The 71,457-nt window shown below is 45.1% G+C and overlaps 3 protein-coding genes and 2 pseudogenes across 3 annotated transcripts in view; 2 read left to right on the top strand and 3 right to left on the bottom strand.

Moving 5' to 3' along the window:
* Positions 1 to 15,698, bottom strand: part of LOC145348209 (zinc-binding protein A33-like) — a 16,760-nt gene extending 1,062 nt beyond the window's left edge. The window contains exons 1-6 of the mRNA XM_080196419.1: positions 15,291 to 15,698; positions 15,107 to 15,202; positions 14,780 to 15,013; positions 14,507 to 14,596; positions 14,210 to 14,232; positions 12,980 to 13,095 (exon numbers count right to left, since the gene is read on the bottom strand). Of these exons, the coding sequence (XP_080052545.1) occupies positions 12,980 to 13,095; positions 14,210 to 14,232; positions 14,507 to 14,596; positions 14,780 to 15,013; positions 15,107 to 15,202; positions 15,291 to 15,698 (967 nt within the window). The remainder of the gene's footprint in view (positions 1 to 12,979; positions 13,096 to 14,209; positions 14,233 to 14,506; positions 14,597 to 14,779; positions 15,014 to 15,106; positions 15,203 to 15,290) is intronic.
* Positions 15,699 to 24,126: 8,428 nt separating this feature from the next.
* Positions 24,127 to 24,293, top strand: LOC145348795 (U2 spliceosomal RNA; annotated as a pseudogene).
* A 1,400-nt stretch (positions 24,294 to 25,693) lies between these two features.
* On the bottom strand, positions 25,694 to 42,327 carry LOC145348212 (zinc-binding protein A33-like). Its single transcript, XM_080196421.1, has 6 exons — positions 41,917 to 42,327; positions 41,733 to 41,828; positions 41,409 to 41,639; positions 40,841 to 40,863; positions 39,625 to 39,740; positions 25,694 to 26,244 (listed from the first exon to the last, which is right to left on the bottom strand). Exons 1-6 carry the CDS (start codon positions 42,325 to 42,327, stop codon positions 25,694 to 25,696), a joined length of 1,428 nt encoding a protein of 475 aa, XP_080052547.1.
* Positions 42,328 to 50,111: 7,784 nt separating this feature from the next.
* Positions 50,112 to 50,278, top strand: LOC145348793 (U2 spliceosomal RNA; annotated as a pseudogene).
* A 1,400-nt stretch (positions 50,279 to 51,678) lies between these two features.
* Positions 51,679 to 68,785, bottom strand: LOC145348208 (zinc-binding protein A33-like). Its single transcript, XM_080196418.1, has 7 exons — positions 68,315 to 68,785; positions 68,131 to 68,226; positions 67,804 to 68,037; positions 67,531 to 67,620; positions 67,234 to 67,256; positions 65,999 to 66,114; positions 51,679 to 52,229 (listed from the first exon to the last, which is right to left on the bottom strand). Exons 1-7 carry the CDS (start codon positions 68,783 to 68,785, stop codon positions 51,679 to 51,681), a joined length of 1,581 nt encoding a protein of 526 aa, XP_080052544.1.
* Between the last annotated feature and the right edge of the window lie 2,672 nt (positions 68,786 to 71,457).

Below are 71,457 nucleotides of genomic sequence, written 5' to 3'. Positions count from 1 at the left end.
CCTTCCGTGTAAAGACAGGATGGGAAATAAAGCAGGAGGGGCAGGGAAGAATGTGAGAGAGAGGGAAAGGGGAGAGAGTCTGAAGAGAAGAGAGTGAGGGGGAGAAGTATAGCAGAATGATGAGGGAAGGGGATAGGAGGTGAGGTGGAGAGAGAGTATGTGTCGATGGGGGAGAATAGGAAGGTGCTGAGAGTGAGTGGGTGAGGAGCAGGGCCAGGGAGCAGGAGGGACAAATGAGTGGCTGGCAGGAAGATGGGATGATTGTGGGAAATGGGAGAGACATTGCGGGACAGATTGATTTCCAAGTTAATTAGTATCACAAGTAGGCTTACATTAACACTGTAATGAAGTTAGTGTGAAAATTCCCTAGTCACCACACTTCAGTGCCTGTTCGGGTACACTGAGGGAGAATTTAGCATCGCGAACCAGCATGTTTTTCGAACTGTGGAAGGAAATCCACGCAGACGTGAGGGAGAACGTGTGGATTCTGCACAGACGTGACCCAAACCAGGAATCGAAAGCGGCTCCCTGGCTCTGTGGGGCAGCAATGTGAACCACTGAGCCACCATGCCACACAAAGTAGGAAGAAGAGAGGAATTAAAGAGGGAGAGACAAAGGAAGAATGGGAGGTGAGTGAGAGAGGGAGAAAGGGGAGGGAGAGAATGTAGGTAGAAAGAAGTTTGTGGGGAGAAGTGGGGAGTATGTGAGCAGAGGAGCGCATAAGTGACAGGGAGTGGAAGGAGAGAGAGATAGCAGGGTTGGGGAAGGAGAATTTGAGAAAGGGAAGACAGGCTGTGAGAAGGAGAGTGGGGGGGTGGGGGTGACGGTCAAGGTTGAGGAGAGAGGGAGAGGGGACAGAGGTAGAGGAGAGAAAGCTGGAGACAGCGGCTGGGAGGTGATATCTCTGTGAAACATTGTGTAAATGTCACTGTACAGATTGTTCACAATCCGAGTCTGTAAGATATCACACAAAACCTCAATTCCAAGAACAAAAGAATTCAGAACAGGAGTAGGCCATTCGGCCCCTCGCGCCTGTTCTGAACAAGATCATGACTGATCTGATTGAATATTGACAGTGATCCGGCCTCTGCTGCTCACTGGGGTAGAGAATTCCAACACAAATGACCCTCTGATAGAAAACAAAATCTCATTTCTGTATTAAATGCGAGATTGCTAATTTTCAAAACGTGCACTATACAAGACGCCATCACAAGGGAAACATCCACTCGGCATCAATCCTGTCGAGTCCCCTCAGTGTCTTCTACGTTTCAATAAGATCACCTCTCATTCTCCTAAACTCCAATGGATATAGGCCAAATCTGCTCAGGCTTTCATGATAATATAACTGCCTTCATCCCAGGAATCAGTCTCTAATTCAATGGTCATTTCTTATATTATGTATATTAATAATTTGCATAAGGGAAGTGAATGTACTGCTGCTAAATTTGAGATGACACAACAATAGGTGGGAAGGCAAGTGCTGACGATGACAGGGTCTACAGAGGGATAAAAAAAATTAGGTGTGTGGGTGAAAGCTTGGCAGATGAAAAATAATGCAGGAAAATGTGAAGTTATGCAGATTGGTGGGAAGAATAAAGGAGCTGGATATTATTTAAATAGGGAAAGACTGCAGAAAGCTGCAGCACAGAGGGATTTGGGATCCTTGTGCATAAATCACAAAAAAGCTGGCATGCAAGCTCAGCAAGTGTTAGGGAAGACAAATGGAATATTGACCTTAATTGAAAAGGGAATGGAGTATGAAAATAGGGAGGTCTTGCTAGAACTGTACAAGTGACTAGTTCGGCCGCACCTGGAATACTGTTTTCATCCCCTGAACTCAGAAAAGACGTGCCACCATTAAAAGCAGTCCAGAGAAAGTTAATTTGATTGATTCCAAATATGGCAGGATATTTTTAACAATCAAGGCTAAGTAAGTTGGGCCTGTACTCATTGGAGTTAAGAAGAATGAGAGGTGACCTTATTGATACATACAGGATTCTCAGGGGGCTTGACAGCTTGGATGCTGATAGTTTGTTTCGCCTTGTGGGAGAGTCCACGACCAAAGGGCATATTCTCAGAGCAAAGGCTTATCCATTTCAGACAGAGATGAGGAGGAATTTCTTCTCTCAGAGGTAGTGAATTCTTGGAACTCTTCACCGCAGAGAGGTGTAAAGACTGGAACATGTCTTATGGGGCTGAGAGAGACAGATTTTTAATCAGTAATGGAATCAGGGTTATGGAAATAAGGTGGGAAAATGGAGTTGGAGGATTATCACATCAGACCAGTCCTGATCTCATTGAATGGCAAAGCAGACTCAATGAGCCAAATGGCTTACCTTTGTCTTATGATCTCATGATCTTACGGAAGGAGATCAAAATATTGCACATTACTCCAAATGCAGCCTCACTAAGTCCCTGTATGCTTGCAGGCACAATTTTTTAAATGTGATTGCCCTGACAAGAAACACTAACATTCCATTTATATTCCTAATTACTTGCTGTAAATGCAGACTAAGGTTTTGTGATTTTTACACTAGGACACCCAGGTCCCTCTCTACACTAAAGTTCTGAGTTTCTCAGTGCGATATCAGACCAGACCCCAAATTTGTTACAATATTGGATGAGGCTCCATATTCGGTTGTGTTCAGAATGGGAACAATCAACGTTTTTTTTGGTGCACAGAACAACTTTGAAATCCCAGTTGCTGAAGAAGGGTATAAAGCGATGAGATTCAATAATTTGAAAGAAATACAATAATTTTTGAGACAGCGTCAGGTTGGCAATGCTGCCTCACAGCTCCAGAGACATGGGTTCAATTCCAACCTTGGGTCACTGTCTGTGTTGAGGTTTGCACGTTCTCCCTGTGTCTGCATGGGTTGCCTCCAGGTGCTCCCGTTTCCTCCCCACATCAATGATGTGTGGATTAGGTGGATTGGCAATGTTAAATTGCCCCTTTAATTTTTGTGTGTGAGTGTGTGCCCTGTGGTGGATTGGTGTCTTAACACCCTGTGCCTGTCGGCATTGTCTCTGACTCGCCAGGACCCTGAATTAGAGTAAGTGGGGAAGTGAGGAATAATTTTTTCTATGAAAGAGTCAACAAAGCAAACAGTTAATACTATATATCTTATACATGAATAATGAATGAGGTAACCATGAATTAAAAGGAAATCCTAATTACTCACTAAGAGGATAAAGCCATAAGATTCCATAATTTGAAAGAAACACAACGCACAGTGGTGCATTGGTTCGGCTGCTACCCCACAGCTCCAGGCACTGGTCTCACACACACCTCAAACCTCATGTTAGATGACATGACCGAGGCAGAACACACAGACTTTCTCAATAATCTGTCCAAATGTCAATGATCACCATTCATTAAAAACCTTCCATAAATAATGGAGGATCAGGTGACTGGCATTAATGAGGAACAACAAGATGCTTTTATGCTTATAAGAATAGTAGAAATAGAGAAATGAATGAGATTTGAAGTAGATAAATTTCCCCAGACTTGGTGATCTCTTTCTCAGATGCTGAAAGTCATGACTGTCAAGAAAGTTGATGCATTGGTGGCTATCTTTCAAAATTCTACAGACCCTGCAATTGTTCCTGCAGATTGGAAGGTGCAAATGTAACTCCGATGTTTAAGAAAGAAGGGAGAGAGAATATGGAGAATGAAAAACTTGTTAGCCTGACATTAGTCCGAAGGAAAATGCTAGGATCTGTAACAAATGATGTAATAACTGAACACTGAGAAAATAATGGTGAACTTGGGCACAGTCTGGATTTCTGAAAAAGAATCAGTTTAACAAACTGCATAGGAACAGGCCCTTTGGCCTTCCAATCCTGCACCGACCATGCTGCCCAACTTAACTAAAACCCTCTACCCTTTTGGGGACCATATCCCTCTGTTCCCTCCTATTCATGTACTTGTCAAGACACCCCTTAAAGTCACTACGGTATCCGCTTCCACTACCTTCCCTGGCAACCCAGTTCCAGGGACCCACTCTCTGAGTAAAAAATTTGTCCAGATCAATTTCCATCTGCCATCTCTCCGCCCAAGTCACCAACTGCTGTGTCCCCTGATGGTCCTCATCGCTATCCACAAATCCACCAACCTTTTCGTCATCCGCAATCTTAGTAATCAATCCAGTTACATTTTCCTCTAAATCATTCATATATATTACAAACAGCAAAGATCCCAGTACTGATCCCGAAGGATCACCACTTGTCACAGCCCTCCATTCAGAAACACACCCTTTCATTCACCCCTTTGCAGCAGGCGACGGTGCAGAGGGACCTCGGGGTCCTTGTGCATGAGTTGCAAAAACCCAGCTTGCAGGTGCAGCAGGTGGTCAGGAAGGCGAATGGGATGCTGGCCTTCATAGCGAGGGGGATTGAATATAAAAGTAGGGAGGTCTTGCTGCGGCTGTATAGGGCATTGGTGAGGCCGCAGCTGGAGTACTGTGTGCAGTTTTGGGCGCCGCACCTGCGCAAGGATATTTTGGCCCTGGAGGGAGTGCAGAGGAGGTTTACTAGGCTGATACCGGAGTTGAGGGGATTGAGCTATGAGGAGAGGCTGAATAAACTAGGCTTGTGCTCGTTAGAGTTTAGAAGAATGAGGGGAGATCTCATTGAGACGTATAAGATGATGAATGGGATGGATAGGATAGAGGTGGAGAGACTCTTCCCGCTCAAAAAAGACAGTAGGACTAGGGGGCACAGCCTCAAGATAAAGGGGAGGCGGTTTAGAACGGAGTTGAGGAGGAACTTCTTCACTCAAAGGGTGGTGAATCTCTGGAATTCTCTGCCCGTTGAAGTGGTGGAGGCTGCCTCGCTAAATATTTTTAAGAAGCGGGTTGATGGGTTCTTGATAAGAGAGGGGATTAAGGGTTATGGGGAGAGGGCGGGAAAGTGGAACTGAGCCACGACAGATCAGCCATGATCTTATTGAATGGCGGGGCAGGCTCGAAGGGCTAGATGGCCTACTCCTGCTCTTATTTCTTATGTTCTTATGTTCTTATTCCTACGCTCTGTCTTCTTTGACTTTATCCACTTTGCTAGTTCACCTCTGATCCCATGCAACTTTAGCTTCTGCACCAGTCTGTCATGAGGGACCTTGTCAAAGGCCTTACTGACGTCCATGTAGACAACATCCACTGCCCTAGTCTCATCAGTCATCTTTGTCACCTCCTCGAAAAACTCGATCAAGTTCGTGAGACACGACCTCCTCTTCACAAAACCATGTTGGCTCTCACTAATATGTCCACTTATTTCCAAGAGGGAATATATCCTGTCTCGAAGAATCTTCTCCAATAATTTCCCTACTACTGAAGTAAGGCTCATCGGATTGGAATTACCTGGATTATTCTTGCTACCCTTCTTAAACGTAGGAACAACATTAGGTGTTCTCCAATCCTCTGGGGCCTTCTCTGTAGCTAGTGAGGATGCAAAGATTTCTCTCAAGGCCCCAGAAATTTCCTCCCTAGCCTCTCTCAGTATTCTGGGCTATATGCCATGAGGCCCTGGGGATATGGAGGGCATTAGATATGACGAGAGGTTGGAGAAGCTTGTTTTGTTCTCACTGGAACAATGGAGGTTGAGGGGCGAATTGATAGATTATGAGGGGCATAGACAGAGTTGACATTCAGAAGCTTTCTCCCAAGGTGGAAGAGTCAATTACTAGTGAGCATAAGTTTAAGTTGCGAGGGACAACGTTTATAGGAGATGTACGAGGTAAGTTTTTTTACACAGAGGGTGATACGTGTCTGGGACTCTCTGCTGAGAGAGGTGGAAGGAGATACGATAGTGGCTTTTAAGGGGAGTCTTGACAAATACATGAATAGGGTGGGAATGGAGGGATATGGTTCCCGTAAGGGCAGGGGGTTTTCGTTCAGTTGGACAGCATGGTCGATGCAGGTTTGGAAGGCCTATGGGCGTGTTCCTGTGCTGTAATTTTCTTTGTTCTTTGATATGTTGACCTTCATCGTGAGAGGATTTGAGTATTGGAATGGGGATGTTTTGCTGCAATTATATAGCACATTGGTGAGGCCACACCTGGACTACTGTGTGCAGTTTTGACCTCCTTATCTGAGGAAGGATGTCCTTGCTATAGAGGGAATACAGCGAAGGATTACCAGGCTGATTTCTTGGGTGGCAGGTCTGTCACATGAGGACAGACTAAGTCGGTTAGGATTATAGTCACTGCAGTTTAGAAGGGTGAAAGGGGATCTCATAGAAACTTTAAAATTCTAACAGAGTTAGACAGGATAGATTCGTAAAGAATGTTCCAAATCGTGGAGGAGTCTGGAATGAGGGGTCATAGTTTGAGGATAAGGGGTAAACCTTTTAGAACTGAGGTGAGGAGAAATTTCTTCACCCAGAGGATGGTGAATCTGTGGAATTCACAATAACTGAATGTAGTTGAGGCCAAAATGTTGTGTGATTTTGAAAATAAATTAGATATAGTTCTTGGGGCTAATGGATCAAGAGATATGGGGAGAAGGGGGGATCAGGATATTGAATCTGATGATCCACCATGATCAAATTAAAAAGCAGAGCATGTTTGAAGGGCCAAATGGCCAACTCCTGCTTCTAGATTGTATGTTAACGAGAGAACTATCTGGAGTGGCAGTTATCTGTCAACCACCTGAAATCAGTTCGTTCATGAGTGTTAATCAGTGCAGCAGGAAGTAAAACTAGCAAGCGACTCAGCAGACGGTCTATAAATAAGACACACCTTTGAAAATGCATGGCCAGTAATAGGTGCATGAGACAGGTGACTGCGCTGGACTGGGATGGAGACTGAATGAGGGGCGAATCAGGTTCATGTGGGAATGAAATGCACAGGGGAAAGAAATGTGGTTATCATTGGAATTATTCTAAGTTAATTAAGTGAGTAATTTAATTAAATTTAAGTAGATAACATGAGGAACAATGCAAGATAGGTGTTATGTTGCAGTTGAGGAATGTGTGATTTTGGATGTCCAGGTAATCCATGACTAACACACCTACAGAAAGTGTAAGCAGCTGGAGGACTTCCAGATCAGAATTAGTGAGTTAGAGGCTGAACTGCAGACACTGCACAATGAAAGGGAATGGGAGAAATCCCTGGATAATTTGATCTGGAATATGGTCACATCTCTTAGAATAGGGTCATTTGTTTTGGTCAGCAGTGAGTGACAAGAAGATGTGATCGAGAGCGAGACAAGGAAAGGGACTGAGCAGACAGTAATGGAGGAACCTCAGACTTCGCAGTTGTTGAAAAGAGTTGAGGTGCTTATAATCTGTGTGGATGAAAACAAAGGCTGAAAAGTGAGTGAGCAGTCTAACCATGGCACTATGATACAGGAAGCCTATCAAGTGGAGGATAACAAACAGGAATGTGGTTGCAGTCGCGGACAATATAGTGTGGGACACAGATACTGATCTCTGCAGCAAAAGCGAGAGCCCAGACAACTCAGTTGCTTGATCGTACCAGAGTTCTGAGCTGGAGAGGAATTTTCACTAAGTGGGAGGATCCAGTTGGCATGGACTATTTAGGTAACATAACATAAGAAATAGGAGCAGGAGTAGGCCATCCAGCCCTTCGAGCCTGCCCCGCCATTCAATAAGATCATGGCTGATCTGTCGTGGCTCAGTTCCACTTTCCCGCCCTCTCCCCATAACCCTTAATCCCCTCTCTTATCAAGAACCCATCAACCCGCTTCTTAAACATATTTAGCGAGGCAGCCTCCACCACTTCAACGGGCAGAGAGTTCCAGAGATTCACCACCCTTTGAGTGAAGAAGTTCCTCCTCAACTCTGTTCTAAACCGCCTCCCCCTTATCTTGAGGCTGTGCCCCCTAGTCCTACTGTCTTTTTTGAGCGGGAAGAGTCTCTCCACCTCTATCCTATCCATCCCATTCATCATCTTATACGTCTCAATGAGATCTCCCCTCATTCTTCTAAAGACATAGACAGGACAAGCAAAGAAGATTGTCCTGGTCCACTCCTCTAATGGTCAATCAGGGTGATATTGTGGGCTGGGACACTGAGGTTGGAGGGAAATGGTCACACAAGCAGGGGTATTTGGGATGTCTGTAAAGGGCTTAGTCACCATGAGATGCTCAGTACAAATTAAGGAGCAGAACCTCAAAGGTAATAATCTCTGGATCATTACCTGAGCTAGATGTAAACTGGCAGAGGGAAAATGAGATGGCAAAGATGAATGTTCAAAGGCTGGTGTCTGTCATGGGCATTGGCACCAGTATTGGGGATAGTGGGTTGTTTTGATTTGATTTATTATTGTCACATTTATACTGTGAAAAATATTGCTTCTTGCAGGCTATACAGATGAAAAGTACTATTCATAGAGTACATATGAGAGAAGGAAAGTATAGGATGCCGAATATAGTGTTACAGTTACAGATGGGGTGAAGAGAAAGCCAACTTAATATATGATAACACCAATCAAAAGTCTGATGGCAGCAAGGAAGAAGCTGTTCTTGAGTTGGTTTGTACGTGAGGGGGATTGAATATAAAAGTAGGGAGGTCTTGCTGCAGCTGTATAGGGCATTGGTGAGGCCGCAGCTGGAGTACTGTGTGCAGTTTTGGGCGCCGCACCTGCGCAAGGATATTTTGGCCTTGGAGGGAGTGCAGAGGAGGTTTACTAGGCTGATACCGGAGTTGAGGGGGTTGAGCTATGAGGAGAGGCTGAATAAACTAGGCTTGTACTCGTTAGAGTTTAGAAGAATGAGGGGAGATCTCATTGAGACATATAAGATGATGAATGGGATGGATAGGATAGAGGTGGAGAGACTCTTCCCGCTCAAAAAAGACAGTAGGACTAGGGGGCACAGCCTCAAGATAAAGGGGGGGCGGTTTAGAACGGAGTTGAGGAGGAACTTCTTCACTCAAAGGGTGGTGAATCTCTGGAATTCTCTGCCCGTTGAAGTGGTGGAGGCTGCCTCGCTAAATATTTTTAAGAAGCGGGTTGATGGGTTTTTGATAAGAGAGGGGATTAAGGGTTATGGGGAGAGGGCGGGAAAGTGGAACTGAGCCACGACAGATCAGCCATGATCTTATTGAATGGCGGGGCAGGCTCGAAGGGCCAGATGGCCTACTCCTGCTCCTATTTCTTATGTTCTTATGTTCTTATGTATTCTCAGACTTTTGTATATTTTTCCCGACAGATACAAGAAGTAGGAAGAGAATATGTCCAGGGTGCACAGGGTACTTGATTATGTTGGCTGCTTTCCCTGAGGCAGCGGGAAGTGTAGATGGAGTCAATGGATGGGGGATTGGTTTGCATGATGGATTAGGCTACAACTTGGTAGTTTGTTGCCGTTTTGGTCAAAGCAGGAGCCATATCAATGCTTTCTATGGTGCATCTGTAAAAGTTGGTGAGAGTCATGGTGGTCATGCTAAATTTCCTAAGCCTCCTGAGAAAGTACAGGCACTGTTGATCTTTCTTAACTATCGTATTGGCATGGAGGGACCAGGACAGGCTATTAGTGATCTGAACACCTTGAAATCTGAAGCTCTCGACCATTTCCACTTCCTCCCTGTTCTTGTAGCCAGGAGCATGTCCTCCAATACATTTCCTGAAGTTGATGACTCTCGCTCACTTTACGACATTGAGGGAGATTGTCGTCACACCATTTTGCCAGATTCTCTATCTCTTTCCTGTAGCCCATCTCATCATTGTTTGAGATTTGACCCACTACGGTTGTATCATCAGCAAATTTGAATATTGGGCTGGAGGGGAATTTGGCCACGTGGTCATAGGTGTTTGAGGAGTATCGTCAGGGACTGAGGAAATAGCCTTGTGGAGCACTGGAGTTGAGGATGATCACAGAGGAGATGTTGTCACCTGTCCTTACTGAATTGCAGTCTGTAGAAAAGAAATCTAGGATCCAGTTGCAAAAGGAGGAGCCAAGCCAAAGGCCAGGGAATTTCAAGATGAGTTTTGTAGGAATAATGGTGTTGAAGGCTGAGCTGTAGTCAATAAATAGGAGTCTGACATAGGTGTTCTTGTTAACGAGGTGATCCAGGTTTGAGTGTCGGGTCGGGGAAATGGCGTCTGCTGTGGACCTTTTGCGGTGATATGCCAACTGTCGTGGATCCAGTCAATCTGGGAGGCTGGAATTGATTCGTGCCATGACTAACCTTTCAAAGCATTTCATAATGGTGGATGTTAGAACCACCGGACGGTAGTCAAGTTAAAGTTTATTTATTAGTCACAAGTAAGGCTTACATTAACACTGCAATGTAGTTTCTGTGAAATTCCCCTAGTCGCCACAGTCTGGCCCCTGTTCCAGTCAATGCACCTAACCAGCATGTCTTTCAGAATGTGGGAGGAAACCGGAGCACCTGGAGGAAACCCAAGCTAACACATGGAGAACGTGCAAACTACACACAGACAGTGACCCAAGCTGGGAATCGAACCCAAGTCCCTGCTAACCACTGTGCTATCTTGCCACCTCCCCCACCCACCCACCACCCCCACCCACCCCATGCTGGGACGGTCTACACCTGAACTGCTGGGATGAGTGTTCCAGGAAATTGCATAACACGGGAAGTTAAAAAGGGCTTCAAACTAAACTCAGAGGGTAAACTACTTTGAATACATTTGGCAAATCCAGGGGGAGATTCAAGGCAAGAAACCATGAAAATAATATGGGAAATGGGGATCAGAGAATAACGGGAATGGACAAACAGATAAAACCTACGAATACACCAAGTGTCAAGACTAATTAGTACAAAGATAATAAAAATATGAAACTAAAGGCTCTGTATCTGAATGCACACAAGATTCATAATAAAGTTAACAAATTGATAACACATATTGAAGTAAATGAATATGATCTGATTACAGAGACATTGCTGCAGGAGGAAAGGATAACATTTACTCATATTCAAGAAGAATAGAAAGCTAGGTAAAAGTGGAGTGGGAGCACTGTTTATCAAGGGCCTCATTGGTGCAATAGCTGGAGATGATCCTGGTTCAGGAAATCCGGATATAAAATCGGTTCGGAGATGAGGAATAGTAGGGGAAAGAAGTCAATAGTGGGAGTCGTCGACAATCCTTGCAACAGTAGCCACAATGTGGGTCACAGATGAAGAGACAGTAATAATCATGGGTGATTGTCATCTAAATATAAACCAGAAAAACCAGGCTGTAGTTGCCTGGATGGGGAGTTCACAGAATTCTATTGAGGAAATTTCTCATAGCGGAACGTTCTAGAATTAACCAGAGAGTAGGTTATATTAGACTTGTCTTTATGTAAAGTGACAGGAATAATTAGTGAATTCTGAGTGAAGGCAGCACTTGGTCACCGCAACTACAATATGATTGAATTTGAAATCCTGTTTGAAAGGGAAAAGAGAGGGTCTAAGTTCGGTATTTTAAACTGAAATAGGGGCAACTATCTGATCATGAAAGCTAAGCTAGTTGTAGTGAACTGGGTCCCCAGGCTTGGGGATATATCGACACAGAAGCAAAGGCAGATATTTAAGATGATATTTCAGAATATTCAGAATAAATATATTCCTACTGTAAAGAAAATCCCCAATGGGAGGACCCACCATCTGTGGCTCACTGAAGAAGTTAAGGAAAGGCTCAAATTCATGGAAAAACATATAACTGAGCAAAGATGAATGGCAGGACAGATGACTGATGAGAATGTCAAGAATGGCAGAGATCAAACCCCCACAATAATGTAGCAGCAGCAAAATAGGTATCCAGTGTTCCCACACTAAACATAAGGAGAAGTCACATTGTCTGTACAAACTGGAGACATTTGATATAACTGGAGACTCAATACAACCTTGATCTTCCATTGGATGGTGATGCCCCACCCAGAGGAACAACCTATACAATTAGTCCCTGGTCTTAATGGGGCCACCGGAAACCCTAATAGAAATGATATAAGGAGTTATTTGCTCTGTTTCCTTTCTAATATTTATACCGGAAATGACAACATCAAAACAGAACACTTCATCATCATCACAATGCTGTTCCTGTGATCTTGCTTGGAAATTGGTTTTCTCATTTTCTACATTCAAATACTGACTGTTCCTTAGAATAATTCCTCTGGTTCTAAAGTGTTTAGGCTCACACTGCAGGAATGAAGGGAGCTTTTGATGATTTCTCTGTGACCAGGAGGTGAGTTATTTTTCTTACTCCTGCTTGCTGCTCCTTTCTCTCTCACTCCTGCTGTGTATTCATGAGGATTTCTTGTCCCCTGTTCCCTCCTCAGGAACGACAGAACATTTTCCCACACTGCAAACCCGCAGGAAACTGGACAGAGATTTTGTTCTGAAGATCAGCCCTCAGAATGGATTGGGCCTCTGATCGAATTCGAAGAGTGAGCAGTTTGTTCATTGGTTCACTACCTCAATGGAGTCGCTCAAAAACTCAACCTCACTCAATCCAAACTGCCCTGTCATCCTCCCTATTTTAGATGTAAAGCTTTGATCTCGACTCTGTGACTGTGTGAAACCTGTGGACGTTTATAACCACACTTATATTCCAGATCTTGAACATTTCAATAAGATCACCACATTCCCTCCCTTATCCACTGCAGACTCGCACTTTCTGCATCCATCCTCTTGATTAAGGTGTCGAATTCCACCAAACAGATTATCTGCCGTTTAACACCTACTGTCTGATGTCTGTGTGTCTTCGTGATAAATGATGATAAAAAAAATGTTTCCCACAATGACAGAGGAGACCAGTCCAGTCTCCTGGAGCAATTCCATTTCACATCCTGAGATTGGTGCTCTATTCCGCTGGTTATACAGATCCCTTCACTGCTTTGACACACAGTGCTGATGGCTTCAAACACTAACCCAGAGGAACCTCAGAAAGAGAAATATGAGAATGGGGAGACTGCAGGTATTAACAACTGGAAATGTGAGTATTTAAGCTGGATCTTTGGAGCCCATTCAATATATTTACAACTGGATTGATAAGCAGGACAATTAATACGAGACTTACCGGGGTTAATGAAGTTTATCATTTCTCTCCATGTTCTGTACTGTAAAAGGTCTTTGTACTTTCTGATAGGCAGGGCGGCAGCAGATACTGAGAGTTTGTTAGACTCCTCACTAATCCTGTAAATGGTAAAAATGATGCTATGAATTTGTCTTTGTTAGAAGATTTAGAACTTATTTAAATGGTCAAGTTTACAGCATGTTTGATGACAGAGAAAATGTACAAAGTGAAATGCTAATCTTGTTTCTCTAAATGAGAAATAAATAACTTTTAAATTCAAGGGCAGAGAATGGAAACAGCCATCTCTTGAAAAGGTTCAAAACCTGATAACAGACATCACAGACTGCAGGAAATGATAAATATTTAGCCTGTCCACTTGCAGTATGATAAACAAAGTTTGTAGGACAAAGACAAAGACTGAAAACACCCCAAAGCTGAATATCCAATTCTGCAATCTCTGGCCCCACAACTCTCCCAGAATCCTGCTCTTCTCTACTTCCGACACCTTGAACATCTCTGATTTCAGTCACTCCCCCATTGGGAGCTGGACCTTCAGCTGTCGAGGTTCTGAGCTCTGGAATTCTCTCCCTGATCCTCGCTATCTTTCTTTTTTCTTCCTTGAAGACGCTCTCTGAAATCTACCTCTATCATCCAAATTAATCTTTCCTTATTTGGCTCTGTGTCAATTTACTTTATAATGCTCCTGTGAAACTCCTTACGGTATTAATTTCCACTAAAAGTTCGATACGAATACAAGTGCTGTGTTGTTAAGGACGCAGAGCCAATTTTTATTTCGTATAAACTTAGAATCCATTCTCCCTTTAACCTGAGACTTTCTCGGGTTGGTCAGGCTCCATGCAGGGACATGGGTGTCCCACTCCTTAGAAACATGGACCGCGCGGTTCTCTCAGGGTCAGTGGGAAGGTCACAGACACTAACAGCCAACATCGGGCAAGTGATCACTTCCGGCCTGGTTGTATTATTTACACTTCCCTGTTATTTATTACAATATCGTTGAACAGTTATGTAAAACCACTGTAATGAGGTGAGTTATCATAAAGTTCTCGTCAGTGTGTATACGCGGAGCTTATCATTTCCTGCAGTGTGTGATGTCTTGGTAACTAATGACCGAACATTTAAAGTTGTGACAACAACCAATAAATAAATACAAAATAACACTTCACTGAGTTTATTTTACCAAACTGCAGAGTTTCAGTAAAGAACATGTCCTACCTTCTCTTCCGACAAGCTTCCTCCTGAAAGAAATGAATGAGGAACAGTGAGGATGACATTAACAGATTTCAGGAGCAGTTCGACAGGCTGGTGAAATGAGCAGACTCAGAGCAGATGAGATTTCACACGGAAATGTAAAGTGATGCATTTTGGAAGGAAGATTGTGGAGAGTCAAATAAACTGGAATTGAACATCAGTCCTGCTCACAGACACAGTGACTCACACACCGTCCCAGACACACCCACACACTCACAACATGGAACTGGAACCGGATTACAATGGGAGTTCCAGGGGTACATTGAACTCGGGAAACATGGAAATAATCACAAAGCAAGTGCGAAAATCAAGAAAACTCATTCTCAGGAGGTTACAGGAATTCCCGGGAATCTGCAGATAGTGTGGGAGCCATTAGATCCGAGACAACAGGAAAACGGTTCAGGAAGGGACACACAATTCTGTTCAATTCAGTTCGTATTTTTCAGTAAATTCTATATTAATTTCACCATTACCATCAGTTATTTAGTGACTGTGTGACGTTTCCCTGAACTGAGCTGCAATATATTCCCTCACCTTCAGAAATATCAGCTGGTCGTTTTGCTCCATCTGTTTCTGCAACTTTGAGAGTTTCTCCTCAATAGAATTTAAATTCTCCTGAATCTCCCGAAGGTTTCTCTCCATTGGTTTTAGAATCCTCTCCTCTTCTTCCCTGAGGTCTCTGAGTAATCGCTGCTCTTTCTCAGTGAGAATCTGGCGCATTTTGGTGAACTCGGATGTGATGTGGGTCTGAAGACTGCTCGACTGTTCCTACCCAATGAAATGTGAAATATAATTAATGTCCCGCGATAGAGCGAACAAACCGAATCGAGATCCCAGAAAATCAGCACAGGGAGACCTTACCCTAACTTCAGAAACCTTCTCTTTCTGTTTCTCTTCCATTTCTAGAACCGCCGATTTCTTCTCTGTGAGAGAATCGAGGGAAGATTTGAGCTGATCCTGGGATTGGGAGAGAAAATCACAGAATGAAAGTGCTGGATGTTGAAAATGTGATAAAACTATCAGGTAAATAATATTCCCCTTTTACCTTGTAGATTTCAACAGCTTCTTTAATGGGCATGAAATTATGAGATTTGTGTTCCCGCGAATCTCTACAAATCAGACAGAGCAATTTCTTGTCAGTTTCACAAAACAGCTTCAGTTCTTCCTGGTGTTCCTCACAGTGAAGTTTACTTTCCTTCTCTTTCGGATTCAGCTTTAATTGTCGAGCTTTCTCGGCCAGATTCGCTAAGGCCCGATTTACCCTGAGGTTTCTTTCCGGAAACTCCTCTCTACATTCCGGGCAGTTTATCTCCTTCTTTTCCCAACACTGGGTGATACAGGAGCGGCAGAAGTTGTGTCCACAATCCAGTGTTACCGGATCTGTGAAGAAATCGAGACAAATGGGACAAATTGTCTCCTCGGTCCAGCTCTCTGCTTGTTGTCTGGAAGCCATGTTCACACTCAGCACTTCCTGATTCAAACCGCTTTCAGTTTCGGTGTTACTGCCGCACATCCTCAGTTCAGCTATTTACTGATAAAGTTCACTGCAGCACTCAGGGAATTATTATTACAGAGTGGGCCATGTCCCCGCCACTTTCACACTGGAGATAACAACTGGCGCGGTCTAAAGTATAACGGAGGGAAATCATTGAACTCAGTCGGAGGCAGGTTGGGCTCCCGGGGATGTTGACAGTGGAAAGAGAGAGAGAGAGATGGAGAGATAGAATGGGGAGAAGAGGTGGAGATGGGAGGGATCGAGATTCCATTACATTTCTCTTCAGCCTGAACCCAGTGCCGATTAAAACCACTCTGGTGAAACTCGGTGTGTGATCCAGATCCAGAAATTGAATTGTGTTCATGACTGCAGCCGCTCACATTAAAACATCAAGTACTATAAATGTCAAGGAGACATTTTACACAGCAGGTATCGGGAAGATATTTAGAGGGTTCCACCTGTAGAGTTTGGTTTATTTTCTAGAAAGAGAAACTTACAGTTTTATAAATGTTTATGAATTCCTCCCAGGGACCCCAATCCAGAGAAACATCAACTGATGACGGAGCGAAAACAGAAAATGCTGGAAAATCTCAGCAGGTCTGTCAGCACCTGTGGAGAGAGAACAGAGCTAATGTTTCGAGTCTGGATGTCTCTTCATCAGGTTCCAGCATCCGCAGTAATTTGCTTTTAGCCGATGAGGGAACATTTGAAGTGGAATCTTCCTCCAATATTGGGCGGAGTTTCTTCACACAGAGAGTGGGGAGAATGTGGAACTCGCTGTCACATGGAATGGTTGAGGGAGAGAGAGTTGATACATTGACAGTTCTGCTCTCCCAGTCCCTGATAGAGAGGAAGCACATCACAGGGTGTGGGGGCAGGACTGTGGGACATGGGAAATGGGAGAGGGTAAAACGACATCCTATTGGGATTGAATCTGAAGAGTTTCCCCCAACACTCGCGCTATTCCAGCAAGAAATAACACAGGCTGTGAAGTTTTCCGATGGATTAGATTCATTAACAGGCATTTTTGTAAAGTTGGGAAAATGGCAGGTAGAGGTAGAGAGATCAATGTGAATTGGCAATCAATGTCTTGTTGTATTGCAGAGATATTGTCTGTGATTCTGGTGTAAAATGTTTCATATATCTGACAGTGTTGAACATTGGGTTTTATTGTTACTGCCTGGGTGTTAAACAGCTCCTGTGTGGAGAACAGGAAAGATAATCTGTCCTGGGGGACATGGACTCCCCTTACACAGCCCAGCGGAATTTACTGACATTCATTTCAACACATGGAAAATCTGGGAAGTTTGTGTCATTGGCGACAATCCTCCCGCTGGATGGAATTCTCCTCGATTTTGGGAAATTCTCTCACCCATCATCAGCACTGGGGGGAGTTATATTTTCATCGTCAAAATCTGACCGGAGACATTCAGGAGTCAAATAAAGTGTCGGAAAATGTGAATTGTCTCTGGGGATAGATATTCGGAACATTTCCAGGGTGACAAGGTGCGGAGTCCAGTGGAATTTACTGACTATCATTTCCGGCCAAAAAAATCTGGGAAGTTTCTGTCATTTGTGACAATCTCTGTTCTTGACGGCTGCTCCTGTTCTTGTGAGTAATTCATTGCGGGTGCAGTCAGTTTCTGGGATGGGTTGAGACTCTGTGAACTCAAGTCTTTCATTGTTACAAAGCGCACCGCTGCCACCTGCTGACGGAAGCACAGTGCTGCAGGGAAGGATTCCCCATTAAAAACGACCCAAGAAATGGGGACTGTCTCTGAAGGTTCACAGATTCAATGGACCGATTAACCTCTTTCTGTGTTGTATCAGACTGGCATTGTTATTTATTCAGAACCTTAGATCTGATCAAATCCAAATTAACAAATCCCATTCAGTAAATCCCATTGTTTGATGAGATGGTCCCTGACTATTAGTGAGAAAGATGATCAGGAGAATCACATTAATATTCAACACTCTGTGAGAAGGCTTTACGCAGTAAAATTCTGCAATAACTGTATACATGCTGCTATATTTAGTTGGTTTAGAAACCCGCAATGAAAATATTTAAGTATAAATTGTTGTGCTGACAGCGGGAGTTAACAACAGTAATCGTGGAGCACAAGTGTTTGGAGAACTCAGGAACTGAACAGGATCGCTGCAGGCCTGGTATCAAGACCCTGCCTTGTGTAAGTCAACTCCAATCTGCTGCACTCCCGGTTTGTCTGTTCATCTGATGAATATCGCAATGGAATTCATTCTGCCGGATGAAATGTTGGTCGCTGAACTCTCCAAGGATTTCATTCAGACACCCCAGAGGATCACAGAGTCACTCAACACAATAATATCAACTATGATCTCGATATGTTCCATCTAAGGTTCGTTCTGATATAATTATTATTCTTCATTCACTGAGATCACTGTTAACTGATTAACTATTTCTAAAAGGACATCGACACGTCTCTCTTTCCAACAGCCGCTTATACACAGCTCTGGTAATGCAGTGTTCGTTGTTCCTGACAGGAATTAGGAATATTCCCATTCTGTCCTTTCCAGCCTTTCAGCCTCAGCATTGAATTCAGAAACTTCAGATTCTAACCACCGTTACCATTCTGCTGTAACCATTAACACTGCTCTGGAACCACCTTATGCTGTTTTCCAGCATGTCATAGAGCTTTCCCCATTGTTACTCTCCGTCCTTTCCCCTGACACTGTTCTTGCTGAGAAATTGTTTACTCTGTAAAATAGGAATGTTAGTAAGGTGTTGTTCATTTCCAGCCATTTCCCTCTGGCGCTCAGCACAAAGCCCAAGTACTCAGGCTCAGAACCTCCCGGCAATTCCTTCACCTCCGATCCCAGATGGATGTATTTGTGCCGTTTTAAGTCCCGCACAACTCAGTGTCTTGTATTCGTCTTCGTACCGCACTGTGACACCCACCACTGTAACTCTGATCTACCGTGAGCATTGTGTCAGGTTTCCAGAAGGAGCCGTCCTTGGCCACTAGTCTTGGCTCCTTGTAAGATATTGAGCGGTACTTACTGACATCTCGGTGTAGTTGATGGAATCCCTTGCTGTGGTGTTTAATTCTTGCGTTCTTTACAAACGGGCAGCAACCGAAATGTGGGCGATGGTTTTGTTTGCTGCTTCGCATCACTGATATGATTTGATAGCGTTTGATATCTCCCCCTTGTTAGGGATGAAGTTGTGGGATAAAGCTTACTTCAAAAAAGTAAGTTGTTAATGAGACGAGATGGTTTCATTTGGAATGCTGTATTTATTTATCTGTCTGAGGTTTATTTGGGTGTTTCAGTTTGAAGGATGCTTGCGATTTCCCTATTGGTGTATCGGCATCCTGCAAATCTCGGATCGAGTTCCCTCAGGAGTGTAACTTGCTCCGGGGTTCACTTACAGGCACAGATCCCCGGCTTAGAATTGACCTGAAGAGCTTCCAGGCGCTTCTGGGTGCGCAAAGCGACATGTATCTGCCTGTCGTGCTGGCTCAGCCCAGACCTGGTGGTGAAGCTGAGCTCGCACTCGCTGCATTGGTATTCCCCGACTGTTACAGGTTACCTTTCTCCGCTACACTGAGGGCAGTGCCAGGCAATGGATTGATGGTCTCTTGTTTTACCGCAGCGCCAACACCTGGTTCTGATGTTTATAACCTGGGACACTTTGGTCTTGTGGATGTTGGAGAAGCCGATCGTGCGGAGGAGGGTGTTACAGGAGCTGCAGAACAACCCGATCAATGGGGGTAATGGGTGATCACCTCTCTGACTGATGCTGTGTCATAATTCGGCTCGACAGTGACCCCTTCCACGAAGGTGGTCGTCTCGGATGTTTCTCCATTTGTGTCAGTTGCCGCTCCATTGGCCGGAGTTTCCCTCCCCTTATTGGAAACACGATATTTCTTCTAAAAGGAGATTTGTGTTGTTACAAAGTTCGCATTTTCCGGTGGATGGGCCGTCCACTCTTCGATAACAGTGTCGTCCGCCACTGGGTTGGCTGCCTCTCCTGCTCTGGGACCCGAACTCAGCTGCCAACAGGGCTGGTAGCAATGGCGGGGGTCTCAAGATCTCCTCTTGGGTTGGAGTTACGGAAGGTCTCGTTACTAGCTCCGGAGAGCTGGAACATGTGTTGCGGTGACATTGACATTTTGCACATTGCGCTGCTACAGACGCCACTGCGGGGAGGTTGTCTATCCGGGACGGATCCCAGCCGCTCTGAACCATCAACAACGGGATTCCCATTCCTTGATACCATCTTGAGACTCAGTCTCTGATCCACTCAGATCGCGGCCGTCTCGTACTTTTCCCTCGTCGTTGAGTCCCTCAGGCCTTCATAGCGAGGGGGATTGAATATAAAAGTAGGGAGGTCTTGCTGCAGCTGTATAGGGCATTGGTGAGGCCGCAGCTGGAGTACTGTGTGCAGTTTTGGGCACCGCACCTGCGCAAGGATATTTTGGCCTTGGAGGGAGTGCAGAGGAGGTTTACTAGGCTGATACCGGAGTTGAGGGGGTTGAGCTATGAGGAGAGGCTGAATAAACTAGGCTTGTACTCGTTAGAGTTTAGAAGAATGAGGGGAGATCTCATTGAGACGTATAAGATGATGAATGGGATGGATAGGATAGAGGTGGAGAGACTCTTCCCGCTCAAAAAAGACAGTAGGACTAGGGGGCACAGCCTCAAGATAAAGGGGGGGCGGTTCAGAACGGAGTTGAGGAGGAACTTCTTCACTCAAAGGGTGGTGAATCTCTGGAATTCTCTGCCCGTTGAAGTGGTGGAGGCTGCCTCGCTAAATATTTTTAAGAAGCGGGTTGATGGGTTTTTGATAAGAGAGGGGATTAAGGGTTATGGGGAGAGGGCGGGAAAGTGGAACTGAGCCACGACAGATCAGCCACGATCTTATTGAATGGCGGGGCAGGCTCGAAGGGCCAGATGGCCTACTCCTGCTCCTATTTCTTATGTTCTTATGTTCTTATTACTGAGTTTCCCAGCGGGAGCCTACGGGGAGGAGCGACTGTCTCTGTGGTCGCTAAAAACAGGAGAAAACTCTACAGAGACAGCTCGCCAGAATTCATTCTCCGGGGAAACCCGCCCAAGAGAGCCAGAGTTACTCCCGCCTGGGTTCCCGGATTGTCTGGTACTCCAGCCAATATCGCAATGGGATTCCGTCTGCCGGGCAAAATGATGTGAGGGTCAACTCACTCTGCAAACTTCCTTGGACTCAACAGAGCGTCTCAGAGACACTGCACTAAAAAAATCAATCACAAGCCTCGTGTTTCCCACCTAAAATATTTCTTTATATTTTAAATCGTTGACTCGGGTCACTGTTAACTCCTGACTTTCGGTCTATTACAAAGGAATTGGAATTTCAGAGCAAAGAATTCTCACTGTAAATTGACAGAAGCGCGGTGGCACAGTGGTTAGCATTGCTGCCTCACAGCGCCAGGGATCCGGGTTCAATTCCAGCCTCGGGTAACTGCCTGTGTGGAGTTTGCACGTTTTCCTCGTGTCTGCGTGGGAATGCTCCAGTTTCCTCCCACAGTCCAGACGTATGCGGGTTAGGTTGATTGGCCATGCTAAATGGCCCCTTAGTGTGTGATTGACAGGGTAAATACTTGGATAGGGCCTGCGTGGAATTGTTGCTGGTGAATGCTCGATGGGCCGAGTAGCCTCCTTCTGCACTGCAGGGATTCTGTGATTCTATTCTGTGATCCTATAAAGGGCCTTGGTGAGTGGGCAGCTGTTATTAAGATGTTTAGATGCCCGCGTTGGGCTGGGGTGGACACAGGAAGAAGTCTCAGAACACCGGGTTAAACTCCAACAGGTTTATTTGGAATCACGAGCTTTCGGAGCGCTGCTCCTTCAGCTGTTGGACATTAACCTGGTGTTGTGAGACTTCTTACTGAGAAATAAGAGTTCCGGCATTGGTCTAATACTTGTGAAGAGAACGGAACAAGTTAGTCGGTTTCCTGACTTTCCTCTATTCCGGTGGCGGTTCTGTTATGTTACGAGATATGGGGATCATTCTAACTCTGGCGTCCTCTCCCAATCCTTACCCTTATTCCTTCCGGCCTTGTCTGTAACTCTGTTGTTGGATAATTTTCTGTCGGTCAATAACACAGTTTTCACCTTGAAAGACAGTGAAATTAATGGATCATCTCCCTGTCTGTTTCAGTGTTTTCTGAATGTTGTCTGTATTTGTGATGGGGACACGGGTTTGGGTGCGTGTGAGGTGTGAAGTGTGTCTGATTATGTATCCAGTTCCCGCAACAAATCTTTGCGTTGAAATCACCTCCCTTGGCCTCGCTGCTCCCTACCTTTGTAAACTCCTCCAGCCCGATAACTTATTAAGATCTCTGAGCTGCTCCAATTCTGCCTCTTGTTAAACCCTGATTCCCTTTGCTCCAACATTGGTGGCTGTGTCTTCAGCTGTCCCGGCCCTAAGGCCGCGGTTCCACTAATACCTCCCCACCTCTCTCCCCTCCTTTAAGATACTCTTTAAATATTAAGATTGACGCCGTTTTTCGATATCTGGTAAATAGGTTTGTCTCTGTGGCTCAAATCAACTTTTGACAATTACTTTAATAATTATTTTGTGGGCAGCATCAGGACTGTATTTAATTGAACCCTGGTTAATCCACTGTAACCATGTCTTACACGTCAGATTGGGGATAATCTGATGATTTTTCCTGTGTGTTTTGAGCAGGAATGATCTGAACAGAGGAATAACCAGATGAAGAGCGCAATGTAACGTTGCAGTGCGGGTGTCAATCAGTCTGTGTGACCTGTGAATGGAGCTGGTGAATCAGTGACACTCAGGATCACAGAATGTGGTGAGAAAGCTGAATCAGCTGAATTTGGGACATTGTCTCTTTCTAAACCCGGGGCTCCAGGTCCCTTCCCGGGCTCCCCTCCCCCACTCGCGCTTCCCACCACGTGATGCTGTGCTGCGTCCAGCCCCTCCCCCTGCCCCCGCTGACGCTACCTGATCCTCCAATCAGAGCCGCGCTTCATCCCGCGCTCTGACGTTGGGCTGGAGGTCAGCGCGTGGCCGCTCCTCGCGCTCTGGGCGGAGCTTTTCCTCTCGCGCGCCCGCTCTCCCCCCTCAGCCGCCCGGAGCCGCATCATGGGCGCTCATTCAACTCCTCCTTTCATTTGGGGCCAATACTTTCTCATGGGATGTCTAGTTTCACTCCATTCCATGGCCTCTTGATAGTTTGCAAAGAGGATGCCGTGAGATGCGGAGCCCAGTGCGTCTGGAGGAAGCCGAACTGAACATCTCCCCCAGCCAGAGCAAAGAGCTGAATTCCAGAGGTGGAGTGAGAGTGACTGCCCTGAACATCATGTCAGCATTTCACCAGTGTGGCATCAAGGAGCCCCAGCGAAATACAACTCAATGGCAATCGGGGGGAAACTCTCCACTGGTTACAGTCTGGATTATTACTCCAGGAACATCACCATCAAGCTGCTAAAGTCCCTGGTTCTGGAGACCCCAGTCAGGGGAACCATCCTTCCAGCACCTATTCTGTGTCAACCCCCTTCTCACTGAAACTCTGGGGAACAGAGGCCGAGGGTATTTACTCTCATCTCACATGACAATCTTCAGTTCAAGGCAACTTTGAAAATGTGGATTTGATCCGATCTAAATGTCAGATCATATAAAAATCATAATATGATCTCGCAATGGAAAGAGACCATTCGGCTCATCCTGCCTGTGAATCTTCGAAGACTGTCCCCACTTCTTGGGCCGTTTTTCACGGGGAATTCTTTCCTGCAGAACTAAGATTCTGTCAGCAGGTGGCAGCGCTGCGCTTTGTAAGAATGAAAGATTTGAGTTCACACACACGGCGGGATTTTCCAGCTCCAAAACCAGAAAATCACAGCCAAGGTCAACGGGCCTTTGAATGACTTTTGTCCACCCCCTCACCCCCACCCGTCAACGCCTCTACTTTCTCAGGAGGCAAAGGAAATTTGGCATGTCCGCAGCAGCTCTCAGTAATTTTGACAGCTGCACCTTAGAAAGCACCCTTTCCGATATATCACAGCTTGGTATGGTTCCTGCTCTGACCAAAACTGCAAGTAATTACAAAGGGTTGTGAACGTAGTCCAATCCATCATGCAAATCTCCCTCCTATCCATTGACTCTTCCCCCTGCCTCAGAAAAGCAGCCAGCATAATTGAAGACCCCAAGCGGACGAGCACACTTGCTCCCAGAGCAGGAGATTCAGGTTCGAATCCTGGTCAGGCTGCTTTTCAGCAGTAACGTTCGGACGGCATGAAAGAAACTCTGTGACCCCTCTCAGGTGGACCCACCCCACCCCCTCCTTCTGCTGCTCTTTCCATGCTTAATAGAGGCATCATCTGTGAGTAAAACACGTTCTTTGGCATCGCTTATCGGCGTTTTGGCGAAGATCAAGTGCAGTATTTGTTCTTATCAGTTTAATATCTGATACGTCCCGTATCTGGGAACCATATATTAAATTGATTTTTGGAGCAGGGAGATGGAATAGGGGCTTCCTCCGTTCACTCCACATATCGACCGGTAACTTCAAAAACAGCTCTTCCACCTTTATCTGTCGGGAAAAAAGATACAACAATCTGAGATCACAACCAACCGACTCAAGAACAGCTTCTTCCCTGACGCCATCAAACATTTGAATGGGACTTACCTTGCATTAAGTTGAGCTTTCTCCACACCCTCGATCTGATGTAACATGACATTCTGCACTCCGCTCCTTTTCTGTGAACGGTATGCGTTTTGTGGAAAGTGCGCAAGAAAGAATACTTTTTACTGGATGCTAATACATGTGACAATAACGAACCAAATCAATTCAAAAACTCACTGCCGATCTGCCGAGTTCCGCCCCCGAATCCCGTCTGAGTGACAGGGCAGCCAACCAATCCGTTCGGGGATCTGTAGAAACCCGTCCACAAGCTCTGACTGACAGCGGTATTCACCAATTACAGTCCAGGAAACCAGGAGACAGCTGTTTCCCGCACAGAGGGACAAGAGATGCAGCCAATCATCTCCAATTTCCGCAAACACCTCGCCCTTCAGATGACTGAAAGGCACTTCAGGCACTCCACCTCCCCAATTGGCAGAGCTCCCGACCCCGTGACTCTGAATGACAGCAGGAAGGGAAAATCGGCATCCGGGATAACAGGAATCCCGCCTTTCTCAGTCTGAGTGACAGCAGCGCTGACCAATCGGCCTCCACATGCCGCAGATCGGCTCCTGAAGTCACTCTGACCAATCGGCTTCCCCACTGCTCGGAAACCCGCCCCGTAATCTGAATGAAAGACACAACAACCAGTCGTCTTACGGAACACTTGAAATCCCGCCTCTCTCACCATGACTGACAGGTAGATTGACCAATCGCCCTTCAGATTCCCCAAAGATCGGTGTTCTGGCTCAGAATGATAGGATCGCGAACCAATCGCCTTCTAAGCTTCATGAACCCCGCCTCCCTCAGTCTCAGTGACCGGGCCAATTCCGATGCCAAGATCACCCGCTTCTTCTCTGATTGACAGTTATAGCAACCAATCGACAGTCCCTCCCCGAACCGCCCCCTCAATGTAAATGACAGCAACACTGACCCATCGGCTTGTCCAGTCACCGGGAACCCGCCTCCCTCGCTCAGAGTGACAGGAGCTCCGACCAATCGACTTCTCCATTCCCCGGAACCCCGCCTCCCTCACTCAGTGACAGACACAAACAACATGTTGAGTTTCTGCTTCTTGGATTTAATGATGAACTGTGGAATCTTTGAGAAAAAATGTTTCGATTCCAGCGGTTCACAGATTGTTTTGTTTGAAGAATCATTTTACAAATGTAATCATGAAGCCCCCAGTGTAAATTATAATTCTATATAATAACCACAATATGAACATGTTCCATCAGTTTACAGCTGGCAGGAGGCAGGGAGACGGTGTGAAATTATGGGATGGATCTGTTAGAGACCTTTAATCCCGCAGATTGTCAGCGGCGCCGAGTTTTTCCCGTCGATATTCAATCCCGGGCTGAAGATGGGAAAGATTCTCTCAGTGAAAGTGTGGGTGAAAGTGTGGAGATGGGACATGTTGTCCGCATTGTAAAATGACACCTGTCCACCCTCATAGTCCAGGAAAACCCCGATCTTCCGGGGATTCACACTCGGGGTGAGGGGGGTCTCTGAGGGGGAGGTGAAGGCAAAATAACCTCTTCCTGGTCTCAGCCTCACAATCCAGAATCCGGACTCAGGTGTCAGGGAGATTCCCCCTTTCCTCTTCACAGACTCTCGGGCCACCCCCAGACTCCACCATGTCTTCTCCCCAACCTCCACCTCCCAGTAATGTCTCCCTGATGTGAATCCCTCTGATCCCAGGACACAGCCCCAGGGATTAAACCTCTCCGGGGTGTCAGGGAGCGGCTGCTGTTTGTCTCCGAGTCTCACACTGCTCCGCTCCTCAGACAGGATGAGCCGGGGATTCGCTGTGTTCGGATCCAGAGTCAGAGAGGCTGGAGCTGGGGGAAAGTTAAAATAACACAGTCAGTGATTTAGAGAGAGCGGGTGGGGAGGAGAGAGAGTGTGAGGAGTGAGGAAGAGAGGAGAGAGGTTTGTGAAGGGGAGGGGAGAATGAGGGGGAGGAGAGAGTGGAAGCAGGAATGGCATGGTAACATGGAGCCGGAGGGAGGGGAGAGGAGGGGGAATAGACCACAAAGGAGAGGCAGGGAAGAGGGGAGAGAAGATAGTGAGTGACAGAGAGATAGGGAGGGGGGATGAGAAGATAGGTGGAGGGGTGCAGTTGGGAAGAGAGAAAAGAGGCAGGAATGAGAGGGACTGGAGGGAGCCGGAGTGCAAAGAGGGAGATTGAGAGTGGGATGTGGGAGATTCAGAGTGGGATGTTTTGAGCGTGGAAGCAGGAGAGAGAACGGCAGAGCAGATGACAGGGATTGGGATGGTGGGTGAGAAAGAAAGGGCAGAGTAGAGAGAGCATCTGGAAGGCAGATAGTGTGGGAGGAGAAATAAACAGACCCTTCCGTGTAAAGACAGGATGGGAAATAAAGCAGGAGGGGCAGGGAAGAATGTGAGAGAGAGGGAAAGGGGAGAGAGTCTGAAGAGAAGAGAGTGAGGGGGAGAAGGATACCAGAATGATGAGGGAAGGGGATAGGAGGTGAGGTGGAGAGAGATTATGTGTCGATGGGGGAGAATAGGAAGGTGCTGAGAGAGTGGGTGAGGAGCAGGGTCAGGGAGCAGGAGGGACAAATGAGTGGCTGGCAGGGAGATGGGATGGTTGTGGGAAATGGGAGAGAGATTGCGGGACAGATTGATTTCCAAGTTAATTAGTGTCACAAGTAGGCTTACATTAACACTGTAATGAAGTTAGTGTGAAAATCCCGTAGTCACCACACTTCGGTGCCTGTTCGGGTACACTGAGGGAGAATTTAGCATCGCGAACCAGCATGTCTTTCGAACTGTGGAAGGAAATCCACGCAGACGTGAGGGAGAACGTGTAGATTCTGCACAGACATGGCCCAAACCAGGAATCGAAAGCGGCTCCCTGGCTCTGTGGGGCAGCAATGCGAACCACTGAGCCACCATGCCACACAAAGTAGGAAGAAGAGACGAATTAAAGAGGGAGAGACAAAGGAAGAATGGGAGGTGAGTGAGAGAGGGAGAAAGGGGAGGGAGAGAATGTACGTGGAAAGAAGTTAGTGGGGAGAAGGGGGAAGTATGTGAGCAGAGGAGCGCATAAGTGACAAGGAGAGAGAGATAGCAGGGTTGGGGAAGGAGAATTTGAGAGAGGGAAGACAGGCTGTGAGAAGAAGAGTGGGGGGGTGACGGTCAAGGTTGAGGAGAGAGGGAGAGGGGACAGAGGTAGAGGAGAGAAAGCTGGAGACAGCGGGTGGGAGGTGATATCTCTGTGAAACATTGTGTAAATGTCACTGTACAGATTGTTCACAATCCGAATCTGAAAGATATCACACAAAACCTCAATTCCAAGAACAAAAGAATTCGGAACAGGAGTAGGCCATTCGGCCCCTCGAGCCTGTTCTGAACAAGATCATGACTGATCTGATTGAATATTGTCAGTGATCCGGCCTCCACTGCTCACTGGGGTAGAGAATTCCAACACAAATGACCCTCTGATAGAAAACAAAATCTCATTTCTGTATTAAATGGGAGATTGCTAATTTTCAAACTGTGCATTATACAAGACACCATCGCAAGGGAAACATCCACTCAGCATCAATCCTGTCAAATCCCCTCAGTGTCTTCTATGTTTCAATAAGATCACCTCTCATTCTCCTAAACTCCAATGGATATCGGCCAAATCTGCTCAGTCTTTCATGATAATACAACTGCCTTCATCCCAGGAATCAGTCTCTAATTCAATGGTCATTTCTTATATTATGTATATTAATAATTTGGGTAAGGAAAGTGCAAATGGGATGCTGGCCTTCATAGTGAGGGGGATTGAATATGAAAGAAGGGAAGGCTTGCTGCAGCTGTATAGGGCACTGGTGAGGCTGCAGCTGGAGTACTGTGTGCAGTTTTGGTCGCTATACTTACGCAAGGATATTTTGGAGGGAGTGCAGAGGAGGTTTACTAGGCTGATACCGGAGTTGAGGGGGTTGAACTATGAGGAGAGGCTGAATAAGCTAGGCTTGTACTCGTTAGAGTTTAGAAGAATGAGGGGAGATCTCATTGAGACATCTTAGATGATGAATGGGATGGATAGGATAGAGGTGGAGAGGCTCTTCCTGCTCAGAAAGGACAGTAGGACTAGGGGGCACAGCCTCAAGATAAAGGGGGGGTGGTTTAGAACAGAGTTGAGGAGGAACTTCTTCACTCAAAGGGTGGTGAATCTCTGGAATTCTCTGCCCGTTGAGGTGGTGGAGGCTGCCTTGCTGAATATTTTTAAGACGCGGGTTGATAGGTTTTTGATAGGCAAGGGGATTAAGGGTTATGGGGAGAGGGTGGGAATGTGGAACTGAGACACGACAGATCAGCCATGATCTTATTGAATGGTGGGGCAGGCTCGAGGGGCTAGATGGCCTACTCCTGCTCCTATTTCTTATGTTCTTATGTTCTCATGAATGTACTACTGCTAAATTTGAGATAACACAAAAATAGGTGGGAAGGCAAGTGCTGAGGATGACAGGGATAAAAAAAATTAGGTGTGTGGGTGAAAGCTTGGCAGATGAAAAATAATGCAGGAAAATGTGAAGTTATGCAGATTGGTGGGAAGAATAAAGGAGCTGGATATTATTTAAATAGAGAAAGACTGCGGAAAGCTGCAGCACAGAGGGATTTGGGATCCTTGTGCATAAATCACTAAAAAGCTAGCATGCAAGCTCAGCAAGTGTTAGGGAAGACAAATGGAATATTGACCTTAATTGAAAAGGGAATGGAGAATGAAAATAGGGAGGTCTTGCTAGAACTGTACAAGTGACTAGTTTGAACACACCTGGAATACTGTTTTTATCCCCTCAACTCAGAAAAGACGTGCCACCATTAAAAGCAGTCCAGAGAAAGTTAATTTGATTGATTCCAAATATGGTGGGATATTTTTATCAATCGAGGCTAAGTAGGTTGGGCCTGTCTTCGTTGGAGTTGAGAAGACTGAGAGGTGACCTTATTGATACATACAGGATTCTCAGGGGGCTTGACAGCTTGGATGCTGATAGTTTGTTTCCCCTTTTGGGAGAGTCCATGACCAAAGGGCATATTCTCAGAGCAAAGGCTTATCCATTTAAGACAGAGATGAGGAGGAATTTCTTCTCTCAGAGGTAGTGAATTCTTGGAACTCTTCACGGCACAGAGGTGTAAAGACTGGAACATACCTTTGGGGCTGAGAGAGACAGATTTTTAATCAGTAATGGAATCAGGGTTATGGAAATAAGGTGGGAAAATTGAGTTGGAGGATTGTCACATCAGACCAGTCCTGATCTCATTGAATGGCAGAGCGGACTCAATGAGCCAAATGGCCTACCTTTGTCTTATGATCTCATGATCTTACGTAAGGCAATCAAAATATTGCACATTCCTCCAAATGCAGCCTCACTAAGGCCCTGTATGCTTGCAGGAACAATTTTTTATATTTGATTGTCCTTACAATAAACACTAACATTCCATTGATATTCCTAATTACTTGCTGTAAATGCAGACTAACGTTTTGTGATTTTTACACGAGGACATCCAGATCCTTCTCTACACTAAAGTTCTGAGTTCTCAGTGCAATATCAGACCAGATCCCAAATTTTTTACAATATTGGATGAGGCTCCATATTCGGTTATGTTCAGAATAGGAACAATCAACGTTTTTTTTGGTGCACAGAGCAAATTTGAAATCCCAGTTACTGAAGAAGGGTATAAAGCCATGAGATTCAATAATTTGAAAGAAATACAATAATTTTTGAGACAGCGTCAGGGCATAATGGTTGGCAATGCTGCCTCACAGCTCCAGAGACATGGGTTCAATTCCAACCTTGGATCACTGTCTGTGTTGAGGTTTGCACGTTCTCCCTGTGTCTGCATGGGTTTCCTCCGGGTGCTCCCGTTTCCTCCCCACATCAATGGTGTGTGGATTTCGTGGATTGGCAATGTTAAATTGCCCCTTTAATTTTTGTGTGTGAGTGTGTGCCCTGTGATGGATTGGTGTCTTAACACCCTGTGCCTGTCGGCATTGTCTCTGACTCACCAGGACCCTGAATTAGAGTAAGTGGGGAAGTGAGGAATAATTTTTTCTGTTAAAGAGTCAACAAAGCAAACAGTGAATACTATATATCTTATACATGAATAATGAATGAGGTAAGCATGAATTAAAAGGAAATCCTAATTACTCACTAAGAGGATAAAGCCATAAGATTCCATAATTTGAAAGAAACACAACGCACAGTGGTGCATTGGTTCAGCTGCTACCTCACAGCTCCAGGCACTGGTCTCATACACTCCTCAAACCTCATCACACAGACTTTCTCAATAATCTGCCCAAATGTCAATGATCACCATTCATTAAAAACCTTCCATAAATAATGGAGGATCAGGTGACTGGCATTAATGAGGAACAACAAGATGCTTTTATGCTTATAAGAAATAGAGAAATGAATGAGATTTGAAGTAGATAAATTTCCCCAGACTTGGTGATCTCTATCTCAGATGCTGAAAGTAGTGACTGTCAAGAAAGTTGATGCATTGGTGGTTATCTTTCAAAATTCTACAGACCTTGCAATTGCTCCTGCAGATTGGAAGGTGCAAATGTAACTCCGATGTTTAAGAAAGAAGGGAGATAGAATATGGAGAATGAAAAACTTGTTAGCCTGACATTAGTCTGAAGGAAAATGCTAGGATCTGTAACAAATGATGTAATAACTGAACACTGAGAAAATAATGGTGAACTTGGGCACAGTCGGGATTTCGGAAAAAGGATCAGTTTAACAAACTGCATAGGAACAGGCCCTTCGGCCTTCCAATCCTGCACCGACCATGCTGCCCAACTTAACTAAAACCCTCTACCCTTTTGGGGACCATATCCCTCTGTTCCCTCCAATTCATGTACTTGTCAAGACGCCCCTTAAAAGTCACTACGGTATCCGCTTCCACTACCTTCCCCAGCAACCCAGTTCCAGGGACCCACTCTCTGAGTAAAAAATTTGTCCAGATCAATTTCCATCTGCCATCTCTCTGCCCAAGTCTCCAACTGCTGTATCCCCTGATGGTCCTCATCGCTATCCACAAATCCACCAGCCTTTTCGTCATCCGCAATCTTACTAATCCATCCAGTTACATTTTCCTCCAGATCATTTATATATATTACAAACAGCAAAGATCCCAGTACTGATCCCTAAGGATCACCACTTGTCACAGCCCTCCATTCAGAAACTCACCCTTTCATTCCTACGCTCTGTCTTCTTTGACTTTATCCACTTTGCTAGTTCACCTCTGATCCCATGCAACTTTAGCTTCTGCACCAGTCAGTCATGAGGGACCTTGTCAAAGGCCTTACTGAAGTCCATGTAGACAACATCCACTGCCCGACTCTCATCAGTCATCTTTGTCACTTCCTCGAAAAACTCGATCAAGTTTGTGAGACACGACCTCCCGTTCACAAAACCATGTTGGCTCTCACTAATACGTCCACTTATTTCCAACTGGGAATATATCCTGTCTCGAAGAATCCTCTCCGATAATTTCTCTACTACTGAAGTAAGGCTCATCGGATGGGAATCACCTGGATTATTCTTGCTACCCTTCTTAAACGTAGGAACAACATTAGGTATTCTCCAATCCTCTGGGACCTTCTCTGTAGCTAGTGAGGATGCAAAGATTTCACTCACGGCCCCAGCAATTTTCTCCCTTGCCTCTCTCAGTATTCTGGGCTATATCCCATCAGGCCCTGGGGACATGGAGGGCATTAGATTTGACGAGAGGTTGGAGAAGCTTGTTTTGTTCTCCATGGAACGATGGAGGTTGAGGGGCGAATTGATAGATTATGAGGGGCATAGACAGAGTTGATATTCAGAAGCTTTCTCCCAAGGTGGAAGAGTCAATTACTAGTGAGCATAAGTTTAAGTTGCGAGGGATAAGGTTTATAGGAGATGTACGGGGCAAGTTTTTTTCACACAGAGGGTGATAGGTGTCTGGGACTCTCTGCCGAGAGAGGTGGAAGGAGATACGATAGTGGCTTTTAAGGGGAGTCTTGACAAATACATGAATAGGGTGGGAATGGATGGATACAGTTCCCGTCAGGGTAGGGGGTTTTAGTTCAGTTGGACAGCATGGCCGATGCAGGCTTTGAGGGCCAATGGGCGTGTTCCTGTGCTGTAATTTTCTTTGTTCTTTGATATGTTGACCTTCATCGCGAGAGGATTTGAGTATTGGAATAGGGATGTTTTGCTGCCATTATATAGCACATTGGTGAGGCCACACCGGGGGTACTGCGTGCAGTTTTTGTCTCCTTATCTGAGGAAGGATGTCCTTGCTATCGAGGGAATACAGCAAAGGATTACCAGGCTGATATCTGGGGTGGCAGGTCTGTCATATGAGAAGAGACTGAGTCGGTTAGCATTATAGTCACTGCAGTTTAGAAGGGTGAAAGGGGATCTCATAGAAACTTTAAAATTCTAACAGGGTTAGACAGGATAGATTCGTAAAGAATGTTCCAAATTGTGGAGGAGTCTGGATCGAGGGTCATAGTTTGAGGATAAGGGGTAAACCTCTTAGAACTGTGGTGAGGAGAAATTTCTTCACTCAGAGGATGGTGAATTTGTGGAATTCACAATAACTGAATGTAGTTGAGGCCAAAATGTGTGATTTCAAAAAGAAATTAGATATTGTTCTTGGGGCTAATGGATCAAGGGATATGGGGAGAAGGGGGGAACAGGATATTGAATTAGATGATCTGCCATGATCAAAATAAAAAGCAGAGCATGTTTGAAGGGCCAAATGGCCAACTCCTGCTTCTAATTTCTATGTTAACTAGAGAACTATCTGGAGTGGCAGTTATCTGTCAACCACCTGAAATCAGTTGGTTCATGAGTGTTAATCAGTGCAGCAGGAAGTAAAACTAGCAAGCGACTCAGCAGAGAGTCTATAAATAAGACACACCTTTCAAAATGCATGGCCAGTAATAGGTGCATGAGACAGGTGACTGCGCTGGACTGGGATGGAAACTGAATGAGGGGCGAATCAGGTTCATGCGGGAATGAAATGCACAGGAGAAAGAAATGTGGTTATCATTGGAATTATTCCAAGTTAATTAAGTGAGTAATTTAATTAAATTTAAGTAGATAACATGAGGAACAATGCAAGACAGGTGTTATGTTGCAGTTGAGGAATGTGTGATTTTGGATGTCCAGGTAATCCATGACTAACACACCTACAGAAAGTGTGAGCAGCTGGAGGACTTCCAGATCAGAATGAGTGAGTTAGAGGCTGAACTGCAGACAATGCACAATGTAAGGGAATGGGAGAAATCCCTGGATAATTTGATCCAGAATATGGTCACACCTCTGAGAATAGGGTCATCTGTTTTGGTCAGCAGTGAGTGACAGGAAGATGTGACCGAGAGTCAGACAAGTGAAGGGACTGAGCAGACAGTAATGGAGAAGCCTCAGACTTTGCAGTTGTTGAAAAGATTTGAGGTGCTTATAATCTGTGTGGATGAAAACAAAGGCTGCAAAGTGAATGAGCAGTCTAACCATGGCACCATGGTACAGGAAGCCTATGAAGTGCGGGATGACAAACAGGAACGTGGTGGCAGTGGGGGACAATATAGTGTGGGACACAGATACTGATCTCTGCAGCAAAAGCGAGAGCCCAGACAGCTGTGTTGCTTGACCGTACCAGAGTTCTGAGCTGGAGAGGAATTTTCATTGTAAGTGGGAGGATCCAGTTGGCATGGTCTATTTAGGCACAAAAGACATAGACACGACAAGCAAAGAAGATTGTCCTGGTCCACTCCTCTAATGGTCAATCAGGGTGATATTGTGGGCTGGGACACTGAGGTTGGAGGGAAGTGGTCACACAAGCAGGGATATTTGGGATGTCTGTAAAGGGCATAGTCACCATGAGAGGCTCGGTACCAATTACGGAGAAGAACCTCAAAGGTATTAATCTCTGGATAATTACCTGAGCTACATGTAAACTGGCAGAGGGAAAATGAGATGGCAAAGATGAATGTTCAAAGGCTGGTGTCTGGATCATGCGCATTGGCACCAGTATTGGGGATAGTGGGTTGCTTTCATTTGATTTATTATTGTCACTTTTGTACTGTGAAAAATATTGTTTCTTGCAGGCTACACAGATGAAAAGTAGTGTTCATAGAGTACATATGAGAGAAGGAAAGTATAGGATGCTGAATATAGTGTTGCAGTTACAGATAGGATGAAGAGAAAGCTCAGCTTAATATATGATACCACCAATCAAAAGTCTGATGGCAGCAAGGAAGAATCTATTCTTGAGTTGGTTTGTATGTGTTCTCAGACTTTTGTATCTTTTTCCCGACAGAAGAAGTTGGAAGAGAATATGTCCAGGGTACAGGGGTACTTGATTATGCTGGCTGCTTTTCCTGAGGCAGCGAGAAGTGTAGACAGAGTCAATGGATGGGGGGCTGGTTTGCGTGATGGATTAGGCTGCATTCACAACCCTCTGTAGTTACTTGCGGGCTTGGTCAGAGCAGGAGCCATATCGTGCACCTGTAAAAGTTGGTGAGAGTCATGGTGGTCATGCTAAATTTCCTGAGACTCCTGAGAAAGTAGAGGCACTGTTGATCTTTCTTAACTATAGTATTGGCATGGAGGGACCAGAACTGTGTTGGACACCTTGAAACCTGAAGCTCAAGACCACTTCCACTTCCTCCCTGTTTTTGTAGACAGGAGCATGTCCTCCAATACACTTCCTGAAGTTAATGACTCTTGTTCATTTTACGACACTGAGGGAGATTGTCGTCACACCATTTTACCAGATTCTCTATCTCTTTCCTGTTGCCCGTCTCATCATTATTTGAGATTTGACCCACTCTGGGCGTATCATCAGCAAATTTGAATATTGAGCTGGAGGGGAATTTGGCCACATGGTCATAGGTGTATGAGGAGTATAGTAGGGGACTGAGAAAACAGCCTTGTGGAACACTGGAGTTGAGGATGATGTGGGTATGCCGGCGTTGGACTGGCGTAAACACAGTAAAAAGTCTGACAACACCAGGTTTTAGTCCAACCTATTTATTTGATAATATTCTCACAAGCTTTCGAGGGGTTACCCTCTTCGTCAGGTGAATGGAGAGTTCTGGCCTCAGACAGAGCATATAAATCAGTAATCTGATTAAAATGCGAATCCTTACACCTAACCTGCTGTTCAAGACCTGAAGTGGCTGACAATGTGAGTGGTAGGAGCACTGATCAGTGCTCCTACCACTCACATTGTCAGCCACTTCAGGTCTTGAACAGCAGGTTAGGTGTAAGGATTCGCATTTTAATCAGTAATCTCTAAACTGTCTGTGCTTTATATGCTCTGTCTGAGGCCAGAACTCTCCATTCACCTGACGAAGAGGGTAACCCCTCGAAAGCTTGTGAGAATATTATCAAATAAATAGGTTGGACTAAAACCTGGTGTTGTCAGACTTTTTACTGTGTTGAGGATGATCACAGAGGAGATGCTGTTACCTGTCCTGACTGATTGTGGTCTGTAGAAAAGGAAATCTAGGATCCAGTTGCAAAGGGAGGAGCCAAGCCATAGGCCACGGAGTTTGTAGATGAGTTTTGAAGGAATAATGGTGTTGAAGGCTGAGCAGTAGTCGATAAATAGGAGTCTGACATAGGGGTTCTTTTTCTCTAGGTGTTCCAAGGTTGAGTGTAGGGCCAGGGAGAGGGCATCTGCTGTGGAACTTTTGTGGTGATAGGCCAACTGTCATGGATCCAGGTAATCTGGGAGGCTGGAATTGTTTTGTGCCATGACAAACCTTTCAAAGCATTCCATAATGATGGATATTAGAACCACCGGACGGTAGTCAAGTTAAAGTTTATATATTCGTCACAAATAAGGCTTACATTAACACTGCAATGAAGTTACTGTGAAATTCCCCTAGTCGCCACAGTCTGGCACCTGTTCAGGTCAATGCACCTAACCAGCATGTCTTCCAGAATGTGGGAGGAAATGGGAGCACCCGGAGGAAACCCAAGCTAACACGGGGAGAACGTGCAAACTACACACAGACAGTGACGCAAGCTGGGAATCGAACCCCGGTCCCTGGCACTGTGAAGCAGCAGTGCTAAACACTGTGCTACATTGCCGCTCCCCCATGCTGCCTCATTGTTGGGACGGTCTACACCTGAACTGCTAGAATGAGTGTTCCAGCAAATTGCATAACTCGGGAAGTGAAAAGGGCTTCAAACTAAACTCAGAGGGTAAGCCACCTTGAATATATGTGGCAAATCCAGGGGTAGATTCAAGGCAAGAAACCATCATAATAATATGGGAAATGAGGATCATCGAATAGCGGGAATGGACAAAGAGATAAAACCTAAGAATACATCAATAGTCAAGACTAAATAGTACAAAGATAATAAAAAGATGAAACTAAAGGCTCTGCATCTGAATGCACACAACATTCATAATAAGGTAAACAAAATGATAACACACATTGAAGTAAATGAATATGATCTGATAACTTTACAGAGACAATGCTGCAGGAGGAAAGGATAACATTTAATAACATTCAAGAAGAATAGAAAGCTAGGTAAAGGTGGAGGGGGAGCACTGTTTATCAAGGACCTCATTGTGCAATAGCTGGAGATGATCTTGGTTCAGGAGATCTGGATATAAAATCGGTTTGGAGATGAGGAATAGTCGGGAAAGAAGTCAATAGTGGGAGTGGTCTACAATCCTTGCAACAGTAGCCACAATGTGGGTCACAGATAAAGGGACAGTAATAATCATGAGTGATTTTAATCTGAATATAAACTGGAAAAATCAGGCTGTAATTGTCTGGATGGGCAGTTCACAGAATTCTTTCGGGAAAGTTTCTCATCGCAGAACGTTCTGGAATTAACCAGACAGTAGGTTATATTAGACTTGGCTTTGTGTAATGTGACAGGAATAATTAGTGAAATCAGATGAAGGCCGCACTGGGTCGCAGCAACTACAATATGATTGAATTTGAAATCCAGTTTGAAAGGGAAAAGAGAGGGTCTAAGATCGGTATCCTCAACTTAAATAGGAGCAACTATCTGGTCATGAAAGCTAAGCTAGTTGTAGTGAACTGGGTCCCCAGGCTTGGGGATATATCGATAGAGAAGGAGTGGCAGATATTTAAGATGATATTTCAGAATATTCAGAATAAATATATTCCTACTATAAAGAAAATCCCCAATGGGAGGACCCACCATCTGTGGTTCACTGAAGAAGTTAAGGAAAGACTCAAATTCATGGAAAAAGCATATAACTGAGCAAGGAGGAATGGCAGGTCAGATGACTGATGAGAATGTAAAGAACAGCAGAGATCAAACCCCACAATAATGTAGCAGCAGCAAAATGGGTATCCAGTGTTCCCACACTGAACATAAGGAGAAGTCACATTGTCTGTACAAACTGGAGGCACTTGGCATTCCAGGAGACTCAGTACGATTTTGATCTTTCACTGGATGCTGATGCCTCACCCAGAGAAACAATCTATGCAATAGTTTAATCCCTGGTCTTAAAGGGACCATTAGAAACCCCATTGGAAATGATGTAAGGAGTTTATTTGCTCTGTTTCCTGCTTAATGTTTATACAACAAATAACAGCATTAAAAAAGCAAAATTTACCATTATCACAGCGCTGTTCCTGTGATCTCGATGTTTGGAAATTGGTTTCCTCATTTTCTACATTCAAACACTGACTGTTCCTCAAAACGATTCCACTGGTTCTAAAGTGTTTAGGCTCACACTGCAGGAATGAAGGGAGCTTTTGATGATTTCTTGGTGACCAGGAGGTGAGTTATTCTTCTTATTCCTGCTTGCTGCTCCTTTCTCTCTCTCACCCCTGCTGTTTTTTTTCATGAGGATTTCTTGTCCCTGTCCCCTCTGCAGCTGTACAGGGCACTGGTGAGGCCGCAGCTGGAGTACTGTGTGCAGTTTTGGGCGCCGTACTTACGCAAGGATATTTTGGCCTTGGAGGGAGTGCAGAGGAGGTTTACTAGGCTGATGCCGGAGTTGAGGGGGTTGAGCTATGAGGAGAGGCTGAATAAACTAGGCTTGTACTCGTTAGAGTTTAGAAGAATGAGGGGAGATCTCATTGAGATGTATAAGATGATGAATGGGATGGATAGGATAGAGGTGGAGAGACTCTTCCTGCTCAGAAAGGACAGTAGGACTAGGGGGCACAGCCTCAAGATAAAGGGGGGGGCGGTTTTGAACGGAGTTGAGGAAGAGCTTCTTCACTCAAAGGGTGGTGAATCTCTGGAATTCTGTGCCCGTTGAAGTGGTGGAGGCTGCCTCGCTAAATATTTTTAAGACGCGAGTTGATGGGTTTTTGATAAGCGAGGGGATTAAGGGTTATGGGGAGAGGGCGGGAATGTGGAACTGAGCCACGACAGATCAGCCATGATCTTATTGAATGGCGGGGCAGGCTCAAAGGGCCAGATGGCCTACTCCTGCTCCTATTTCTTATGTTCTTCAGGAACAAAAGAACCTTTTCCCACACTCCAAACCACTGAGAAACTGGACAGTGATTTTGTTCTGAAGATCAGCCCTCAGAATGGATTGGGCCTCTGAACAAACACACAGAGTGAGCGGTGGGTTTACTGGTTCACTACCTTAATGGAGTCACTCAAAAACTCAACCTCAATCCAAACTGCCCTGTCACCCTCTCTATTCTAGATTGAAAGCTATACCTACCTTGATCTAGACTCTGTGACTGTATGAAACCTGTGGATGTTTATAACCACACTTTTATTATGGACCTTGAACATTTCAATAAGATCATCACATTCCCTCCCTTATCCACTGCAGACTCGCACTTTCTGCATCCATCCTCTTGATTAAGGTGTCCAATTCCACCAAACAGAATATCTGCCATTTAACACTTGCTCTCTAATGTCTGTGTTTCATCCTGATAAATGATGATTGAAAAAATGTCTCCCAGAATGACAGAGGAGACCAGTCCAGTCTCACGGAGCAATTCCATTTCACATCCTGAGATTGGTGCTCTATTCTGCTGGTTATACAGATCCCTTCACTGCTTTGACACACAGTGCTGATGGCTTCAGACACTTATCCAGAGGAACCTCAGAAAGAGTAATATGAGAATGGGGAGACTGCAGGTATTAACAGCCGGATATGAGTATTTAATCTGGAATCTGGGAGCCTGTTTAGTTTACTCACAACTGGATTTATAATCGAGAAAATCAATATAAGAGATTTACCGGGTTTACTGAAGTTTATCATTTCTCTCCATACTCGGTACTGTAAAAGGCCTTTGTACTTTCCGATAGACAGGGTGGCAGCAGATACTGAGAGTGTGTCACTGTCATCACTAATCCTGTAAATGGTAAAAATGATGCTGTGAATTTGTCTTTGTTGGAAGATTTTAGAAATTATTTAAATGGTCAAGTTTACAGCATTTTTGATGATAGACAAAATGTACAAAGTGAAATGCTCGTCTCGCTTCTCCAACTGAAAAACGGTTAACTTGGAAATTCAAGGACAGAGAACGGAAACATCCATGTCCTGAAAAAGGTTCAAAACCCGATAACAGACGCCACACACTGCAGGAAATGATAAACATATAGTCTGTCCACTTGCTGTATGATAAACAGTTTGTAGAACAAAGAGAAGACCCCAAAGCTGAGAATCCAATTCTGTAATCCCTGGGCCCACAATTCTCCCAAAATGCTGCTCTCCTCCACTTCCGACACCTTGGACATCTCTGATTTCAGTCACTCCCACATTGGGAGCTGGACCTTCAGCTGCCGAGGTCCTGAACTCTGGAATACCTCCCTGATCCCCTCCATTTCTCTAATTCTCTTTCTTCCTTTAAGACACTCTCCACCTCCGTCATCCAGATTAATATTTCCTCATTATCAATTTACATTATAACACACCTCGGAAACTCCTTAGGATATTAATTTACAATAAAAGGTTCTATATAAATACAAGTGTTTACTCTTGTGGTTGTTAACGACATAGAGCCAGTTTGTATTTAGTATAAACTTAGAATCCATTCCCCCTTTAACGTGAGACTTTCTTAGGTTGTTTAGGCTCCATGCAGGGACATGGGTGACCCACTCCTTGGAAACGTGGATCATGTGGCTCTCTCAGGGTCAGTGGGAGGTCACAGACATGAACAGCCAACATCGGGCAAGTGATCACTTCCGGCCTGATTGTATTATTTACACTTCCCGGTTATTTATTACAATATCGTTGAACAGTTATGTAAAATCACTGTAATGAGGTGAGTTATCATAAAGTTCTCGTCAGTGTGTGTACGCGGAGCTTATCATTTCCTGCAGTGTGTGATGTCTTGGTAACTAATGACCGAACATCGAAAGTTGTGACAACAACCAATAAATAAATACAAAATAACACTTCACTGAGTTTATTTTACCAAACTGCAGAGTTTCAGTAAAGAACATGTCCTACCTTCTCTTCCAACAAGCTTCCTCCTGAAAGAAATGAATGAGGAACAGTGAGGATGACAGTAACAGGTTTCAGGAGCAGTTCGACAGGCTGGTGAAATGAGCAGACTCAGAGCAGATGAGATTTCGCACGGAAATGTAAAGTGATGCATTTTGGAAGGAAGATTGTGGAGAGTCAAATAAACTGGAATTGAACATCAGTCCTGCTCACAGACACAGTGACTCACACACCATCCCAGACACACCCACACACACAACATGGAACCGGAACTGGATAACAATGGGAGTTCCAGGGGTACATTGAACTCAGGAAACATGGAAATAATCACAAAACAAGTGTGAAAATCAAGAAAACTCATTCTCAGGAGGTTACAGGAATTCCCGGGAATCTGCAGATAGTGTGGGAGCCATTAGATCCGAGACAACAGGAAAACGGTTCAGGAAGGGACACACAATTCTGTTCAATACAGTTAGTATTTTTCAGTAAATTCTATATTAATTTCACCATTACCATCAGTTATTTAGTGACTGTCTGAAGTTTCCCTGAACTGAGCTGCAATATATTCCCTCACCTTCAGAAATATCAGCTGGTCTTTTTCCATCTGTTTTTGCAACTTTGAGAGTTTCTCCTCAATAGAATTTAAATTCTCCTGAATCTCCCGAAGGTTTCTCTCCATTGGTTTTAGAATCCTCTCCTCTTCTTCCCTGAGGTCTCTGAGTAATCGCTGCTCTTTCTCAGTGAGAATCTGGCGCATTTTGGTGAACTCGGATGTGATATGGGTCTGAAGACTGCTCGACTGTTCCTACCCAATGAAATGTGAAATATAATTAATGTCCCGCGATAGAGCGAACAAACCGAATCGAGATCCCAGAAAATCAGCACAGGGAGACCTTACCCTAACTTCAGAAATCTTCTCTTTCTGTTTCTCTTCCATTTCTAGAACCGCCAATTTCTTCTCTGTGAGAGAATCGAGGGAAGATTTGAGCTGATCCTGTGATTGGGAGAGAAAATCATAGAATGAAAATGCTGGATGTTGAAAATGTGATAAAACTATCAGGTAAATAATATTCCCCTTTTACCTTGTAGATTTCAACAGCTTCTTTAATGGGCATGAAATTATGAGATTTGTGTTCCCGCGAATCTCTACAAATCAGACAGATCAATTTCTTGTCAGTTTCACAAAACAGCTTCAGTTCTTCCTGGTGTTCCTCACAGTGAAGTTTACTTTCCTTCTCTTTCGGATTCAGCTTTAATTGTCGAGCTTTCTCGGCCAGATTCGCTAAGGCCCGATTTACCCTGAGGTTTCTTTCCGGAAACTCCTCTCTACATTCCGGGCAGGAGTTTATCTCCTTCTTTTCCCAACACTGGGTGATACAGGAGCGGCAGAAGTTATGTCCACAATCCAGTGTTACCGGATCAGTGAAGAAATCGAGACAAATGGGACAAATTGTCTCCTCGGTCAAACTCTGGAGCTGTTGTCTGGAAGCCATGTTCACACTCAGCACTTCCTGATTCAAACCGCTTTCAGTTTCGGAGTTACTGCCGCACATCCTCAGTTCAGCTATTTCCCGATGAAGTTCACTGCAGCACTCAGGGAATTATTATTACAGAGTGGGCCAAGTCCCCGCCACTTTCACACTGGAGATAACAACTGGCGCGGTCTAAAGTATAACGGAGGGAAATCATTGAACTCAGTCGGAGGCAGGTTGGGCTCCCGGGGATGTTGACAGTGGAAAGAGAGAGAGATGGAGAGATAGAATGGGGAGAAGAGGTGGAGATGGGAGGGATCGAGATTCCATTACATTTCTCTTCAGCCTGAACCCAGTGCCGATTAAAACCACTCTGGTGAAACTCGGTGTGAGATCCAGATCCAGAAATTGAATTGTGTTCATGACTGCAGCCGCTCACATTAAAACATCAAGTACTGTAAATGTCAAGGAGACATTTTACACAGCAGGTATCGGGAAGGTATTTAGAGGGTTCCACCTGTAGAGTTTGGTTTATTTTCTAGAAAGAGAAACTTACAGTTTTATAAATGTTTATGAATTCCTCCCAGGGACCCCAATCCAGAGAAACATCAACTGATGACGGAGCGAAAACAGAAAATGCTGGAAAATCTCAGCAGGTCTGTCAGCACCTGTGGAGAGAGAACAGAGCTAATGTTTCGAGTCTGGATGTCTCTTCATCAGGTTCCAGCATCCGCAGTAATTTGCTTTTAGCCGATGAGGGAACATTTGAAGTGGAATCTTCCTCCAATATTGGGCGGAGTTTCTTCACACAGAGAGTGGGGAGAATGTGGAACTCGCTGTCACATGGAGTGGTTGAGGGAGAGAGAGTTGATACATTGACAGTTCTGCTCTCCCAGTTACTGATAAAGAGGAAGCACATCACAGGGTGTGGGGGCAGGACTGTGGGACATGGGAAATGGGAGAGGGTAAAACGACATCCTATTGGGATTGAATCTGAAGAGTTTCCCCCAACACTCGCGCTATTCCAGCAAGAAATAACACAGGCTGTGAAGTTTTCCGATGGATTAGATTCATTAACAGGCATTTTTGTAAAGTTGGGAAAATGGCAGGTAGAGGTAGAGAGATCAATGTGAATTGGCAATCAATGTCTTGTTGTATTGCAGAGATATTGTCTGTGATTCTGGTGTAAAATGTTTCATATATCTGACAGTGTTGAACATTGGGTTTTATTGTTACTGCCTGGGTGTTAAACAGCTCCTGTGTGGAGAACAGGAAAGATAATCTGTCCTGGGGGACATGGACTCCCCTTACACAGCCCAGCGGAATTTACTGACATTCATTTCAACACATGGAAAATCTGGGAAGTTTGTGTCATTGGCGACAATCCTCCCGCTGGATGGAATTCTCCTCGATTTTGGGAAATTCTCTCACCCATCATCAGCACTGGGGGGAGTTATATTTTCATCGTTAAAATCTGACCGGAGACATTCAGGAGTCAAATAAAGTGTCGGAAAATGTGAATTGTCTCTGGGGATAGATATTCGGAACATTTCCAGGGTGACAAGGTGCGGAGTCCAGTGGAATTTACTGACTATCATTTCCGGCCAAAAAAATCTGGGAAGTTTCTGTCATTTGTGACAATCTCTGTTCTTGACGGCTGCTCCTGTTCTTGTGAGTAATTCATTGCGGGTGCAGTCAGTTTCTGGGATGGGTTGAGACTCTGTGAACTCAAGTCTTTCATTGTTACAAAGCGCACCGCTGCCACCTGCTGACGGAAGCACAGTGCTGCAGGGAAGGATTCCCCATTAAAAACGACCCAAGAAATGGGGACTGTCTCTGAAGGTTCACAGATTCAATGGACCGATTAACCTCTTTCTGTGTTGTATCAGACTGGCATTGTTATTTATTCAGAACCTTAGATCTGATCAAATCCAAATTAACAAATCCCATTCAGTAAATCCCATTGTTTGATGAGATGGTCCCTGACTATTAGTGAGAAAGATGATCAGGAGAATCACATTAATATTCAACACTCTGTGAGAAGGCTTTACGCAGTAAAATTCTGCAATAACTGTATACATGCTGCTATATTTAGTTGGTTTAGAAACCCGCAATGAAAATATTTAAGTATAAATTGTTGTGCTGACAGCGGGAGTTAACAACAGTAATCGTGGAGCACAAGTGTTTGGAGAACTCAGGAACTGAACAGGATCGCTGCAGGCCTGGTATCAAGACCCTGCCTTGTGTAAGTCAACTCCAATCTGCTGCACTCCCGGTTTGTCTGTTCATCTGATGAATATCGCAATGGAATTCATTCTGCCGGATGAAATGTTGGTCGCTGAACTCTCCAAGGATTTCATTCAGACACCCCAGAGGATCACAGAGTCACTCAACACAATAATATCAACTATGATCTCGATATGTTCCATCTAAGGTTCGTTCTGATATAATTATTATTCTTCATTCACTGAGATCACTGTTAACTGATTAACTATTTCTAAAAGGACATCGACACGTCTCTCTTTCCAACAGCCGCTTATACACAGCTCTGGTAATGCAGTGTTCGTTGTTCCTGACAGGAATTAGGAATATTCCCATTCTGTCCTTTCCAGCCTTTCAGCCTCAGCATTGAATTCAGAAACTTCAGATTCTAACCACCGTTACCATTCTGCTGTAACCATTAACACTGCTCTGGAACCACCTTATGCTGTTTTCCACCATGTCATAGAGCTTTCCCCATTGTTACTCTCCGTCCTTTCCCCTGACACTGTTCTTGCTGAGAAATTGTTTACTCTGTAAAATAGGAATGTTAGTAAGGTGTTGTTCATTTCCAGCCATTTCCCTCTGGCGCTCAGCACAAAGCCCAAGTACTCAGGCTCAGAACCTCCCGGCAATTCCTTCACCTCCGATCCCAGATGGATGTATTTGTGCCGTTTTAAGTCCCGCACAACTCAGTGTCTTGTATTCGTCTTCGTACCGCACTGTGACACCCACCACTGTAACTCTGATCTACCGTGAGCATTGTGTCAGGTTTCCAGAAGGAGCCGTCCTTGGCCACTAGTCTTGGCTCCTTGTAAGATATTGAGCGGTACTTACTGACATCTCGGTGTAGTTGATGGAATCCCTTGCTGTGGTGTTTAATTCTTGCGTTCTTTACAAACGGGCAGCAACCGAAATGTGGGCGATGGTTTTGTTTGCTGCTTCGCATCACTGATATGATTTGATAGCGTTTGATATCTCCCCCTTGTTAGGGATGAAGTTGTGGGATAAAGCTTACTTCAAAAAAGTAAGTTGTTAATGAGACGAGATGGTTTCATTTGGAATGCTGTATTTATTTATCTGTCTGAGGTTTATTTGGGTGTTTCAGTTTGAAGGATGCTTGCGATTTCCCTATTGGTGTACCGGCATCCTGCAAATCTCGGATCGAGTTCCCTCAGGAGTGTAACTTGCTCCGGGGTTCACTGACAGGCACAGATCCCCGGCTTAGAATTGACCTGAAGAGCTTCCAGGCGCTTCTGGGTGCGCAAAGCGACATGTATCTGCCTGTCGTGCTGGCTCAGCCCAGACCTGGTGGTGAAGCTGAGCTCGCACTCGCTGCATTGGTATTCCCCGACTGTTACAGGTTACCTTTCTCCGCTACACTGAGGGCAGTGCCAGGCAATGGATTGATGGTCTCTTGTTTTACCGCAGCGCCAACACCTGGTTCTGATGTTTATAACCTGGGACACTTTGGTCTTTTGGATGTTGGAGAAGCCGATCGTGCGGAGGAGGGTGTTACAGGAGCTGCAGAACAACCCCATCAATGGGGGTAATGGGTGATCACCTCTCTGACTGATGCTGTGTCATAATTCGGCTCGACAGTGACCCCTTCCATGAAGGTGGTCGTCTCGGATGTTTCTCCATTTGTGTCAGTTGCCGCTCCATTGGCCGGAGTTTCCCTCCCCTTATTGGAAACGCGATATTTCTTCTAAAAGGAGATTTGTGTTGTTACAAAGTTCGCATTTTCCGGTGGATGGGCCGTCCACTCTTCGATAACAGTGTCGTCCGCCACTGGGTTGGCTGCCTGTCCTGCTCTGGGACCCGAACTCAGCTGCCAACAGGGCTGGTAGCAATGGCGGGGGTCTCAAGATCTCCTCTTGGGTTGGAGTTACGGAAGGTCTCGTTACTAGCTCCGGAGAGCTGGAACATGTGTTGCGGTGACATTGACATTTTGCACATTGCGCTGCTACAGACGCCACTGCGGGGAGGTTGTCTATCCGGGACGGATCCCAGCCGCTCTGAACCATCAACAACGGGATTCCCATTCCTTGATACCATCTTGAGACTCAGTCTCTGATCCACTCAGATCGCGGCCGTCTCGTACTTTTCCCTCGTCGTTGAGTCCCTCATTCGCGGATTACTGAGTTTCCCAGCGGGAGCCAACGGGGAGGAGCGACTGTCTCTGTGGTCGCTAAAAACAGGAGAAAACTCTACAGAGACAGCTCGCCAGAATTCATTCTCCGGGGAAACCCGCCCAAGAGAGCCAGAGTTACTCCCGCCTGGGTTCGCGGGTTGTCTGGTACTCCAGCCCATATCGCAATGGGATTCCGTCTGCCGGGCAAAATGATGTGAGGGTCAACTCACTCTGCAAACTTCCTTGGACTCAACAGAGCGTCTCAGAGACACTGCACTAAAAAAATCAATCACAAGCCTCGTGTTTCCCACCTAAAATATTTCTTTATATTTTAAATCGTTGACTCGGGTCACTGTTAACTCCTGACTTTCGGTCTATTACAAAGGAATTGGAATTTCAGAGCAAAGAATTCTCACTGTAAATTGACAGAAGCGCGGTGGCACAGTGGTTAGCATTGCTGCCTCACAGCGCCAGGGATCCGGGTTCAATTCCAGCCTCGGGTAACTGCCTGTGTGGAGTTTGCACGTTTTCCTCGTGTCTGCGTGGGAATGCTCCAGTTTCCTCCCACAGTCCAGACGTATGCGGGTTAGGTTGATTGGCCATGCTAAATGGCCCCTTAGTGTGTGATTGACAGGGTAAATACTTGGATAGGGCCTGCGTGGAATTGTTGCTGGTGAATGCTCGATGGGCCGAGTAGCCTCCTTCTGCACTGCAGGGATTCTGTGATTCTATTCTGTGATCCTATAGAGGGCCTTAGTGAGTGGGCAGCTGTTATTAAGATGTTTAGATGCCCGCGTTGGGCTGGGGTGGACACAGGAAGAAGTCTCAGAACACCGGGTTAAACTCCAACAGGTTTATTTGGAATCACGAGCTTTCGGAGCGCTGCTCCTTCAGCTGTTGGACATTAACCTGGTGTTGTGAGACTTCTTACTGAGAAATAAGAGTTCCGGCATTGGTCTAATACTTGTGAAGAGAACGGAACAAGTTAGTCGGTTTCCTGACTTTCCTCTCTTCCGGTGGCGGTTCTGTTATGTTACGAGATATGGGGATCATTCTAACTCTGGCGTCCTCCCCCAATCCTTACCCTTATTCCTTCCGGCCTTGTCTGTAACTCTGTTGTTGGATAATTTTCTGTCGGTCAATAACACAGTTTTCACCTTGAAAGACAGTGAAATTAATGGATCATCTCCCTGTCTGTTTCAGTGTTTTCTGAATGTTGTCTGTATTTGTGATGGGGACACGGGTTTGGGTGCGTGTGAGGTGTGAAGTGTGTCTGATTATGTATCCAGTTCCCGCAACAAATCTTTGCGTTGAAATCACCTCCCTTGGCCTCGCTGCTCCCTACCTTTGTAAACTCCTCCAGCCCGATAACTTATTAAGATCTCTGAGCTGCTCCAATTCTGCCTCTTGTTAAACCCTGATTCCCTTTGCTCCAACATTGGTGGCTGTGTCTTCAGCTGTCCCGGCCCTAAGGCCGCGGTTCCACTAATATCTCCCCACCTCTCTCCCCTCCTTTAAGATACTCTTTAAATATTAAGATTGACGCCGTTTTTCGATATCTGGTAAATAGGTTTGTTTCGGCGGCTCAAAGCAACTTTTGACAATTACTTTAATAATTATTTTGTGGGCAGCATCAGGACTGTATTTAATTGGACCCTGGTTAATCCACTGTAACCATGTCTTACACGTCAGATTGGGGATAATCTGATGATTTTTCCTGTGTGTTTTGAGCAGGAATGATCTGAACAGAGGAATAACCAGATGAAGAGCGCAATGTAACGTTGCAGTGCGGGTGTCAATCAGTCTGTGTGACCTGTGAATGGAGCTGGTGAATCAGTGACACTCAGGATCACAGAATGTGGTGAGAAAGCTGAATCAGCTGAATTTGGGACATTGTCTCTTTCTAAACCCGGGGCTCCAGGTCCCTTCCCGGGCTCCCCTCCCCCACTCGCGCTTCCCACCACGTGATGCTGTGCTGCGTCCAGCCCCTCCCCCTGCCCCCGCTGACGCTACCTGATCCTCCAATCAGAGCCGCGCTTCATCCCGCGCTCTGACGTTGGGCTGGAGGTCAGCGCGTGGCCGCTCCTCGCGCTCTGGGCGGAGCTTTTCCTCTCGCGCGCCCGCTCTTCCCCCTCAGCCGCCCGGAGCCGCATCATGGGCGCTCATTCAACTCCTCCTTTCATTTGGGGCCAATACTTTCTCATGGGATGTCTAGTTTCACTCCATTCCATGGCCTCTTGATAGTTTGCAAAGAGGATGCCGTGAGATGCGGAGCCCAGTGCGTCTGGAGGAAGCCGAACTGAACATCTCCCCCAGCCAGAGCAAAGAGCTGAATTCCAGAGGTGGAGTGAGAGTGACTGCCCTGAACATCATGGCAGCATTTCACCAGTGTGGCATCAAGGAGCCCCAGCGAAATACAACTCAATGGCAATCGGGGGGAAACTCTCCACTGGTTACAGTCTGGATTATTACTCCAGGAACATCACCATCAAGCTGCTAAAGTCCCTGGTTCTGGAGACCCCAGTCAGGGGAACCATCCTTCCAGCACCTATTCTGTGTCAACCCCCTTCTCACTGAAACTCTGGGGAACAGAGGCCGAGGGTATTTACTCTCATCTCACATGACAATCTTCAGTTCAAGTCAACTTTGAAAATGTGGATTTGATCCGATCTAAATGTCAGATCATATAAAAATCATAATATGATCTCGCAATGGAAAGAGACCATTCGGCTCATCCTGCCTGTGAATCTTCGAAGACTGTCCCCACTTCTTGGGCCGTTTTTCACGGGGAATTCTTTCCTGCAGAACTAAGATTCTGTCAGCAGGTGGCAGCGCTGCGCTTTGTAAGAATGAAAGATTTGAGTTCACACACGGCGGGATTTTCCAGCTCCAAAACCAGAAAATCACAGCCAAGGTCAACGGGCCTTTGAATGACTTTTGTCCACCCCCTCACCCCCACCCGTCAACGCCTCTACTTTCTCAGGAGGCAAAGGAAATTTGGCATGTCCGCAGCAGCTCTCAGTAATTTTGACAGCTGCACCTTAGAAAGCACCCTTTCCGATATATCACAGCTTGGTATGGTTCCTGCTCTGACCAAAACTGCAAGTAATTACAAAGGGTTGTGAACGTAGTCCAATCCATCATGCAAATCTCCCTCCTATCCATTGACTCTTCCCCCTGCCTCAGAAAAGCAGCCAGCATAATTGAAGACCCCAAGCGGACGAGCACACTTGCTCCCAGAGCAGGAGATTCAGGTTCGAATCCTGGTCAGGCTGCTTTTCAGCAGTAACGTTCGGACGGCATGAAAGAAACTCTGTGACCTCTCTCAGGTGGACCCACCCAACGCCCTCCTTCTGCTGCTCTTTCCATGCTTAATAGAGGCATCATCTGTGAGTAAAACACGTTCTTTGGCATCGCTTATCGGCCTTTTGGCGAAGATCAAGTGCAGTATTTGTTCTTATCAGTTTAATATCTGATACGTCCCGTATCTGGGAACCATATATTAAATTGATTTTTGGAACAGGGAGATGGAATAGGGGCTTCCTCCGTTCACTCCACATATCGACCGGTAACTTCAAAAACAGCTCTTCCACCTTTATCTGTCGGGAAAAAAGATACAACAATCTGAGATCACAACCAACCGACTCAAGAACAGCTTCTTCCCTGACGCCATCAAACATTTGAATGGGACTTACCTTGCATTAAGTTGAGCTTTCTCCACACCCTCGACCTGATGTAACATGACATTCTGCACTCCGCTCCTTTTCTGTGAACGGTATGCGTTTTGTGGAAAGTGCGCAAGAAAGAATACTTTTTACTGGATGCTAATACATGTGACAATAACGAACCAAATCAATTCAAAAACTCACTGCCGATCTGCCGAGTTCCGCCCCCGAATCCCGTCTGAGTGACAGGGCAGCCAACCAATCCGTTCGGGGATCTGTAGAAACCCGTCCACAAGCTCTGACTGACAGCGGTATTCACCAATTACAGTCCAGGAAACCAGGAGACAGCTGTTTCCCGCACAGAGGGACAAGAGATGCAGCCAATCATCTCCAATTTCCGCAAACACCTCGCCCTTCAGATGACTGAAAGGCACTTCAGGCACTCCACCTCCCCAATTGGCAGAGCTCCCGACCCCGTGACTCTGAATGACAGCAGGAAGGGAAAATCGGCATCCGGGATAACAGGAATCCCGCCTTTCTCAGTCTGAGTGACAGCAGCGCTGACCAATCGGCCTCCACATGCCGCAGATCGGCTCCTGAAGTCACTCTGACCAATCGGCTTCCCCACTGCTCGGAAACCCGCCCCGTAATCTGAATGAAAGACACAACAACCAGTCGTCTTACGGAACACTTGAAATCCCGCCTCTCTCACCATGACTGACAGGTAGATTGACCAATCGCCCTTCAGATTCCCCAAAGATCGGTGTTCTGGCTCAGAATGATAGGATCGCGAACCAATCGCCTTCTAAGCTTCATGAACCCCGCCTCCCTCAGTCTCAGTGACCGGGCCAATTCCGATGCCAAGATCACCCGCTTCTTCTCTGATTGACAGTTATAGCAACCAATCGACAGTCCCTCCCCGAACCGCCCCCTCAATGTAAATGACAGCAACACTGACCCATCGGCTTGTCCAGTCACCGGGAACCCGCCTCCCTCGCTCAGAGTGACAGGAGCGCCGACCAATCGACTTCTCCATTCCCCGGAACCCCGCCTCCCTCACTCAGTGACAGACACAAACAACATGTTGAGTTTCTGCTTCTTGGATTTAATGATGAACTGTGGAATCTTTGAGAAAAAATGTTTCGATTCCAGCGGTTCACAGATTGTTTTGCTTGAAGAATCATTTTACAAATGTAATCATGAAGCCCCCAGTGTAAATTATAATTCTATATAATAACCACAATATGAACATGTTCCATCAGTTTACAGCTGGCAGGAGGCAGGGAGACGGTGTGAAATTATGGGATGGATCTGTTAGAGACCTTTAATCCCGCAGATTGTCAGCGGCGCCGAGTTTTTCCCGTCGATATTCAATCCCGGGCTGAAGATGGGAAAGATTCTCTCAGTGAAAGTGTGGGTGAAAGTGTGGAGATGGGACATGTTGTCCGCATTGTAAAATGACACCTGTCCACCCTCATAGTCCAGGAAAACCCCGATCTTCCGGGGATTCACACTCGGGGTGAGGGGGGTCTCTGAGGGGGAGGTGAAGGCAAAATAACCTCTTCCTGGTCTCAGCCTCACAATCCAGAATCCGGACTCAGGTCTCAGGGAGATTCCCCCTTTCCTCTTCACAGACTCTCGGGCCACCCCCAGACTCCACCATGTCTTCTCCCCAACCTCCACCTCCCAGTAATGTCTCCCTGATGTGAATCCCTCTGATCCCAGGACACAGCCCCAGGGATTAAACCTCTCCGGGGTGTCAGGGAGCGGCTGCTGTTTGTCTCCGAGTCTCACACTGCTCCGCTCCTCAGACAGGATGAGCCGGGGATTCGCTGTGTTCGGATCCAGAGTCAGAGAGGCTGGAGCTGGGGGAAAGTTAAAATAACGCAGTCAGTCATTTAGAGAGAGCGGGTGGGGAGGAGAGAGAGTGTGAGGAGTGAGGAAGAGAGGAGAGAGGTTTGTGAGGGGGAGGGGAGAATGAGGGGGAGGAGAGAGTGGAAGCAGGAATGGCATGGTAACATGGAGCCGGAGGGAGGGGAGAGGAGGGGGAATAGACCACAAAGGAGAGGCAGGGAAGAGGGGAGAGAAGATAGTGAGTGACAGAGAGATAGGGAGGGGGGATGAGAAGATAGGTGGAGGGGTGCAGTTGGGAAGAGAGAAAAGAGGCAGGAATGAGAGGGACTGGAGGGAGCCGGAGTGCAAAGAGGGAGATTGAGAGTGGGATGTGGGAGATTCAGAGTGGGATGTTTTGAGCGTGGAAGCAGGAGAGAGAACGGCAGAGCAGATGACAGGGATTGGGATGGTGGGTGAGAAAGAAAGGGCAGAGTAGAGAGAGCATCTGGAAGGCAGGTAGTGTGGGAGGAAGAAATAAACAGACCCTTCCATGTAAAGACAGGATGGGAAATAAAGCAGGAGGGGCATGGAAGAATGTGAGAGAGAGGGAAAGGGGAGAGAGTCTGAAGAGAAGAGAGTGAGGGGGAGAAGTATACCAGAATGATGAGGGAAGGGGATAGGAGGTGAGGTGGAGAGAGATTATGTGTCGATGGGGGAGAATAGGAAGGTGCTGAGAGAGAGTGGGTGAGGAGCAGGGTCAGGGAGCAGGAGGGACAAATGAGTGGCTGGCAGAGAGATGGGATGGTTGTGGGAAATGGGAGAGAGATTGCGGGACAGATTGATTTCCAAGTTAATTAGTGTCACAAGTAGGCTTACATTAACAGTGTAATGAAGTTAGTGTGAAAATTCCCTAGTCACCACACTTCGGTGCCTGTTCGGGTACACTGAGGGAGAATTTAGCATCACGAACCAGCATGTCTTTCGACCTGTGGAAGGAAACCCACACAGATGTGAGGGAGAATGTGTAGATTCTGCACAGACGTGACCCAAACCAGGAATCGAAAGCGGCTCCCTGGCTCTGTGGGGCAGCGATGCGAACCACTGAGCCACCATGCCACACAAAGTAGGAAGAAGAGACGAATTAAAGAGGGAGAGACAAAGGAAGAATGGGAGGTGAGTGAGAGAGGGAAAAGGGGAGGGAGAGAATGTAGGTGGAAAGAAGTTAGTGGGGAGAAGTGGGGAGTATGTGAGCAGAGGAGTGCATAAGTGACAGGGAGTGGAAGGAGAGAGAGATAGCAGGGTTGGGGAAGAAGAATTTGAGTGAGGGAAGACAGGCTGTGAGAAGGAGAGTGGGGGGGTGGGGGTGACGGTCAAGGTTGAGGAGAGAGGGAGAGGGGACAGAGGTAGAGGAGAGAAAGCTGGAGACAGCGGGTGGGAGGTGATATCTCTGTGAAACATTGTGTAAGTGTCACTATACAGATTGTTCACAATCCGAGTCTGTAAGATATCACACAAAACCTCAATTCCAAGAACAAAAGAATTCGGAACAGGAGTAGGCCATTTGGCCCCTCGAGCCTGCTCTGAACAAGATCATGACTGATCTGATTGAATATTGTCAGTGATCTGGCCTCCACTGCTCACTGAGGTCGAGAATTCCAACACAAATGACCCTCTGATAGAAAACAAAATCTCATTTCTGTATTAAATGCGAGATTGCTAATTTTCAAAACGTGCACTATACAAGACGCCATCACCAGGGAAACATCCACTCAGCATCAATCCTGTCGAGTCCCCTCAGTGTCTTCTATGTTTCAATAAGATCACCTCTCATTCTGCTAAACTCCAATGGATATAGGCCAAATCTGCTCAGGCTTTCATGATAATATAACTGCCTTCATCCCAGGAATCAGTCTCTAATTCAATGGTCATTTCTTATATTATGTATATTAATAATTTGCATAAGGGAAGTGAATGTACTACTGCTAAATTTGAGATGACACAAAAATAGGTGGGAAGGCAAGTGCTGAGGATGACAGGGTCTACAGAGGGATAAAAAAAATTAGGTGTGTGGGTGAAAGCTTGGCAGATGAAAAATAATGCAGGAAAATGTGAAGTTATGCAGATTTGTGGGAAGAATAAAGGAGCTGGATATTATTTAAATAGAGAAAGACTGCAGAAAGCTGCAGCACAGAGGGATTTGGGGTCCTTGAGCATAAATCACAAAAAAGCTGGCATGCAAACTCAGCAAGTGTTAGGGAAGACAAATGGAATATTGACCTTAATTGAACTAGAACTGTACAAGTGACTAGTTCGACGACACCTGGAATACTGTTTTCATCCCCTGAACTCAGAAAAGACGTGCCAACATTAAAAGCAGTCCAGAGAAAGTTAATTTGATTGATTCCAAATATGGTGGGATATTTTTAACAATCAAGGCTAAGTAGATTGGACCTGTACTCATTGGAGTTAAGAAGAATGAGAGGTGACCTTGTTGATACATACAGGATTCTCAGGGGGCTTGACAGCTTGGATGCTGATAGTTTGTTTCCCCTTGTGGGAGAGTCCACGACCAAAGGACATATTCTCAGGGCAAAGGCTTATCCATTTAAGACAGGAATGAGGAGGAATTTCTTCTCTCAGAGGTAGTGAATTCTTGGAACTCTTCACTGCAGAGAGGTGTAAAGACTGGAACATATCTTTGGGGCTGAGAGGGACAGATTTTTAATCAGTAATGGAATCAGGGTTATGGAAATAAGGTGGGAAAATGGAGTTGGAGGATTATCACATCAGACCAGTCCTGATCTCATTGAATGGCAGAGCAGACTCAATGAGCCAAATGGCCTACCTTTGTCTTATGATCTCATGATCTTACGGAAGGAGATCAAAATATTGCACATTCCTCCAAATGCAGCCTCACTAAGTCCCTGTATGCTTGCAGGCACAATTTTTTAAATTTGATTGTCCTTCCAATAAACACTAACATTCCATTGATATTCCTAATTACTTCCTGTAAATGCAGACTAAGGTTTTGTGATTTTTACACCAGGACATCCAGATCCCTCTCTACACTAAAGTTCTGAGTTTCTCAGCGCGATATCAGAACAGACACCAAATTTGTCACAATATTGGATGAGGTTCCATATTTGGTTACGTTCAGAATAGGAACAATCAACGTTTTTTTTGGTGCACAGAGCAACTTTGAAATCCCAGTTACTGAAGAAGGGTATAAAGCCATGAGATTCAATAATTTGAAAGAAATACAATAATTTTTGAGACAGCGTCAGGTTGGCAATGCTGCCTCACAGCTCCAGAGACATGAGTTCAATTCCAACCGTGGGTCACTGTCTGTGTTGAGGTTTGCACGTTCTCCCTGTGTCTGCATGGGTTTCCTCCGGGTGCTCCCGTTTCCTCCCCACATCAATGATGTGTGGATTAGGTGGATTGGCAATGTTAAATTGCCCCTTTAATTTTTGTGTGTGAGTGTGTGCCCTGTGATGGATTGGTGTCTTAACTCCCTTTGCCTGTCTGCATTGTCTCTGACTCGCCAGGACCCTGAATTAGAGTAAGTGGGAAAGTGAGGAATAATTTTTTCTATTAAAGAGTCAACAAAGCAAACAGTCATACTATATATCTTATACATGAATAATGAACGAGGTAAGCATGAATTAAAAGGAAATCCTAATTACTCACTAAGAGGATAAAGCCATAAGATTCCATAATTTGAAAGAAACACAACGCACAGTGGTGCATTGGTCAGCTGCTACCTCACAGCTCCAGGCACTGGTCTCACACACACCTCAAACCTCATGTTAGATGACACGACCAAGGCAGAACACACAGACTTTCTCAAAAATCTGTCCAAATGTCAATGATCACCATTCATTAAAAGCCTTCCATAAATAATGGAGGATCACGTGACTGGCATTAATGAGGAACAACAAGATGCGTTTATGCTTATAAGAATAGCAGAAATAGAGAAATGAATGAGATTTGAAGTAGATAAATTTCCCCAAACTTGGTGGTCTCTATCTCAGATGCTGAAAGTAGTGACTGTCAAGAAAGTTGATGCATTGGTGGTTATCTTTCAAAATTCTACAGACCCTGCAATTGTTCCTGCAGATTGGAAGGTGCAAATGTAACTCCGATGTTTAAGAAAGAAGGGAGAGAGAACATGGAGAATGAAAAACTTGTTAGCCTGACATTAGTCCGAAGGAAAATGCTAGGATCTGTAACAAATGATGTAATAACTGAACACTGAGAAAATAATGGTGAACTTGGGCACAGTCAGGATTTCGGAAAAAGGATCAGTTTAACAAACAGCATAGGAACAGGCCCTTCGGCCTTCCAATTCTACACCGACCATGCTGCCCAACTTAACTAAAACCCTCTACCCTTTTGGGGACCATATCCCTCTGTTCCCTCCAATTCATGTACTTGTCAAGACGCCCCTTAAAAGTCACTACGGTATCCGCTTCCACTACCTTCCCCGGCAACCCAGTTCCAGGCACCCACTCTCTGAGTAAAAAATTTGCCCAGATCAATTTCCATCTGCCATCTCTCTGCCCAAGTCTCCAACTGCTGTATCCCCTGATGGTCCTCATCGCTATCCACAAATCCACCAACCTTTTCGTCATCCGCAATCTTACTAATCCATCCAGTTACATTTTCCTTCAAATCATTTATATATATTACAAACAGCAAAGATCCCAGTACTGATCCCTAAGGATCACCACTTGTCACAGCCCTCCATTCAGAAACTCAGCCTTTCATTCCTACGCTCTGTCTTCTTTGACTTTATCCACTTTGCTAGTTCACCTCTGATCCCATGCAACTTTAGCTTCTGCACCAGTCAGTCATGAGGGACCTTGTCAAAGGCCTTACTGAAGTCCATGTAGACAACATCCACTGCCCTACTCTCATCAGTCATCTTTGTCACTTCCTCGAAAAACTCGATCAAGTTCGTAAGACACGACCTCCCCTTCGCAAAACCATGTTGGCTCTCACTAATACGTCCACTTATTTCCAAGTGGGAATATATCCTGTCTCGAAGAATCCTCTCCAATAATTTCCCGACTACTGAAGTGAGGCTCATCGGATTGGAATTACCTGGATTATTCTTGCTACCCTTCTTAAACGTAGGAACAACATTAGGTATTCTCCAATCCTCTGGGACCTTCTCTGTAGCTAGTGAGGATGCAAAGATTTCACTCAAGGCCCCAGCAATTTCCTCCCTTGCCTCTCTCAGTATTCTGGGCTATATCCCATCAGGCCCTGGGCTATGGAGGGCATTAAATATGACGAGAGGTTGGAGAAGCTTGTTTTGTTCTCACTGGAACGATGGAGGTTGAGGGGAGAATTGATAGATTATGAGGGGCATAGACAGAGTCGATATTCAGAAGCTTTCTCCCAAGGTGGAAGAGTCAATTACTAGTGAGCATAAGTTAAAGTTGCGAGGGACAAGGTTTATAGGAGATGTACGAGGTAAGTTTTTTTACACAGAGGGTGATAGGTGTCTGGGACTCTCTGCCGAGAGAGGTGGAAGGAGATACGATTGTGGCTTTTAAGGGGAGTCTTGACAAATACATGAATAGGGTGGGAATGGAGGGATATGGTTCCCAGAAGGGCAGGAGGTTTTAGTTCAGTTGGACAGCATGGTCGATGCAGGCTTGGAGGGCCAATGAGCGTGTTCCTGTGCTGTCACTTTCTTTGTTCTTTGATATGTTGACCTTCATCGTGAGAGGATTTGAGTATTGGAATGGGGACGTTTTGCTGCAATTATATTGCACATTGGTGAGGCCACACCTGGACTACTGTGTGCAGTTTTGACCTCCTCATCTGAGGAAGGATGTCCTTGCTATAGAGGGAATACAGCAAAGGTTTACCAGGCTGATTTCTGGGGTGGCAGGTCTGTCACATGAGGAGAGACTAAGTCGGTTAGGATTATCGTCACTGCAGTTTAGAAGGGTGAAAAGGGGATCTCATAGAAACTTTAAATTCCTAACAGAGTTAGACAGGATAGATTCGTAAAGAATGTTCCAAATTGTGGAGGAGTCTGGAACGAGGGGTCATAGTTTGAGGATAAGGGGTAAACCTTTTAGAACTGAGGTGAGGAGAAATTTCTTCACCCAGAGGATGGTGAATCTGTGGAATTCACAATAACTGACTGTAGTTGAGGCCAAAATGTTGTGTGATTTCAAAAAGAAATTAGATATAGTTCTTGGGGCTAATGGATCAAGAGATATGGGGAGAAGGGGGGATCAGGATATTGAATTTGATGATCCGGCATGATCAAATTAAAAAGCAGAGCATGTTTGAAGGGCCAAATGGCCTACTCCTGCTTCTAGATTCTATGTTAACTAGAGAACTATCTGGAGTGGCAGTTATCTGTCAACCACCTGAAATCAATTCGTTCATGAGTGTTAATCAGTGCAAAGTCTGACAACACCAGGTTTTAGTCCAACCGATTTATTTGATAATAGACTCACAAGCTTTCGAGGCTTCCCTCCGCCGGCATACCCACATCATGTTAATCAGTGCAGCAGGAAGTAAAACTAGCAAGCGACTCAGCAGACGGTCTATAAATAAGACACATCTTTCAAAATGCATGGCCAGTAATAGGTGCATGAGACAGGTGACTGTGCTGGACTGGGATGGAGACTGAGTGAGGGGCGAATCAGGTTCATGCGGGAATGAAATGCACAGGGGAAAGAAATGTGGTTATCATTGGAATTATTCTAAGTTAATTCGGTGAGTAATTTAATTAAATTTAAGTAGATAACATGAGGAACAATGCAAGACAGGTGTTCTGTTGCAGTTGAGGAATGTGTGATTTTGGATGTCCAGGTAATCCATGACTAACACATCTACAGAAAGTGTAAGCAGCTGGAGGACTTCCAGATCAGAATGAGTGAGTTAGAGGCTGAACTGCAGACACTGCACAATGAAAGGGAATGGGAGAAATCCCTGGATAATTTGATCTGGAATATGGTCACACCTCTTAGAATAGGGTCATCTGTTTTGGTCAGCAGTGAGTGACAGGAAGATGTGATTGAGAGTAAGATAAGGAAAGGGACTGAGCAGACAGTAATGGAGGAACCTCAGACTTTGCAGTTGTTGAAAAGATTTGAGGTGCTTATAATCTGTGTGGATGAAAGGAAAGGCTGAAAAATAAGTGAGCAGTCTAACCATGGCACTATGATACAGGAAGCCTACCAAGTTGGGGATAACAAACAGGAATGTGGTGGCAGTAGCGGACAATATAGTGTGGGACACAGGTACTGATCTCTTCAGCAAAAGCGAGAGCCCAGACAACTCAGTTGCTTGATCGTACCAGAGTTCTGAGCTGGAGAGGAATTTTCACTGTAAGTGGGAGGATCCAGTTGGCGTGGACTATTTAGGCACCAAAGACATAGAAAGGACAAGCAAAGAAGATTGTCCTGGTCCACTCCTCTAATGGTCAATCAATGTGATATTGTGGGCTGGGACACTGAGGTTGGAGGGAAGTGGTCACACAAGCAGGGGTATTTGGGATGTCTGTAAAGGGCATAGTCACCATGAGAGGCTCGGTACAAATTAAGGAGCAGAACCTCAAAGGTAATAATCCCTGGATCATTACCTGAGCTACATGTAAACTGGCAGAGGGAAAATGAGAGGCAAAAATGAATGTTCAAAGGCTGGTGTCTGGATCATGGGCATTGGCACCAGTATTGGGGATAGTGGGTTGTTTTGATTTGATTTATTACTGTCACATTTATGCTGTGAAAAATATTGTTTCTTGCAGGCTGTACAGATGAAAAGTACTATTCATAGAGTACATATGAGAGAAGGAAAGTATACGATGCCGAATATAGTGTTACAGTTACAGATGGGGTGAAGAGAAAGCCAGCTTAATATATGATAACACCAATCAAAAGTCTGATGGCAGCAAGGAAGAAGCTGTTCTTGAGTTGGTTTGTACGTATTCTGAGACTTTTGTATCTTTTTCCCGACAGATACAAGAAGTTGGAAGAGAATATGCCCAGGATGCACGGAATACTTGATTATGCTGGCTGCTTTCCCTGAGGCAGCGGGAAGTGTAGACGGAGTCAATGGATGGGGGGCTGGTTTGCATGATGGATTAGGCTACACTTTGTAGTTTGTTGCGGTCTTGGTCAAAGCAGGAGCCATATCAATGCTTTCTATGGTGCATCTGTAAAAGTTGGTGAGAGTCATGGTGGTCATGCTAAACTTCCTAAGCCTCTTGAGAAAGTACAGGCACTGTTGATCTTTCTTAACTGTCGTATTGGCATGGAGGGATCAGGACAGACTATTAGTGATCTGAACACCTTGAAATCTGAAGCTCTCGACCATTTCCTCTTCCTCCCTGTTTTTGTAGACACGAGCATGCCCTCCAATACATTTCCTGAAGTTGATGACTCTCGTTCATTTTACGACACTGCGGGAGATTGTCGTCACACCATATTGCCAGATTCTCTATCTCTTTCCTGTAGCCCATCTCATCATTGTTTGAGATTTGACCCACTACGGTTGTATCATCAGCAAATTTGAATATTGGGCTGGAGGGGAATTTGGCCACATGGTCATAGGTGTTTGAGGAGTATCGTCAGGGACTGAGGAAATAGCCTTGTGGAGCACTGGAGTTGAGGATGATCACAGAGGAGATGTTGTTACCTGTCCTTACTGATTGCGGTCTGTAGAAAAGAAATCTAGGATCCAGTTGCAAAGGGAGGAGCCAAGCCATCGGCCAGGGAATTTCAAGATGAGTTTTGTAGGAATAATGGTGTTGAAGGCTGAGCTGTAGTCAATAAATAGGAGTCTGACACAGGTGTCCTTGTTAACTAGGTGATCCAGGTTTGAGTGTCGGGTCGGGGAAATGGCGTCTGCTGTGGACCTTTTGCGGTGATAGGCCAACTGTTGTGGATCCAGTCAATCTGGGAGGCTGGAATTGATTCGTGCCATGACTAACCTTTCAAAACATTTCATATGGTGGATATTAGAACCACCGGACGGTAGTCAAGTTAAAGTTTATTTATTTGTCACAAGTAAGGCTTGCATGAACACTGCAATGAAGTTACTGTGAAATTCCCCTAGTCACCACAGTCTGGCCCCTGTTCCAGTCAATGCACCTCACCAGCATGTCTTTCAGAATGTGGGAGGAAACCGGAGCACCAGGAGGAAACCCAAGCTAGCACAGGGAGAACGTGCAAACTACACACAGACAGTGACCCAAGCTGGGAATCGAACCCAAGACCCTGTTAACCACTGTGCTATCTTGCCACCTCCCCCACCCCATGCTGCCTCATTGTTGGGACGGTCTACACCTGAACTGCTAGAATGAGTGTTCCAGGAAATTGCATAACACGGGAAGTAAAAAGGCCTTCAAACTAAACTCAGAGGGTAAGCTACCTTGAATATATGTGGCAAATCCAGGGGGAGATTCAAGTAAAGAAACCATCAAAATAATATGGGAAATGGGGATCAGAGAATAACAGGAATGGACAAACAGATAAAACCTACGAATACACCAAGAGTCAAGACTAATTAGTACAAAGATAATAAAAAGATTAAACTAAAGGCTCTGTATCTGAATGCACACAACATTCATAATAAAGTTAACAAATTGATAACACATATTGAAGTAAATGAACATGATCTGATTACAGAGACATTGATGCAGGAGGAAAGCATAACATTTACTAACATTCAAGAAGAATAGAAAGCTTGGTAAAAGTGGAGTGGGAGCACTGTTTATCAAGGGCCTCATCGGTGCAATAGCTGGAGATGATCCTCGTTCAGGAGATCTGGATATAAAATCGGTTTGGAGATGAGGAACAGGAGGGGAAAGAAGTCAATAGTGGGAGTTGTCGACAATCCTTGCAACAGTAGCCACAATGTGGGTCACAGATAAAGAGACAGTAATAATCATGGGTGATTTTCATCCAAATATAAACCAGAAAAATCAGGCTGTCGTTGCCTGGATGGGGAGTTCACAGAATTCTTTCGAGGAAGTTTCTCATAGCGGAACGTTCTGGAATTAACCAGAGAGTAGGTTATATTAGACTTGTCTTTATGTAATGTGACAGGAATAATTAGTGAATTCTGAGTGAAGGCAGCACTTGGTCGCCGCAACTACAATATGATTGAATTTGAAATCCAGTTTGAAAGAGAAAAGAGAGGGTCTAAGTTCGGTATTTTAAACTTAAATAGGGGCAATTATCTGGTCATGAAAGCTAAGCTAGTTGCAGTGAACTGGGTCCCCAGGCTTGGGGATATATCGACACAGAAGCAAAGGCAGATATTTAAGACGATATTTCAGAATATTCAGAATAAATATATTCCTACTGTAAAGAAAGTCCCCAATGGGAGGACCCACCATCTGTGGCTCACTGAAGAAGTTAAGGAAAGGCTCAAATTCATGGAAAAACATATAACTGAGCAAAGATGAATGGTAGGACAGATGACTGATGAGAATGTAAAAAATGGCAGAGATCAAACCCCCACAAGAATGTAGCAGCAGCAAAATAGGTATCCAGTGTTCCCACACTAAACATAAGGAGAAGTCACATTGTCTGTACAAACTGGAGACATTTGATATAACTGGAGACTCAATACAATCTTGATCTTCCATTGGATGGTGATGCCCCACCCAGAGGAACAACCTATACAATTAATCCCTGGTCTTAAAGGGACCACTGGAAACCCTAATAGAAATGAAAGGAGTTACTTGCTCTGTTTCCCTTCTAATATTTATACCAGAAACGACAACATCAAAACAGAAGACTTCATCATGATCACAATGCTGTTCCTGTGATCTTGCTTGGACATTGGTTTTCTCATTTTCTACATTCAAACACTGACTGTTCCTCAAAATAATTCCACTGGTTCTAAAGTGTTAAGGCTCACACTGCAGGAATGAAGGGAGCTTTTGATGATTTCTCTGTGACCAGGAGGTGAGTTATTTTTCTTACTCCTGCTTGCTGGAGGTAAAGGAAAGTGTTAAATTAAAAGCGGATGTGGTTAGATTAGCTAAGAGTAGTGGGCGAGAAGAGGATTGGGAGAGGTTTAAATGTCAACAAAGAATGACAAAGAAGTTGATAAAGAAGGGTAGGATAAACTCTAAAGCTGGGCTAGTGCTTAATAAAAAAAAGGTTAGTAAGAGTTTTTATAAATATATAAAAAGGAAGAGGCTGACTAGGGTGAACATTGGACCCTTAGAGGATGAGAGGGGGGACTTAGTGGTAGGGGATGGGGAAATGGCTGAGGCCTTGAATAACTTTTTTGTTTCGGTCTTCACGGAGGAGGACGTGAATAATTTGCCGGGTGTTAGCGATGGAAAGATGGTAGGAGTGGAGGGCCTGAATGTTATTATTGTTACTAGAGAGGCAGTGCTCGACAGACTGGAGGGACTGATTGTGGACAAGTCCCCAGGACCGGATGGAATGCACCCAAGGGTTCTGAAAGAAATGACGGAGGTGATAGTGGATGCCTTGGTGATTATTTTCCAAATGTCGCTGGATTCCGGGGAAGTGCCGGAAGATTGGAAAACGGCTAATGTTACGCCGTTGTTTCAGAAGGGTGGCAGGCAAAAGGCAGGGAATTATAGGCCGGTTAGTTTAACGTCTGTTGTAGGCAAAATGTTAGAATTCGTGATCAAGGAGAAAATAGCGAGGCATCTTGAGGGGAATTGCTTGATAGAGCAGCTGCAGCACAGTTACATTAAGGGGAAGTCGTGTCTGACGAATTTATTGGAGTTCTATGAGGATGTGTCTAGGGCGGTGGATAGAGGAGAGCTGGTGGATGTGGTGTTTCTTGATTTTCAGAAGGCGTTTGACAAAGAACGTCACAAGAGGTTATTACAGAAGGTCAGGGGGCATGGAGTTGGGGGTAGGGTGTTAGCGTGGATAGAGGATTGGCTGTCAAATAGGAGGCAGAGAGTGGGGGTCAATGGGTGCTATTCGGATTGGTGGTTGGTGACGAGTGGAGTGCCCCAGGGGTCAGTGCTGGGGCCTCAGCTATTTACCATTTATACAGATGATCTGGAGGAGGGAACCGAGTGTATGGTGTCGAAATTTGCTGATGACACCAAGATTGGTGGAACGGCAAATTGCGTGGAGGGTGTGGAGAGTCTGCAGAAGGATCTAGATAGGCTGGGCGAATGGGCCAGGAACTGGCAAATGGAATTTCATGTTGGCAAGTGTGAAGTTGTTCACTTTGGTAGGAATAATGGTAGGAAGGACTATTACTTACATGGCGAAAAACTGCAGCATGAGACGTTGCAGAGGGACCTCGGGGTCCTTGTGCATGAGTCGCAAAAACCCAGCCTGCAGGTGCAGCAGGTGGTCAGGAAGGCGAATGGGATGCTGGCCTTCATAGCGAGGGGGACTGAATATAAAAGTAGGGAGGTCTTGCTGCAACAGTACAGGGCACTGGTGAGGCCGCAGCTGGAATACTGTGTGCAGTTTTGGTCGCCGCACTTACGCAAGGATATTTTGGCCTTGGAGGGAGTGCAGAGGAGGTTTACTAGGCTGATACCGGAGTTGAGGGGGTTGAACTATGAGGAGAGGCTGAATAAACTAGACTTGTACTCGTTAGAGTTGAGAAGAATGAGGGGAGATCTCATTGAGACATATAAGATGATGAATGGGATGGATAGGATAGAGGTGGAGAGGCTCTTCCCACTCAGGAAGGACAGTAGGACTAGAGGGCACAGCCTCAACATAAAGGGGGGGTGGTTCAGAATGGAGTTGAGGAGGAACTTCTTCACTCAAAGGGTGGTGAATCTCTGGAATTCTCTGCCCGTTGAAGTGGTGGAGGCTGCCTCGCTAAATATATTTAAGACGTGGGTTGATAGGTTTTTGATAGGCAAGGGGATTAAGGGTTATGGGGACAGGGCGGGAATGTGGAACTGAGACACGACAGATCAGCCATGATCTTCTTGAATGGCGGGGCAGGCTCGAAGGGCTAGCTGGCCTCCTCCTGCTCCTATTTCTTATGTTCTAATGTCTTTCTCTCTCACTCCTGCTGTGTATTCATGAGAATTTCTTGTCCCCTGTTCCCTCCTCAGGAACGACAGGACATTTTCCCACACTGCAAACCCGCAGGAAACTGGACTGAGATTTTGTTCTGAAGATCAGCCCTCAGAATGGATTGGGCCTCTGATCAAATTCATCGAGTGAGCAATGGGTTCACTGGTTTACTACCTCAATGGAGTCACTCAATAACTCAACCTCACTCAATCCAAACTGCCCTGTCATCCTCCCTATTCTAGATGTAAAGCTTTGATCTAGACTCTGTGACTATGTGAAACCTGTGGACGTTTATAACCACCCTTTTATTCCAGATCTTGAACATTTCAATAAGATCACCACATTCCCTCCCTTATCCACTGCAGACTCGCACTTTCTGCATCCATCCTCTTGATTCAGGTGTCGAATTCCACCAAACAGATTATCTGCTGTTTAACACGTGCTCTCTAATGTCTGTGTGTCTTCCTGATAAATGATGATAAAAAAATGTTTCCCACAATGACAGACGAGAGCAGTCCAGTCTCCTGGAGCAATTCCATTTCACATCCTGAGATTGGTGCTCTATTCCTCTGGTTATACAGATCCCTTCACTGCTTTGACACACAGTGCTGATGGCTTCAGACACTTCCCCAGAGGAACCTCAGAAAGAGAAATATGAGAATGGGGAGTCTGCAGGCATTAACAACTGGAAATGTGAGTATTTAAGCTGATCTTTGGAGCCCATTCAATATATTTACAACTGGATTGATAAGCAGGACAATTAATATGAGACTTACCGGGGTTAATGAAGTTTATCATTTGTCTCCATGCTCTGTACTGTAAAAGGTCTTTGTACTTTCTGATAGGCAGGGCGGCAGCAGATACTGAGAGTTTGATATACTCGTCACTAATTCTGTAAATGGTAAAAATGATGCTATGAATTTGTATTTGTTCGAAGAATTTGGAACTTATTTAAATGGTCAAGTTTACAGCATTTTTGATGACAGGGAAAATGTACAAAGTGAAATGTTAATCTTGTTTCTCTAAATGAGAAAGAAATGACTTTTAATTTCAAGGGTAGAGAATGGAAACGGCTATGTCCTGAAAAAGGTTCAAAACCTGGTAACAGACATCACAGACTGCAGGAAATGATAAATATTTAGCCTGTCCACTTGCAGTATGATAAACAAAGTTTGTAGAACAAAGACAAAGACTGAAAACATGCCAAAGCTGAATATCCAATTCTGCAATCCCTGGGCTCACAACCTCCCAGAATGCTGCTCTTCTCTACTCCCGACACCTTGAACATCTCTGATTTCAGTCACTCCCCCATTGGGAGCTGGACCTTCAGCTGCCGAGGTCCTGAGCTCTGGAATTCTCTCCCTGATCCTCTCTATCTTTCTTTCTTTTTGCTTCCTTGAAGACGCTCTCTGAAATCTACCTCTATCATCCAAATTAATATGTCCTTGTTTGGCTCTGTGTCAATTTACTTTATAATGGTCCTGTGAAACTCCTTACAGTGTTAATTTGCAATAAAAGTTCTATATGAATACAAGTTCTGTGTTGTTAAGGACGCAGAGCCAATTTTTATTTCGTATAAACTTAGAATCCATTCTCCCTTTCACCTGAGACTTTCTCGGGTTGGTCAGGCTCCATGCAGGGACATGGGTGTCCCACTCCTGAGAAACATGGACCCTGCGGTTCTCTTACGGTCAGTGGGAAGGTCACAGACACTAACAGCCAACATCGGGCAAGTGATCACTTCCGGCCTGGTTGTATTATTTACACTTCCCTGTTATTTATTACAATATCGTTGAACAGTTATGTAAAATCAATGTAATGAGGTGAGTTATCATAAAGTTCTCGTCAGTGTGTATACGCGGAGCTTATCATTTCCTGCAATGTGTGATGTCTTGGTAACTAATGACCGAAAATCTAAAGTTGTGACAACAACCAATAAATAAATACAAAATAACACTTCACTGAGTTTATTTTACCGAACTGCAGAGTTTCAGTAAAGAACATCTCCTACCTTCTCTTCCGACAAGCTTCCTCCTGAAAGAAATGAATCAGGAACAGTGAGGATGACAGTAACAGATTTCAGGAGCAGTTCGACAGGCTGGTGAACTGAGCAGACTCAGAGCAGATGAGATTTCACACGGAAATGTAAAGTGATGCATTTTGGAAGGAAGATTGTGGAGAGTCAAATAAACTGGAATTGAACATCAGTCCTGCTCACAGACACAGTGACTCACACACCGTCCCAGACACACCCACACACTCACAACATGGAACTGGAACCGGATTACAATGGGAGTTCCAGGGATACATTGAACTCGGGAAACATGGAAATAATCACAAAGCAAGTGTGAAAATCAAGAAAACTCATTCTCAGGAGGTTACAGGAATTCCCGGGAATCTGCAGATAGTGTGGGAGCCATTAGATCCGAGACAACAGGAAAACGGTTCAGGAAGGGACACACAATTCTGTTCAATTCACTTAGTATTTTTCAGTAAATTCCATATTAATTTCACCATTACCATCAGTTATTTAGTGACTGTCTGAAGTTTCCCTGAACTGAGCCGCAATACATTCCCTCACCTTCAGAAATATCAGCTGGTCTTTTTGCTCCATCTGTTTCTGCAACTTTGAGAATCTCTCCTCAATAGAATTTAAATTCTCCTGAATCTCTCGAAGGTTTCTCTCCATAGGTTTTCGAATCCTCTCCTCTTCTTCCCTGAGATCTCTGAGTAATCGCTGCTCTTTCTCAGTGAGAATCTGGCGCATTTTGGTGAACTCGGATGTGATGTGGGTCTGCAGAATGCTCGACTGTTCCTACCCAATGGAATGTGAAACATAATTAATGTCCCGTGATAAAGGGAACAAAACTAACCGAGATCCCAGAAAATCAGCACAGGGAGACCTTACCCTAACTTCAGAAATCTTTCCTTTCTGTTTCTCTTCCATTTCTAGAATCGCCGATTTCTTCTCTGTGAGAGAATCTAAGGAAGATTTCAGCTGATCCTGGGATTGGGAGAGAAAATCACAGAATGAAAGTGCTGGATGTTGAAAATGTGATAAAACTATCAGGTAAATAATATTTCCCTTTTACCTTGTAGATTTCAACAGCTTCTTTAATGGGCAGGCAGCGGTGCTCTCTGTGATCCCGCGAATCTCTACAAATCAGACAGAGCAATTTCTTGTCAGTTTCACAAAACAGCTTCAGTTCTTCCTGGTGTTCCTCACAGTGAAGTTTACTTTCCTTCTCTTTCGGATTCAGCTTTAATTGTCGAGCTTTCTCGGCCAGATTCGCTAAGGCCCGATTTACCCTGAGGTTTCTTTCCGGAAACTCCTCTCTACATTCCGGGCAGGAGTTTATCTCCTTCTTTTCCCAACACTGGGTGATACAGGAGCGGCAGAAGTTGTGGTCACATTCCAGTATTACCGGATCTGTGAAGAAATCGAGACAAATGGGGCAAATTGTCTCCTCGGTCAAACTCTGGATCTGTTGTCTGGAAGCCATGCTCACACTCAGCACTTCCTGATTCAAACCGCTTTCAGTTTCGGAGTTACTGCCGCACATCCTCAGTTCAGGTATTTACTGATAAAGTTCACTGCAGCACTCAGGGAATTATTATTACCGAGTGGGCCCTGTCCCCGCCACTTTCACACTGGAGATAACAACTGGCGCAGTCTCAAGGATAACGGAGGGAAATCATTGAACTCAGTCGGGGGCAGGTTGGGCTCCCGGGGATGTTGACAGTGGAAAGAGAGAGAGAGAGATGCAGAGACAGAATGGGGAGAAGGGGTGGAGTTGGGAGGGATCGAGATTCCATTACATTTCTCTTCAGTCTGAACCCTGTGCCGATTAAAACCGCTCTGGTGAAACTCGGTGTGAGATCTGGATCCAGAAATTGAATTGTGTTCATGACTGCAGCCGCTCACATTGAAACATCAAGTACTGTAAATGTCAAGGAGACATTTTACACAGCAGGTATCGGGAAAATATTTAAAGGGTTCCACCTGTGAAGTTTGGTTTGTTTTCTAGAAAGAGAAACTTGCGGTTTTATAAATGTTTATGAATCCCCCCCAGGGACTCCGACCCAGAGAAACATCAACTGATGACGGAGCGAAAACAGAAAATGCTGGAAAATCTCAGCAGGTCTGACAGCATCTGTGGAGAGAGAACAGAGCTAACGTTTCGTGTCTGGATGTCTCTTCGTCAGATTCCAACATCCGCAGTAATTTGCTTTTAGGTGATAAGGGAACATTTGAAGTGGAATCTCCCCTCCAATATTGGGCGGAGTTTCTTCACACAGAGTGGGGAGAATGTGGAACTCGCTGTCACATGGAGTGGTTGAGGGAGAGAGAGTTGATACATTGACAGTTCTGCTCTCCCAGTCCCTGATAAAGTGGAAGCACATCACAGGGTGTGGGGGCAGGACTGTGGGACATGGGAAATGGGAGAGGGTAAAACGACATCCTATTGGGATTGAATCTGAAGAGTTTCCCCCAACACTCGCACTATTCCAGCAAGAAAAAACACAGGCTGTGAAGTTTTCCGATGGATCAGATTCATTAACAGGCATTTTTGTGAAGTTGGGAAAATGGCAGGTAGAGGTAGAGAGATCAGTGTGGGTTGGAAATCAATGTCTTGTTTTATTGCAGAGATATTGTCTGTGATTATGGTGTAAAATGTTTCATATATCTGACAGTGTTGAGCATTGGGTATTATTGTTACTGCCTGGGCGTTAATCAGCTCCTGTGTGGAGAACAGGAAAGACAATCTGTCCTGGGGACATGGACTCCCCTTACACAGCCCAGAGGAATTTACTGACATTCATTTCAACACATGGAAAATCTGGGAAGCTTGTGTCATTGGCGACAATCCTCCCGCTGGATGGAATTCTCCTCGATTTTGGGAAATTCTCTCACCCATCATCAGCACTGCGGGTAGTTCTGTTTTCATCGTTAAAATCTGACCGGAGACAATCAGGAGTCAAATCATGCAGCAATTTTATACGTTAAAGTGTCGGAAAATGTGAATTCTCTCTGGGGATAGATATTCGGACCATTGTAACTTTCCAGGGTGACAAGGTGCGGAGCCCAGTGGCATTTTCTGACTGTCATTTCCGGCCAAAAAAATCTGGGAAGTTTCTGTCAGTTGTGTCAATCTCTCTACTTGACGGCTGCTCCTGTTCTTGTGAGCAATTCATTGCGGGTGCAGCCAGTTTCTGGGATGGGTTGAGACTCTGTGTGAACTCAAGTCTTTCATTGTTACAAAGCGCACCGCTGCCACCTGCTGACGGAATCACAGTGCTGCAGGGAAGCATTCCCCATTAAAAACGGCCCAAGAAATGGGGACTGTCTCTGAAGGTTCACAGATTCAAAGGACCAGTTAACCTCTTTCTGTGTTGTATCAGACTGGCATTGTTATTTATTCAGAACCTTGGATCTGATCAAATCCAAATTAACAAATCCCATTCAGTAAATCCCATTGTTTGATGAGATGTTCCCTGACTATTAGTGACAAAGATTATCAGGAGAATGTCACATTAATATTCACAATTCTGTGAGAAGGATTTACGCAGTAAAATTCTGCAATAACTGAATACATGCTGCTATATTTAGTTGGTTTAGAAACCCGCAATGAACATATTTAAGTATAAATTGTTGTGCTGATAGCGGGAGTAAACAACAGTAATCGTGGAGCACAAGTCTTTGGAGAACTCAGGAACTGAACAGGATCGCTGCAGGCCTGGTATCAAGACCCTGCCTTGTGTAAGTCAACTCCAATCTGCTGCACTCCCGGTTTGTCTGTTCATCTGATGAATATCGCAATGGGATTCATTCTGCCGGACGAAATGTTGGACACTGAGCTCTCCAAGGATTTCATTCAGACACCCCAGAGGATCACAGAGTCGCTCAACGCAATAAAATCAACCATGACCTCGATATGTTCCATCTAAGGTTCGTTCTGATATAATTATTATTCCTCATTCACTGAGATCACTGTTAACTGATTAACTATTTCTAAAAGGACATCGACAAGTCTCTCTTTCCAACAGCCGCTTATACACAGTTCTGGTAATGCAGTGTTCGTTGTTCCTGACAGGAATTAGGAATATTCCCATTCTGTCCTTTCCAGCCTTTCAGCCTCAGCATTGAATTCAGGAACTTCAGATTCTAACCACCGTTACCATTCTGCTGTAACCATTAACACTGCTCTGGAACCACCTTATGCTTCTTCACCAG

The sequence above is a fragment of the Carcharhinus amblyrhynchos genome, chromosome 9 (genome assembly GCF_965287045.1).
Source record: "Carcharhinus amblyrhynchos chromosome 9, sCarAmb.v2.hapA, whole genome shotgun sequence".
In the NCBI taxonomy this organism is placed as follows: domain Eukaryota; kingdom Metazoa; phylum Chordata; class Chondrichthyes; order Carcharhiniformes; family Carcharhinidae; genus Carcharhinus; species Carcharhinus amblyrhynchos.
This window is presented reverse-complemented; position numbering and strand designations above follow the sequence as displayed.

Coding starts and splice junctions, on each gene's coding strand:
- LOC145348208 (XM_080196418.1), bottom strand. CDS start 68,785: ATGTGCGGCAGTAACTCCGAAACTGAAAGCGGTTTGAATCAGGAAGTG. Junction 68,227..68,314: donor AAGCTGTTGAAATCTACAAG/GTAAAAGGGAAA, acceptor TCCCAATCCCAG/GATCAGCTGAAATCTTCCTT. Junction 67,621..67,803: donor ACCAGCTGATATTTCTGAAG/GTGAGGGAATGT, acceptor CACTATCTGCAG/ATTCCCGGGAATTCCTGTAA.
- LOC145348212 (XM_080196421.1), bottom strand. CDS start 42,327: ATGGCTTCCAGACAACAGCTCCAGAGTTTGACCGAGGAGACAATTTGT. Junction 40,864..41,408: donor ACCAGCTGATATTTCTGAAG/GTGAGGGAATAT, acceptor CATTTCTTTCAG/GAGGAAGCTTGTTGGAAGAG. Junction 26,245..39,624: donor GATAAACTTCAGTAAACCCG/GTAAATCTCTTA, acceptor ACTTTCCCCCAG/CTCCAGCCTCTCTGACTCTG.